The 72,089-nt window shown below is 37.8% G+C and overlaps 2 protein-coding genes, 1 long non-coding RNA gene and 1 other non-coding gene across 6 annotated transcripts in view; 3 read left to right on the top strand and 1 right to left on the bottom strand.

Annotated features, from left to right (window-relative positions):
• Positions 1-8,747: 8,747 nt before the first annotated feature.
• On the top strand, positions 8,748-14,670 carry SLC7A13 (solute carrier family 7 member 13). Its single transcript, XM_040487849.1, has 2 exons — positions 8,748-9,519; positions 14,075-14,670. Exons 1-2 carry the CDS (start codon positions 8,838-8,840, stop codon positions 14,224-14,226), a joined length of 834 nt encoding a protein of 277 aa, XP_040343783.1. The 5' UTR covers positions 8,748-8,837; the 3' UTR covers positions 14,227-14,670.
• A 4,321-nt stretch (positions 14,671-18,991) lies between these two features.
• On the top strand, positions 18,992-27,985 carry LOC121038322 (uncharacterized). Its single transcript, XR_005794292.1, has 3 exons — positions 18,992-19,348; positions 23,029-23,080; positions 27,766-27,985. It is a non-coding gene; the product is annotated as an uncharacterized LOC121038322 (long non-coding RNA).
• A 20,014-nt stretch (positions 27,986-47,999) lies between these two features.
• TRNAK-UUU (transfer RNA lysine (anticodon UUU)) lies at positions 48,000-48,072 on the top strand. The gene has a single exon. It is a non-coding gene; the product is annotated as a tRNA-Lys (tRNA).
• Positions 48,073-63,582: 15,510 nt separating this feature from the next.
• Positions 63,583-72,089, bottom strand: part of ATP6V0D2 (ATPase H+ transporting V0 subunit d2) — a 48,176-nt gene continuing 39,669 nt past the window's right edge. Inside the window, exons 6-9 of one of the 3 annotated variants that reach the window (XM_040487470.1) lie at positions 71,890-72,066; positions 70,650-70,727; positions 68,530-68,728; positions 63,583-63,979 (exon numbers count right to left, since the gene is read on the bottom strand). In XM_040487470.1, the coding sequence (XP_040343404.1) occupies positions 68,567-68,728; positions 70,650-70,727; positions 71,890-72,066 (417 nt within the window). In that variant the 3' untranslated portion in view covers positions 63,583-63,979; positions 68,530-68,566. Of the gene's footprint in view, positions 64,037-68,270; positions 68,729-70,649; positions 70,728-71,889; positions 72,067-72,089 lie in introns of those variants that run through there. The other 2 variants (XM_040487469.1, XM_040487468.1) reach the window with 2 other exon arrangements.

A 72,089-nucleotide genomic window follows, 5' to 3' on the forward strand; every position in this document is an offset into this window, starting at 1 on the left:
ATTAGCATCTCTATCACATTATTGAATTTTGATAGGGATTGTGTTGAATATATAGATAAATTTGGGAGAGAATTGTCATCTTAACAATATTGACTCTTCTAATTCATAAACACAAAATGCCTCTCTCTATTGATTTAGGTCTTCTTAAATTTACTTCAGCAAAGTTTCATAATTTTCAGTGTATGTTTTGAATTTCTTTTGTAAAATTTATTCTTAAATAGTTTATTCTTTTTAGTGCTGTTGTGAATGAAATTATATTCTTAATTTTGTTCATATACAGGAATACAACTGATTTTTGTATTTTTATTTTCTGTCTAGCAACTTTGCTGTACTTTTAAAAAAATTTTTTTTAAGTTTACTTTTATTTTTGAGAGATTGAGACAGAGCATGAGCAGAGGAGGGAGGGAGGGAGAGAGAGAGAGAGAGAGAGAGAGAATCTGAAGCAGGTTCTAGGCTTTGGGCTGTCAACACAGAGCCCAATGTAGGACTTGAACTCATGAACTGTGATATCATGACCTAAGCTGAAGTCAGATGCTTAACCAACTGAGCCACCCAGGTGCCTGATGCTGTACTTTATTTTTAATTAATAGAGTTTATTTTTTAGAGCAGTTTTAGGTTTACAGGAAATTGAGCAGAAAGCACAGTTCCCATGTACCTCCTCTACCTATCAGCTCCCCACCCTTCCTACAGTTTTCCCTATTATTAACAACTTGTATTAGTGTGATACATTTGTTATATTTGATAAGCCAATATCGATGCGTTATTATTGACTAAGGTCCATAGTTTATATTAGGGTTCACTTTGTGTTGTACCTCCTATGTTTTTTTTTAAGTTTATTTATTTATTTTCAGAGACAGTTTGAGGACTAAGAAGGGGGCGGGGGGGCAGAGAGAGAGAGGGAGGGGGAGAATCCCAAGCAGACTCCAAGCTCAGTGCGGAGCTAGATGCAGGGCTTGGTCTCATGACTGTAAGATCATGACCTGAGCTGATATCAAGAGTTGGTCACTCAACCGACTGAGCCACCCAGCTGCCCCTTCCTTTTTTTAATTTAATTTATTAATTTCATTGACACACAATATTACATTAGTTTCAGGTATCTTTGGGGTTTTTACAAATACAGTTACCATTATAGTATCATACAAATAGTTTCACTGTTCTAAAATCCCCCCTGCTACAGCTTTCTCCTTCCAAAGTCCTGAGACACTTTTCTTTTTTACTGTCTCAGTAATTTTGCTTTTTCTGGAACGTTTGTTGTAGATTTGTAAAATGAGCATTTGTTACATAGAGTCTTGTGGTGTTGAATGGTGAGACCTGGTTCAACAAAAGACCACGAGGGAATTCAAATTGAGAAGTTTAGGGATATCTGGGTCACTCAGTCAGTTAAGTATCCAACTCATGATCTCAGCTCAGGCCTTGATCTTAAGGTCGTGAGTTCAGGCCCCACACTGGGCTCCACACTGGGTGTGAAGAAAAAGACAAATAGAAAAGTTTATTACTCATAGGCTATGGAGGAAGTACACAGCATACCTTGAGGGACTACCTGGAGTAGTCAAGGCAGAGTGTAGAAAGAGAGTGGCAGGATCTGGTGCACATGCCTTTATTAAGGTCCAGGGGTGGAGTACTTTGGGGTTCCAAGGCTATGGCCAGATTGGTCATTCACACTAAAACAACAGGGTTTTGTTAAGATACACAGTGTCTTATCTAAAGGGTGCACAAAGTGTAGGGGAGACTTTATGATAAGAGCTGTTGGGGAATCGTATCAGGAACTTAAATATACTTGTGACTTTGCAGATTGTTATATGGGGCATGAGCTTGCATGAGGGTCTAATGTCAGTTTAAATCCCCTGAAGGTCACTTGACAAACAAAATGGATGCTGAGCCGGCCATACCATGGAATAACTTAGTTAAATTCTCAACAGTCGTATAGTTGGAATCATGCGGTATGCAGTCTTTTTAGATTGGCTCCTTTCACTTAGTATTATACGTGTAAGGTTTCTCCATGTCTTATTTCTTTTAACCACTGGATAATATTCCATTGTACTAATATATACAGTTTGTTTATTCTTTCACCTATTGAAGGATATTTTGGTTGCTTCCAAGTTATATAAGTTATGAATAAAGCTTCATGTATAGGTTTTTGCATGGAGGTAAGATTCCAACTCATTTGGGTAAATATCAAGGAGTGCAATTCCTGGATCATATGGTAGGCCAATATTTAGTTTTTTAAGAAACTGTCAAGCTATCAGTCTCCAGTGTGGCTATACCAGTTTTTTAATTTCCACCAGTAATGAATGAGAGTTCCTGTTGCACCATATCCTTACCAGCATTTGGTGTTGTCAGTGCTCTGGATTTCTGCCCTTCAATAAGTGTGTAGTATTACCTTAATTTGCAATTCCCAAATGATTTATGATGTGGACATCTTTTCATATGTTTATTTGCCATCTGTAAATCTTATTTGATAAGGTATCTGATCAGTTCTTTTTTCACTTTTTTCCTTTTAAGATTTATATTTTTAAGTAATCTCTACATCCATTATGGGGCTGGAATTCACAACCCTGAGATCAAGACTTGCATGCTCCTCAAAGGAGACAGCCAGGCACCCCTCTTTTCTCACTTTTTAATTGGGTTGTTTGTTTTCTTATTGATGAGTTTAAAGAGTTTTTTGTGTATTTTAGATAGAAGTTCCTTATCAGATATGTGATTTACAAATATTTTCTCCTAAGGTTAATTTTTGTGAAAGATGTATAGTCTCTGTCTGGATATTTTGGCGTATTTTATTTTATTTTATTTTATTTTATTTTGCATTTGGATGTCTAGTTGTTACAGCAGTATTTGTTGAAAATTTTATTTTTTTCATTGAATTGCTTTTGTTTCTTAGTCAAATATCAGCTGATTATATTTGTGTGGGTCTATTTCTGGACTCTCTATTCTGCTCCTTTGATCTATTTCTCTATTCTTTTGCCAATACCACACAGTCTTGATTACTGTAGCTTCCTTCTGTTTTTGATTTCTAATTTAACTCCATTTGTATGACTTAAATCCTTTTAAATTTATTAATACTTATTTCATTGCTTAACATATGATTTATTCTAGAGAATGCTCCAAGTGTGGTTGAAAAGAATTTGTATCTGTTGTTAATGGTGTTAAGTCAAGTGGGTTGATATTTTTTAAGCTGTATATATTCTTGCTGATTTTCTTCCTAGTTTTTCTATCAATTTTTGAAAGCAGAGTATTGAACGCTACAACTATCAGTGGATTTTCTGCTTCTACCTCTAATTCTGTCAATTTTAGTTTCATATATTTGCGACTCAGTTGTTAGGTGTATATCGTTTATTATTTGTTGCTACTAAGTGGATTCATCTATCATTGCAAAATGTCTTTTCTGTCTAGTAACAACTTTTTCTTAACGTCTGTTTATTATTATAGCTCCTCACTTCTTATTTTGGGTACTGTTACTATTACATGGTTTTTTCTATCTTTTTACTTTTAACCTATTTTTTTTTAATATAAGGTGTTTTTTATATATAATTGGATCATGGGTTTTTTTTTATTATTATTAATCCATTCTACTTGTTTCTGCATTTTGGATCAGGGCATTTAATTCTTTATATTTAATGTACTACCCATAATGTAGGATCTATGCCCTCCATTTCACTATTTGTTTTGTTTTGTATTTTTTAAAAATTTTTTTCTTACATTTATTTTTTTATTGAGAGACATAGAGAGACAGAGCACAAGTTGTGGAGGGGCAGAGAGAGAAGGAGACACAGAATCCGAAGAAGGCTCCAGGCTCTGAGCTGTCAACACAGAGCCCCACACGGGGCTCAAACTAACAAACTGTAAGATCATGACCTGAGCCGAAGTCAGATGCTTAACCGACTGAGCCACCCAAGCGCCCCTTGTTTTGTTTTCTGTATGTCTTTTTTATCCCTATGCTCCTCCATTACTGCCTTCTGTTGTGTTAAATAGCTATTTTCAAGTGTACCATTTAAATTCCCTCCCCCCACCTTTTAAAAAAATATTTTACCAGGCATCTGTGGGTGTAGCACATCAGGCAAGTCACAACCATCCTCTGGGTCAGTGCCCTGCAAAGGTCCCTGGCACTGGGAAAGAGCCAGAGCTATATGCTCGGAAGACCTGTGGTGGGCTTGGACATGGGGATACTGAACACTTGCTACCCTACAACCTCTCCCATGGTCTTTGCTCCATTGTTGCTCTCCTGGGCTCCATGATTTAGGCTCCATTCACTGGACTTTTGAAAGTGATGAAGCTCAAGCTGGCCCCACGGGAAGAGGAGAGAAGGAAACTGTGAGGTCAGTTCACCCTACTCCATCCTTGCTCAGATACCAGGGTCACACCGTGCCTCTTTTACTCTTTTCTTAAAGTTATTTTCTTAGTGGTTGCCTGGGGCATTATAGCTAGCCTCCCAATTTAAAGTAATCTAGCTTAGATTAATATTAACTTAATTTCAATTGTATATAGAAATTTGCTTTAATACAGCTCCATTCCCTCCCTTCTATGTGATATTATCATCATACAAATTATATCTTTATACATTATAGGACTATCAACACAGGTTTATATTAATTGCTTTATAAGGTGTCTTCTAAATCAGACAGGAGAAGAAAAAAGCTACAAAAATTTCATTTGTATTTTTTTTATATTTATCTATGTAGTTATCTTACTGATACTCTATTTCTTTATGTGGATTTCAGTTACCATCTAGTGTTTTTTCATTTTAGACTGAAAAGACTCCCATTAGGACAGAAGTGATGGTTGTGAATTCCTTTAGCTTTTGTTTACAGTGGAGTATCTTAATTTTTCCCACAATTTTGCAGAATATTTTGCTGGATGTAGAATTCTCGGTTGATGGTCTTCCCCTCAAACCCCCGGTACTTCAAATACATCATCCCATTGCTTCTGGCCTCCATAGGATGGGAGTAGGCCAAGTTAAAAAATCCACAAAGTTCAGATGTTTTTCCTGAATAAATTCTCCTCAAATTGTTACAAATCTTGGATTAGTTTCTAAACCAAACAAAAGGTTGATTTTGACAAATACATATACATATATATATATATCATTTTTATTATATATATATATATAATATATGTTATATCATATTTATTTATTTGAGAGAGAGAGAGATTGAGAATGAGTGGGGAAGCGAAGTGAGAGGGAGACAGAAGATCCAAAGCAGGCTGTGTGGCTGTCAGCATGGAGCCAGACACGGGACTCAAACTCGTGAGCCATGAGATTATGATGTGAGCCGAAGTTGGAAGCTTAACCGACTGAGCCATGCAGGCACCCCAATATCATATTTATATTTGTCAGGGCTACAAAAAATATACTTTAGACATTACTATCATGAACTGTGGAATAAGATAGGACTGGAAGCACATGAATTGGGCATATTCCTTAACTTCTATAAGTCTTTTTTTGCATATCTGTACAATTGAGTTAATGATATACACTCAATAAGACTGACACCTTTTGATCTGTCATATGACAGATCTTCTCTTAGTGGATCAATTATAGAGAAAGAACAATAAAGACAAGCTGTAAGTCCTTCAGGGTGGCATGTCACTGTAAAATTGAATGTTCTTCAAAATGTCTCCTCTGCTGTTCTCAGTCTCCTGTTTCTTAAGTTATGTGTAAGAAGGCACAAGCATGGCAGTTTCTCATTAGCCTTCTAGAGTTTCTATTCAATGGCTGAGCTCACCTATATATATATATATATATATATATATATATATATATATATATATAGTGTGTGTGTGTGTGTGTGTGTGTGTGTGTAAGACACTCCTTTGGGCACTGCAAGAGTGATGTCAGTGAGCCTAATATTGGATGATGTGCACATTTTCCCTTTTGATGTAGTAGCTCCACATAGAATTTTCAAGTGCATCCACCCCCCCAACCCCCCAGACCAGGGGTACTGTTTAAAAAGTGCTTCTCTTGAGTTTGGAGAATCTCTGATAGTCCTGAGAAAGCCAAAAGAGACCCAGACCAAGTCTCTTGTTTTACATTCCTCATTTTTAGAATCACAAACATACCTGAATACTGTAGGACTCCAGGAATGCATGAGATAGCATAGTTTTTGGTCTTTGTATCAATCAAAGCAACAGAATCACTAGAACATCTATATCTATATCTTTGTTTATCTACATGTATATCTGTATCTATTTATCTCTATATCTTTAGTTGTGCCTATATCTGAATCTCTATCTAATCACATATCCATACAATTACAAGCATTTATTTGTTATAGAGATCTGAATTTATGCAGTTGTGGGAGCTTCTGGGAAAGTTAAAGTTCAAGTAATCCAAAAGGAATAATGAGTGTAAAAGTAGAGGAAAACAAGGACAGGCGGGAATGTACAGGCATGAGTTGGAGCCCACGAGAACAAACTGAAATCTGTGTCAGTTCTCATTACCACTAACCTTGATGGTGTGGCTATACTGCAGAAGTTGGGGCCCTTCATCAAGGAGCTAAACACACACCTGAAGGTGGTGAAGCTGAAAGAAGATGTGAAAGTGGAGCACTTGAAGGCTTGGTCATCATCTCACCAATGAAGTAAGCCAGCAGTTACATTATAATTACAGTAAAGGGGTAGGCCATTGTATAGAAGACAATGTAAGTGGTAACAGAAATATTGCACAAAATGCTTATTAAAAATGGCAGGACAGGGCCACCTGGCTGGGTCAGTCCATGGAACATGCAACTCTTGACCTCAGGGTTGTGAGTTCGAGACCCACACTGAGTGTAGAGATTACTTAAAAATAAAATTTTTAAAAAAATGGCAGGACAGATTATATTCAAGATTATATAGGGAAAAGAGAGACTTCAGTCTAGAACTGAGCCTAACTCCAAATATAGCAAAGACAGCTGAGGATTCTGCCTATGGGCAGAATGAGGGAGTCAGTGGATGGAAGATAACTAAGAGGAACTTGATTAGATATCAAGGGTGTGGGCATTCTTCTAAACTATGCTGAACAGGCCAGGGAGGCAGCTTAGTTGAGAAGAGGGCTCAACAGAGCCTGATTAAAGTTTGGTCAAGGAGGGGTTCCTTGTCAATATGAACTATCAAAATAACTGCTATTACACTTGTGTACTTCAAATCTCATAGAAGAATTGTCCCGATGGTCTGTTCTAACTGAGAAATTTGGGAAATGTAGTTCAGGTTAGCTAAAGTGACATATTGCAGAGCTACCACAATCCTATTTGGAGGCCATGGTTCTTCCTCAGATCTTATTTTCCTGCTGTGAGATTCAGGTCATGGGTAATGGATTCCCTCACTGCCTCTTCTTAAAACAATAGGTAGGTGGGATATTGATGGGCAGGACATTGGCTAACTCTGCCTCCTGTTTCTACTTTGTGTTTTTTTCCCCCCATGAGTTAAATTATATTTTACTTAAAAAAATATTTTATTATGATAAGAGCAATTAATATGGGATCTATCCCCTTAACAAATTTTCAGTGTACATTATTGTTGACCGTAGTGGTACAGCAGATCTTTAGAGTTTATTCATTTTATTTAGCTTAAACATTGACTATTGCTTAATAACTCTGCATTTCTCCCTCAGCCTCTGGTAACCACCATTCCAGTCTTTGGTTTTACAAATTTGGCTATTTTAGATACTTATATAAGTGAAATCATGTAGTACTTGTCTCTCTGTGTCTGGTTTACTTCTCATTCTTTGCTTCTCTCTTAGGGTGAGCTTTCTGGTCTCCTTCCCTCACTCCCAGGTCTTTGCTCTCTTATATGGGATTAGAGGCATGGTTTCATTTGGGAGGGGACCTGGTCATATTTATTGAGATCTATACAGTGTTATCAGTGGATTTTCTTGGATGCAATCTGCCAGAAAATAGCTACAACCAAAGCAAAAACATAAACAATTTCATTTCATTTACTCTTAAAGGATAATTGGGAAATAATTTACTTCCAAGGCTGGGGGTGTGCCCCAAGCTCATAAGACTTTGGAGATACTCAGAACAATGCTTTGCATTGTCAATATATGTAAGAGCTACTAAGGCCCAGGCCTTGCTCAGATATTCAGAAATTTCCATCCTTCTGTTTGTGGGGTCAGGCTTTCTCCTGTATTTCCTGTTCACATTGTTCTGAATGTGACCCAGGCTACCAGAATGACGGCTGTTTAAAGGACAGTCTTGTCTTGTAGGGTATTTCACTTTCCCACCTTGTTAAGTGGCTTCCATGAGCCTGATGAAAGGTAAATACTTTGTATCTTGAGAGCCTGATGATTAAAAATGGGAGGAAGAGGAAATAGATTAAGTAATAGGAAAGTAAGTGAGCTAATTCCTCCATGTTTCTGAGAGGAAATCATTAGATGCTTTCTAAAGTTGAGTTATTTAAGAATAAAAGTCTTCTCATATTATTTAGAGTTATGGATGTAACTACCAAAAAGAACTAAAACCATACATAAATTATTGTTTCCAGAGGGAAGAACTGGAAATGTATTTGGGAAAGAGTGAAGTAGAGCAAGAAACCCTGTTTTGTTTTGTTTTTTTTTGTTTGTTTGTTTTTGTAATACCTTGTTTTTTGAAATTCTTTTTTTCCATCTGAATGTATTATTTTGATAATAATTAAGAAAGAAGTCAAAGTAAACACTTCCAAGTAACTTCACACTATTTTACTTGGATGCATTGCATATATTTTGTTAATGATTGAAAATAGACTCTATTTAACAAGGTGGAACAAAAAGGACAGGACTGTTTTATTTCAGAGAATCCATGAATATCCTTTTCAGCACGATGGGCAGGAAAATTCAGAAATTATAATTTATATACATTTTTATATTAAAAAATACCTCAATTACAATGGATAAAGAGAAGATACAACTCAAGAGAATATTTGGATATTGCTGGGGCACAAGTTTTTTAATCACTAATGTAATTGGGGCAGGAATTTTTGTGGCCCCCAAAGGGGTACTGAAATACTCTTGCATGAATGTGGGGCTCTCCCTGTGTATCTGGACTGTCTGTGCCCTGTTGTCCATGATGACCACTCTCTGCTCAGCAGAGATAGGTATAACCTTTCCACGAAGTGGAGCTCACTACTATTTTCTCAAAAGATGTTTCGGCAACTTAATCTCTTTCCTGAATCTCTGGACAAGCTTGTTTCTGGGGCTAGGGTTAGCTGCCAGCCAAGCCCTACTCCTCGCGGAGTACAGCATCGAGCTTTTTTATCCCAGCTGCTCTGCTCCAAAGCTGCCAAAGAAATGTCTGGCGCTAGCCGTATTGTGGACCGTGGGAATTCTGAATTCTCGTGGTGTGAAAGAGGTGACTTGGCTTCAGACAGCGAGCCTAGTGCTGAAAATGGCTATACTCGGCCTTATTTCCCTGAGTGGAGTCGTGCTGCTGGTGAGAGGAAGGAAGGAGAATGTAGAAAGATTCCAGAACTCTTTTGATACTGATTTTCCAGAAGCTTCTGAGTTTATAGAAGCCATTTTCCAAGGATATTTTGCGTTTTCAGGCAGGGGATGTTTTACATATATAGCAGGTAATTAACAATTCATTGAGAAAGAAAATCTCAAGTCATGACTTACTGCATGCAATGTGAAATGTACTTTCTTTTTGTATATTTTGAGTTTTACTTTAAATACATGATGATTCAATGTTTATTCTTACTAAATTGAATCAGAATATTGCAGTCTTGCACTTATCACCCAGTCTTAATGTTTTCCCCCTTTCATTTAAAGGTGCTTATTTTATTGAATGACTTCTTTTTTTCCACTTTCTTTTCTGGGGCCATAAATATGGGATCTCCACGTCAATCTTGTTTCCTTTCTGTTAATGGATGAATTCTGGGATTGTGGAAATAGTCCCCTCCCATGAAACTGTGAATCCAGAAATGATCCAATGCCAGACTGTGTTTGTGTTGTGAGTGGGTGTGACATACTTATGCTCTGAAGTACTTTTAAAGAGAAGAGAATCATAGATGGACTAAATTACTCTGAGGCTGGATTTAATGCTCTTTCCTTCAGTGTCAAGACAGAAGATTTCTCTCTGCATTTTTAAAATGCAGTCTCAGGGTGACTGGGTCGCTCGGTTGTTTGAGTGTCTGACTTAGGCTCAGGTCACAATCTCGCAGTTCAGTTCAGAGTTTGAGCCCTGTGTTGGGCTCTGTGCTAACCGCTTGGAGCCTGGAGCCTGCTTCAGAATCTGTGTCTCCCTTTCTCTCTGCCCCTCTGTATTTGGACTGTTTCTCTCTCTCTCAAAAATAAATAAACATTAAAAAATAAAAAATAAATAAAATAAAAAATAAAATAAAATCAGTCTCTTCCCTTGAATTCTATCCTTTCCCTCTCACCTCCTAAGGGATCTTCCCCATTTATTAATTTTTTTCAACTTCAACCTTTTTACCAGTTCTTTTCCTTAACCTTTCAATGTGAAGTGGGTTCTACTCTTAAAACACATGTGATATTTCCTTTAATCTTAGGACCCCGAGTCACTGATGTGTCCATTACTCATTAAATAATTTGGTCAGCAAATATCTTATTAAACACTGACTATTTTTGAAGCCCTGTAGTAGTGCCTTAAGATGAGTAATATGGACGCTTTATCCTAAAGAGGCTAAAGTCTAATGGAAAAGGTAAAATCTAGATTTTGGTCTGACCTGTAGCACTTATGAACTGTGGCAGGTATCTTTACCTGTCTGGACTTACTTTTTTTTTTTTCTCCATCCGAAAAATGGTCATTATGACTTAAAATCACTATGATTTTGTGCTTATAAGTAACAGCATGATAGTATTTAATAAGTGGTTTTAAGGGGGAACAGTATGACTACTATGAGAATTCAGTAGATGGTGAAATCACCTTTAGCTGTGTCATCAAAAAGGTGGCAACTTTCACTGAACTCAAAAAAGTCCACCAGTAAAAATATATGAGTGAGGCTGTGGAGACCAGAAGTATGAAGGTGCGTATAAGACACAGCATGTAACTTTGGGTGACTTAAAAATGGTTTCCATCTGATGGGCTGGATAATAGATATGATTACTAAGGGAAGCATATAAAGAGAAGTAGAACAAAATGGCATAGGAGTGGAGACAGATGACTGGAGAAGTCCAAATTTAGAGGGTAGGTGGAGAAAGAAGATGCAATGAAAAAGTCAGAGGAGGTTTAGAGAATTATAAAAGAAAATCACTACATGTTCCAAGAAGAGGGTGTAATCAACATGGTGAAGTGCTTCCAAAAGTTGAGGAGTATGAGGATTGAGCAGAAGCCATTTCACTAAGAAATCATTGGTGAACTTTGGATACAAGAGGAAAGTCAGTCTGCATTGAGTTAAAATGTGAAGTATTGAGAAAAGGAAGCTATGGGATGAGATTACTGTCTTAAGCAGTTTGTGATTAAATGTGCCACTGCAATTGAAAAGACTAGGATAATTAGCTCAACTTTCCCTTTCTGTGTCTCACTTCATCTTTCTCTCTCTTATAAGGACAGAAGAGATATCTCTGGTTTTGATTTTATTCATCTTGTTCCATTGCCAGAGATGTTTCACTGCTGGATAATTTTTCTCTGCTGAAAATGATTCACAAAATTTACTTACCTATAAACTATTATAGAATTCTTCACAAGCAGCTGGCAGTAAACAAAGGTGAAGGAATTTCAGTGTATGCTGGGATGTTAATTCACTTAATAAACTTTAAATACAGCTAAGCTCTAAGTAACTCTTTTACCTGTAAAAAGATGATATGTAGGCAGCTGACTTAGCACACTGTAGGAACATCTACCTTCTAAGTTCAAGACCAAGGATATTCACTGTCTGGCCATAATAACTTTGAATTATGTTATGTTATGTTATGTTATGTTATGTTATGTTATGTTATGTTATATTCCTTACCTTCTCTCTATAAATCTGATACACAATAAGAAAGAGTAAAAGGGGCCGCCTGGGTGGCGCAGTCGGTTAAGCGTCCGACTTCAGCCAGGTCACGATCTCGCGGTCCGGGAGTTCGAGCCCCGCGTCAGGCTCTGGGCTGATGGCTCAGAGCCTGGAGCCTGTTTCCGATTCTGTGTCTCCCTCTCTCTCTGCCCCTCCCCCATTCATGCTCTGTCTCTCTCTGTCCCAAAAATAAATAAACGTTGAAAAAAAAATTAAAAAAAAAAAAAAAAAAGAGTAAAAGGCCCAGAGGAAAGTATAGTTCATCCTAAAAGTTGCCTTTTTGCTTGTTCAAAATCTTTGACTAATAACCATAGTCATTAATAACTTATTGAGTGCTAGACATTTGATTGGAATTTTATTGTCTCTATATTTTCCATTTTCCCCAAAATACAGGTCAGGAAATTGAAAACTTAGCAGTCAATAAATTGTCCAGAAGGCCACACCTAGTAAATGGTTCAGGCAGCATTTAAATGAGAACTTTCTAATTCTTTACTCTTTAAGTGCTTTAGCAGTTCATATTATTATATATCATGGGCATTATATTCCACCCCTGGGCAGATACAGATGAAACAGATTTGACATATATCAAAGGATAGATAGTTATTAACCAGAGGGATTTGGCTTTGAGTAACAGAAACCCACACACATTGGCTTAAACAATAAAAGAGGAACCTGCTGGAAGAATAATGCTGTATTTCAAGGAAGACCTGAGTAATCAATCTTCAGGAGCAACAGGAGATAGGGAAGCTCTAGGACTTAAAAACTAGATCTATCAGTCACCTTTCTTTTTTTGCCACCATTATGATGCTTTTTTTCCTGATTCTCTCAGTTTTGTCGACATTTGGCTCAAATTCTTGAGAGGAATCTTCTTGTGTAGTGACAACGATTGGCTTCCAGTGAGCCAGAGGTCTTACTTGGTTCTCTCACCAGCAGCCAGGACACAGGGCCACATTATATACACAGAACTATAATGCTCAATTGTTTATGTCAGGGATAATTCTCAGAGAATGGCAAAATTTGGGAAAACAGTGTGACAAATGGAACAATATTTGAGAATAAGATTGCCTTAGAAAATCCATTATCTATGATGCTAAATCATGACCTCTTTTCTTTTTTGCACTTAATACTGACATAAAGGGAAGGCAAAGATCCTACAGGGAAAGAGAATTTATGATTGACTCTTTTACTTTTTACATATATGCTATGAGAATGTTCATTTTCTTTTTTTTTAATATTTATTTTTTGAGAGAGAGAGAGAGCAAGCAGGGGAGGGACAGAGAGAGAGGGGGACAGAGGATCCAAAGTAGGCTCCTGTGGTGACAGCAGAGACCCCAATGCAGGGCTCAAACTCACAAGAGCCATGAGATCATGACCTGAGCCACAGTTGGACGCTTAACTGACTGAGTCACCCAGGCGCCCTGCTGCAAGAATGTATAATAGGACAATTTTGCCAGCCGAGGAGAGCTTCCTCTCCTATGTTCCCAAGTTATAATTTTGCTGAAATCTAAAATAAGAGTAAGGGTAAACCAGGCAACTAGGAAAGGAAAGAACATTCCACATGAGAGTATGGGTATAGGGGGCATGACAGTTTTGAAAAATTGAAACCTGTAGGCCTATGACACAGATAGCACAGGGCACCATCAAATTATCATGTTATATATTTTCATAGTATTGTATTTCTTTTCATATGGACAGTTACCACAGTCACTATTATAACTTTTATTTATGTGATTATTTAATTTGTATATAGCTCTTCTTGAGGTTAGACTTTATGTTTGTTTTTGCTCACTATCGTATTCCACTACCCAGATTAAGTGCCTTGTACCTAACAGATGAGGCTGAAGACACAGGTAGTCTCCAAACCATACAGGATCTTATGGACTCATCTTTGATTTTCATTCTTGTGACTTTCTTCAGAAATGTTATCATCTATAAGGAAAAGGAAGAAAATGTCCCCCTTTTTACACTTAACACCAAGATTATCCAAGAAAGGAGATAGGTGTGTAGCAGTTCATCAATGTGTTTGTGCCTATGTGTATGAATAAGTGTGACAGTGGCCAGAGTGGATAGGAAGAATTCAGCCCCACTGGTAATGCAGGAAGCAGTTTTAAAGATAAATTTAAGACATAATTTTTTACCACTTGTTATTTTTCTCTTTTATATGTTATAGGGGAGCTGAAGAAACCCAGAAAGACAATCCCAAGATGCATATTTACTGCGTTACCTCTGGTAACTATCATTTATCTGCTGGTTAACATTTCCTACCTGACTGTTCTGACACCGAGGGAAATTCTTTCTTCAGGTTTGTATGCAAGTGACTAAGGCAATAAATAATAATGACAGTTCTAGTCCATTTAGTATAAGTAAGTATCACTTTACCAGTCAGACTACTGTTTGCTTTTCATTATTTTATATAGAGTCACCTTGTAATTTTCAAAATATTGAAGGGGCCAAAGAGTATGATTTGGCTTAGGAAAGAGTTTTAGATTTAAGCATGATACTATGGAAAACCATGTTTCTGATGATATGGAAAAATATCCATATGCTGACATATGATGCAGACTAGGTTCAAAATATTTGTATCCCTTTCATGATCTTTCCTCACCAGAGTGACACCATACAATCAGTGCTTAGGTCTGTTAAAACTTTTACAAAAAAACCTGTAACTTTTACAACAATTATTTTCTAAATATTCTAGGTGACATAAAGAATGATAAACTTGAAATGTGGGACATTAGCAGTTAAAAGGGTAGAAGTTAGGGTCAATTACTGGATATAATTAATAGTATTAATATAATATAATAATGTTTATTATAAATTAAAGTTTATGGTGGCAAAGGGGTCCTGAACATATTGGAAATATGACATAAACTTCCGATATAAACTATCATGCAGTACCTTTAGGAATAATCTCTTTTGAGTAGCTATTACTGTTTGATAAATCTTTGAGGCACGGGAGGTAAATCTAAGAGAGGTTTAATATAAAAGTCTTAACACACTTTGCCTTGATTCTTGTGTTACTGCCATTCAGGAATCTTCCTGAATGGTATCAGTATTGATTCACAATGCTCTAGTTGTCTTAGGGACATGTAAACTAGATATGATCAAGATTTTGAGTATTTGTGGGAACAAACCAAAGGCTAAGTTAGATAAGAACAAGTAGTAAGTTATTAACTACTTTGATTATGCAGAGAATAAATTTATAAAATTAATTAGGGTGTGGTCAGGGCTGTTGCCCAGGTGACCCAGATGTTATGGTTCATTGAATCTGGCATTGGTTATGACTATCATTTCTCTGGTCACACTCATTGTTAAAAAAATTATGATTATCTTCTCTGCAGTGTCCTAATAGTTGCAGCAATTTTATGGGTGGCACAATTGTTCCACACGTGTGGAAGTCCCATGAAGGAAGACCCATGAAGTGTTTTGACTATAGTTGCTTGTAATTTGGTTTTTAATGCTTACTCTTCTAGCCGTATAATCCTCAGACCTTGTTTAGATCCTGTAATAATTTTCTGGAATTCAAATATCTATCTTCTATTGTATTAGGAATTTAAGTTAAGAAAATAATTAGAGCTATACATTAAAAACGTATGTATAGGAACAACCATCATAGCATTACATATGAGGGCAAAAAATTAAAGATCACCAAAGAATCCAATAAATTTGAAATAAATAAAAAATTTAGTGAAATCCAAATAATAGGCCCATTCTGAGTTTTTTCAAAGACCATATTGTTGTAAATACTTAAAGTAAAGGGACAATGTTTATAATGTAACAGTGATGGAAAAGCAGGATCTATATTATGATATAAAACGGAAAGTATATAGTTAATGGTGGAGATCTGTTGGAATGATATTGTGGGTGATTTTTGCTTGGTTCTTTCCTGGATTTCCAAAATTTTCTTTAATGAACTGTATAATTTATGTAGTGAAATAAATAAATTATAAGTGAAAGAAATAGATTTCTAAATTAAGGAAATGTAAGGATTAAGGAGTGTTTTCAATCAAATGAGTGTATTTAAAAGACATGAAAAGTTCCAGAGGAATATAGAGTATCTAAGATGTGGTGTGAATTGGATGCTACAGTTTCTTTGATGAACACTGAAAAAAATTATACCAAGCTGTGATACATATTAGATTCTGTGGTTTATATGGAGAAAGAACCAGTGCTATTTATCATGTATTGTTTTTGTTTGATCAGTGTTAGAGGTCTGACCTGCTTCTTTGCTGATTGTTCTCTTAGAAAAAAAATGGGCATAATTTTAAATAAGTTTTACAACACAGTGGGAAGGATGTTTCTAGAATGAGGTGTGTGCAGGGGCACCTGGGTGGCTCAGTCAGTTACACGTTCTACTTTGGCTCAGGTCATGATCTTGTGGTTTGTGGGTTCAAGCCCTGCATCCGGCTCTGTGCTGACAGCTCAGAGCCTGAAGACTGTTTCAGATTCTGTGTCTCCCTTGATCTCTGCCCATCCCCCACTCATGCTCTGTCTCTCTATCTCTCAAAAATAAATAAATGTTAAATAAATTAAAAAAATCCACCAATTGGTAACTAATTTAACTTACAGTTATATAATAGAATATCGAGCATTCTTTAAAATAACTAGATGTGGCACAAAAACAGACACATAGACCAATGGAATAGAATAGAAACCCCAGACTAGACCCACAAACATATGGCCAACTCATCTTTGACAAAGCAGGAAAGAACATCCAATGGAAAAAAGACAGTCTCTTTAACAAATGGTGCTGGGAGAACTGGACAGCAACATGCAGAAGACTGAAACTAGACCACTTTCTCACACCATTCACAAAAATAAACTCAAAATGGATAAAGGACCTGAATGTGAGAAAGGAAACCATCAAAACCTTAGAGGAGAAAGCAGGAAAAGACCTCTCTGACCTCAGCCGTAGCAATCTCTTACTCGACACATCCCCAAAGGCAAGGGAATTAAAAGCAAAAGTGAATTACTGGGACCTTATGAAGATAAAAAACTTCTGCACAGCAAAGGAAACAACCAACAAAACTAAAAGGCAACCAACGGAATGGGAAAAGATATTTGCAAATGACATATCGGACAAAGGGCTAGTATCCAAAATCTATAAAGAGCTCACCAAACTCCACACCCGAAAAGCAAATAACCCAGTGAAGAAATGGGCAGAAAACATGAATAGACACTTCTCTAAAGAAGACATCCGGATGGCCAACAGGCACATGAAAAGATGTTCAGCATCGCTCCTTATCAGGGAAATACAAATCAAAACCACACTCAGGTATCACCTCACGCCAGTCAGAGTGGCCAAAATGAACAAATCAGGAGACTCTAGATGCTGGAGAGGATGTGGAGAAACGGGAACCCTCTTGCACTGTTGGTGGGAATGCAAATTGGTGCAGCCGCTCTGGAAAGCAGTGTGGAGGTTCCTCAGAAAATTAAAAATAGACCTACCCTATGACCCAGCAATAGCACTGCTAGGAATTTATCCAAGGGACACAGGAGTACTGATGCATAGGGGCACTTGTACCCCAATGTTCATAGCAGCACTCTCAACAATAGCCAAATTATGGAAAGAGCCTAAATGTCCATCAACTGATGAATGGATAAAGAAATTGTGGTTTATATACACTATGGAATACTACGTGGCAATGAGAAAAAATGAAATATGGCCTTTTGTAGCAACGTGGATGGAACTGGAGAGTGTGATGCTAAGTGAAATAAGCCATACAGAGAAAGACAGATACCATATGGTTTCACTCTTATGTGGATCCTGAGCAACTCGACAGGAACCCATGGGGGAGGGGAAGGAAAAAAAAAAAAAAGAGGTTAGAGTGGGAGAGAGCCAAAGCATAAGAGACTGTTGAGAACTGAGAGCAAACTGAGGGTTGATGGGGGGTGGGAGGGAGGAGAGGGTGGGTGATGGGTATTGAGGAGGGCACCTTTTGGGATGAGCACTGGGTGTTGTATGGAAACCAATTTGGCAATAAATTTCATATAAAAAAAAAAAAGTGCCCATGATAGTACCTAGTTTTAAAAATCACACAAAAATTGTTATGTAAAGCCAAAGCTCTGTTTTGGTTTGCATGGTTTGATACATTGATGATATTTCCCCCTTTCTTCCATTTTTTTCTGCACCCACCCTTTACTGCTGAATTTGTGGTGATTTTGTGATAAAAGTTAACAATTAAAATAAAAAAGCGTTCTCTTCATTCCTGAGTCCTTACATTGGTGCTGAAGATAAAAGAATAACCCCAATTGTCTGATTAGCTTTTCCCTATTTGTATTTTTTCAACCTAAAAGCTATTTGAAGCATGAGTTTTTAGGTTATTTTCTTTTGTACTCCTTCTTCTAAATTCTGAGATGCTTTAGAAGAACAAGTTTACTATGTTTTCATTTGATTAAAATGTGACTTATCAAGGGACACCTGAGTGGCTCAGTCAGTTGAGCATCCAACTTTGGTTCAGGTCATGATCACACTGTTCGTGAGTTCAAGCCCCACATCGGGCTTTGTGCTGACAGAGCCCCCCCCCCCCCCCCCGTCCCCAACTCGTGCTATATATCTCAAAAATAAATAAATAAATGTTAAAAAAAATTTTTTTTTAATGTGACTTACCAAGGCACCTGGGTGGCTCAGTGGGTTAGGCGTCTGAATCTTGGTTTCAGCTGAGGTCATGGTCTCACAGAGTCATGATCTCATGGCTGGTGGGATCAAGCCCTGTGCTATCAGCGAGGAGCCTGCTTGGTATTCTGTCTCTCCCTCTCTCTCTCTCTGCCCCTTCCCTGCTGTCTCTCTCTGTCTCTCAAAATAATTAAATAAACTTTAAAAAACGTGACTTATCTGGAACTACGTAATTGTGTGTATAAAGTGTGGGTAACAGGTGGCAGAGTGGACTGTATCCCAGTTATGGCGCCCACCCACTATCAATCAATATATAAAATATGTCTATTTAACTTAGACTTTTAAAGGACCTGGGTTTGGAGATGTCCTTTCAGAAAGCATAGGGGCAATGTGGGAAGGTGTTTAGTGACATTTGTTAGCCAACTCTTCTCCCCATCTCTCTTCATCCTTCCAAGTTGATACCCATATACGTCAAAGGACTTCCCACTTGTGAGGATCCATCTCCTGATGTGATGACTAATTTTATGTGTCAATTTAGCTGGGTCATGATGCCCAGATATTTGGCCAAACATTATTCTGGAAGTTTCTGTGAAAGTGTTCCTTGGATGAGATTAACATTTAAATCAGTGGACTTTTCATAAAGCACGTACCCTTCCATAATGTGTTTAGACCTCATCCAATTAGTTGAAGACTTTAATAGAAACACTGACTTCTTCTGAGTAAGAAGGAATTCTGTCAGCAGATGGCCTTTGGACTTGAACTGCAACAGTGACTCTCCAGCCTGCCAGTCCACAGGAAGAATTTGGACTCACCAGCCCCCATAATCATGTGAGCCAATTCCTTAAAGTAAATCAATCTCTCTCCCTCCCTCTCTCTCTCTCTCTCCTGCCCCCATCTCTCTCTCCTCTATTCATCTTCCTATATGATAGATATATATATATATGTGTGTGTGTATATATATATATATATATATATATATATATATATCCTATTGGTTCTGTTTCTCTGTAGAACTCTGATTTTTCTCAGCCAACTCATATACCCTATTCTTGCCAACTAAGGACCACCCCTTCCAGGTCTTCATGTTCCATCTCATTTTGGCATATTGTTAAACATTATTCACACTTACACAATAACATATTCAACTTAGCAGGATAGGTACAGCAACACAGTATGTGGCAAAGTAATTCCTGGATTTATTTCCATAGAAGTCATTTACATTTTTCAGATTCAGCATCAGAACTTCAGATTCTGGGGACCTAGTAGATATTTAAATTGTAGATGAGAAGACCACAGATTTGATTAATAATTAGAATTAGAGATTAGATTAATATTAGATGAATTAATATTAATATTAGATTTAGATTAATATTAGCTTTAGAGAATTGATTAATATTAGAATTAGAGAAAAGCTTAAATGTCTACAGCACTCCCACAAAGTAACTCACCTGCCTATGCTTGTATAGTCCCAAGGATAAGGGGTCACTATTCGTTAAAGACATTGGTCTTATCTTTGGAGAGTTTTGCCTTTCAAAAACATTTCTTAACAAGAAGATGAAATGTGATTTCTACCTATCAAGTAAACTTCTCTTCACATTACATACTTTCAGATTTTTGGTGATAGCCATCTCATGGTTCTGAGTCTTCACTTTTCCAGATTTATACACTGCTGCCCTCACCCCCCATGTGCTGCCCTGCCCAGTATTCAGGAGTTGCTACTTTTGAAAACCTTGATTCCTTAACCCCTCACTAGGATCTTTTTATGTTAAGAAACCCCCGATTTTTATGCTGTAGACAATGTAGACTTTCCAGATATGGTCTGATTGTGGCAGAGTAGAACCCAGCTATCATGTCCCTTATTCTAAATATTATAGTTTTGTTTGTTGTTTTGGAACCATAGCACAATTCAACCTCCTAAGTATTTCCTATAAATTGTGGCTTGAGACATGCCTACTCTAAGACAATGTGGGATAGATATCCCCTCTACAAGTCTGTCAGGTCAATAAAACTTCTCAGGGAAACTTTTGATGTTTGTTCCACAACAGGCTGATGGTAGCAAAAGCCAGGATTTTAACATTTGTCTTTCAAGGGAAAATTGCAGCATGAATTTTCTGTAATATATATATATATATTTTTCTATGATATATATATATTTTTCCTATCATAATATATGTATTAACATTACATATACATACACATATATGTATGTATATACATATACATATATGGAAATAAGACCTTCTAGAATGTGTGTATAGCAAATCTTCTGCTTTTCAATTCTTTTTGTACCACTCCTGACCATGAGTGCTTTACTTTCCTATAATATTTACTTTAAGTAGTGTCTGTTTTGAAGTCATCTGTCAAGAATTCCTTTGATGATGTTATGCAAGGGGCTTATTTGCTATACTCTGAAGTGCAGTTAATGACACCTATTTGACCCAAGTGAATTATGGAAATTAATTAGTTGTGTATGACTGTACTTTGAAGTTTAAAAGTAATCCATCTCTATTGTATAAATAGGGCCTTAGAGATATTAACTCTTGTTTCATTAAATCGGTCCAGCAGATGACACCTGAGGAACTTTCACTTTCTCTCTAGCCAGAGCAGGTTCAGAATATCTCTGAGAGGGTGTATTAGCTTCCTAGGGTTGGTTGCCATAACAAATTATCACAAATTTGGTAGCTTAAGAAAAATAGAAATTTATTCTCTCACAGCTTTGGGGATAGAAGTCCGAAATCAAGGTATGGGCAAGATTGGTTCTTTCTGGGGAGGATGTGATCTAGTGATGGCTGAAATCCTTGACTTTGCTTGGCTTGTAGCTGCATCACTCTGGTATTGGCCTCTGTCTTCTTCCCCTTATCTCTCTGTATGTCAAATCTCCTTCTCTCTTTTAAAAGGAAACTCACCCTAAATCCAGGACAATTTCATCTTGAGATCCTTAATTACATCACAAAGACCCTTATTCCAAATAAGATCTCATTCTAGTGTTCCAAGTAGATATTCTTTAGGGGAGCTAATATTCAACCCACGAAGCTAGGTCTTCCTAGTTATTAAATTCAATTCCCGGTTTGTGTGGTAATCTCTTAGAGCCATGCAGGCTCATTCATGAAGGCCACCCTTTTTTACTTCTTTCTGTGGGTATCAACTCATCTCCATGCTAGAATTGGAGCTAAAATATGCAATCTGGAAGGATCTCAAACTCTATCCCAGGATGTCATACTGTGAGCCTCCATATTAGCAACTTGTCCTGAAAGGACAGGATCAGTATTTCACAAGAGACCATAAACTAGACGTAAGGATCATAGCCAGGTAATCTCCAGAGCTGGATTATTATGATCCTGATGTCAGAGACCCTAGCAGACAAAGAAAGCCCTGGGAATTCTTGACAAGCAAGAATCTTTTTTTTTTCCTTAAATATTTATTTATTTTGGGGAGAGCACGTGAAGAGGAAGGGTAGGGAGAGGGGGACAGAAGATCCAAAGTGGGCTCTGTGCTGACAGGCTGACAGCAGCGAGCCCAATGTGGGGCTCAAATTCACGAACTGTGAGATCATGACCTGAGAGCCACCCAGGCGTCCGGACAAGCAAGAGCCTTGATGTTGCTATTTATGCCATGTTTTGTTGTCTAGGCTAATGATGTGGTTGTGAAGGAAATAATTGTGCTGCAGTGGCTCTGTTTGTGTCTTTCCATTAGGCTTAAAAGACGGGGTTTTTGGAGATGATATCCCTCTCAGTTGCTTTGTTCAATTTCTTGTATGTGAAGCTAGTAGGAAGGTAAGAAAAGTCATTTTGCTTAAGTGTCAGCTCTATGTCAATGCCTTAGGCATGTTGGGATGTTTCCCAGCTTATAGTTAAGGGCTCATTTAGAAGCATGAGAAACAAACTACTTGAATGTAGAAAAGTCACACAATAAGTTTGTAGAGAATAAAGCTTCAGCATTATATTTCTAAGTAAGGCACTTCTGAAACGTTAAGATGAGGGAAAAAATTAAGCTTCCCTTTATTTTCACTTATGGTGTTGGACCTTCAATGAGCCTTTTCACTATAGAAAATATTTTTTTTTTGGTTTGGGGAAATTTTTCTGGATCATTACATTGGCAAGTTCTTACTCTCTGTTTCTGTTGTTTTCTTTTTCTAGAGTTTTTATTATTTTGGTGTTGGACCTCCTGGACTGGTCTTCTGAGTCTATTCTTTCTTCCCTATTTTTAATCTACACTCTGGAGATTTCCTCATGCCTCCCTCTTCCTTCATTTTAATTATTATAGGTCTTATTTGCATTACTTTTTAGTAACATATTCTTTGGCTCATAGATTCAATATCTATACTTGTATTTCTGTTGTCCATGTTGAAGTAGGGCTTTTCTCAGATGTTTTGTAAGCCTTCACTGTCTGCTTATAATTAATGAATCAAAAAGTTGATGGGAATTCTGAATGTGTGCATGAGGTTTATGAAATTGAAAACTGACTAGAGTAGTTCCTCTTATCTATAGTTTCAATTTCTATGTTTTCAGTTACCTGCAGTCAACCACGGTCTGGAAGCAACCTCCTGCATGTTGACAGAAGGTCAGTAGTAGCCTAACACTAAGTCACAATGCCTATGTCACTCACCTAGTTTCATCTCATCACATAGGCATTTTATCATCTCATATCACAAGAAGAAGGGTGGGTACAGTACAATAAGAGATTTTAAGAGAGAAAGGGAGACCACGTTCACATTGCTTTTATTACAGTATGTGTTAAAATTATTCCATTTTCTTAGATATTGTTGTTAATACCTTAAGGTGTCTTATTTATAAATTAAACTTTATCATCGGTGTGTACATATAGGAAAAAAATAGTATATGTAAGGTTTAGTACTATCTGTGGTTTCAGGCAGCCAGTGGGGGTCTTGGAATGAATACCTTATGGATTAGGGGGGATTACTCTATATGGTGATATGGGTGGGCTACTTGTTGAGGACTTCCCAAAGTTAAAATCTGTATATCTGTCATCTTGGGCTGGTCAGGTTCCCCAAGGAAATCTAACCTTCTCAGGGCAAGGCTCTGTCTGCTGGTTACTGGGAGCTGAGCTGGAAAAGGACTAGAAAGCACAGTCTCAGCACTTAGTAATAGGTATATATAATTGCATTTAAATCTCTTATTTTCACATGGTGTGTAGAATCCCAACTGTGCTGATGTCTCACAGAAATCAGTAGTAGGGTAGGATAGGAGCAGTTACTATGGGTGAAGAGTAGAATGGGGAAGCTAGACATTATTTTCACTTAACCTCCCTATTAAAGTGCTACAACTTCCGCCCCCTTCTCCAGGCCTGTGTAATTCCATGACTTTACGTGATGCTCTGAGCAGTCTGTGTTAGAAGCCAGATTGCTTCTCAGCTTTTCCACTTTTAGTTTAGGGACCCACTCTCTTGAGTCTGCTAATCAGTTACCTTTCATGAATTCACTTTCCAGTTTCTAATATTTTATTGCTTTCCTCTTTCCCTCCTTCCTTATGGAGTTATTTATGTAAAAATTTCCTCTGCGATAGTTTTAGTTGGATTCCAGAAGAGGGGCTTAAATAGAGGGGCTTCGTTCAGTCTGCCATCTTATCTTAGAAGCTTAAGTTTCAATACATTTAAGAATTTATTTTTACTTATTTTTATTTTTTAATGTTTATTTTTATTTCTGAGAGAGACATAGAGTACGAACAGGGGAGGAGCAGAGAGAGAGGGAGATACAGAATCTGAAGCAGGCTGAGCTGTCAGAACAGAGCCCGATATGGGGCTCGAACTCATGAACCATGACCTGAGCCAAAGTTGGATACTTAATCGACTGAGCCACCCAGGCACCCCAATACATTTAAGAATTTTAAAATATATGTTGCAAAGATTTTTAAAAATAAATACTATGTCAGTCAAGAAATCTGAACTGGAGCCGGTGGCAGGCAAAAAAAAAAAAATCTGAATTGATAAGACTATTTACTTTTAAAAAATTTAAAGGAAAGGTGTGGAAAGAGATTGACTTATAAATCTTTGTCTCAATGACATAAATTGTTTTAAAACAAAAATGTGATATTTCATTGTGTTTCATGGTATAATGCAAAATCTTCTTTTTCAATGGCTGACCTCATTCACAGCTTAAAATCTACAAAGATGTCCTATATCTTTATTACTCTCCAGTCCTACATTTTTAGGTTAATTGGTCATTCAAAATTCCTGTCTGTGTTAGTCCTATGGAGGAAGATATGTGTTGTGGCAAGCTAGAAAAGTCTTCATTACATAGAATCTATGGGCACTTCAGCACAAGGGAGATCCTATTGCTTGTTCCCTTCTCCCTTGCTAAGCAAAAACCAATTTTAAGTAAAAAGCAAAATCATTTCCAACTTCAGGGGATGAATCATAATTGATCTTAGCTAATCACTGTAATCTCATGCTTCTTGGCTATGATTAACTTAGGTGTGGGCATGTGATCTAGTTTTTGCCAATAAAATGTAAGGGAAAATCTGGTGTAGAGTTTCTAAGAAAGATTGTTCTCCCCAGTTAAAAGACAGAAACCAAGGGTGCCGGGGTGGCTCAGTTGGTTAAGTGACCAACTTTTGATTTGGGCTCTGGTCATGATCTCACAGTTCATGAGTTTGAGCTCTTGATTTCAGCTCAGGTCATGATCTCACATGATTTCACCTGGAGATTGGCTCTGTACTGACAGCACGAAACCTGCTTGGGATTCTGTGACTCCTTCTCTCTGACCCTCCCCCACACTAAAAATAAACATTAAAAAAAAAAAAAAAGCGAAACCAGAAACCAGAAAAAGTTTTCCTTCCTTTCCTTTCATGGATTTTGTCCTGTAAAGATGTGATACTTGAAGCTGTTCCAGCCATCTTGTGGGCTTGAGGTGAAAGGTAGGAGAACCATGGAGAAACAGACAGAACCCTCATGTTGTTAAGGTGAAAATTTAACCTCCCCTGGAACTGCTTGTCTCCAGACTTTAATTGAACATGCTTATGATTTAAGAGACTTTTACCAGTTATTCTACTTTAAGCTAAAAATATTTTAACTGGCAAAAGTGGTAAAATGCAGGGTGCTTGGTGGTGGCCACTAAGTGAAGAGAGATGGTAATAAATCTCTTTAAATCTGTTTTATCATTTATAAACTAGAGTTAAACTTACCACTTAAGTTTGTATGGAAGTCATATTAAAATGGTGCAGATGCTCTGGAAAACAGTGTGGAGGTTCCTTAAAAAATTAAAAATAAAAACTATCCTATGACCCAACAATAGCACTACTAGGAATTTATATACAAAGGATATAGGAGTGCTGACTCATAGGGGCACATGTACCCCAATGTTTATCGCAGCCCTTTCAACAATAGCCAAATTATGGAAAGAGCCTAAATGTCCATCAACTGATGAATACTGTGGTTTATATATAAAATGAAATACTACTTGGCAATGAGAAAGAATGAAATCCTGCCATCTGCAGCCATGTGGATGGAACTGGAGGGTATTATGCTAAGTGAAATAAGTCAGTGAGAGAAAGACAGATATCATATGCTTTGCTCATATGTGGAACATGAGAGAATTAACAGAAGACCTTGGGGGAGGGGAAGGGAAAAAATAGTTACAAACAGGGAGGAAGGGAGGCAAACCATAAGCTCTTAAATACAGAGAACAAACTGAGGGTTGGGGTGGGGGAAGAGGGGAAAATGGGTAATGCACTGAGGAGGGCACTTGTTGGGATGAGCACTGGGTGTTGTACGTAAGCGATGAACCATGGGAATTTACCCCCAAAACCAAGAGCACACTTGTATACACTATATATTAGCTAACTTGACAATAAATTGTATTAAAAAAAAAACAAGATATTTTTCTCAGTGACTGGCATATGACAAAATCTAAATAAATAGTAGTTAACATTATTTTTTTTTTAATTTTTTTTTCAACGTTTATTTATTTTTGGGACAGAGAGAGACAGAGCATGAACGGGGCAGGGGCAGAGAGAGAGGGAGACACAGAATCGGAAACAGGCTCCAGGCTCTGAGCCATCAGCCCAGAGCCTGACGCGGGGCTCGAACTCACGGACCGCGAGATCGTGACCTGGCTGAAGTCGGACGCTCAACCGACTGTGCCACCCAGGCACCCCAGTAGTTAACATTATTTTAAATTGATTAAGACCTCTACCTTCTTTTATTAAAAAATTTTTTTTATTAATGTTTTTATTTATTTTTGAAGGAGAGAGAGACAGAGAATGAGCAGGGGAGGAACAGAGAGAGAGGGAGACACAGAATTCGAGGCAGGGTCCAGACTCTAAGCTGCCAGCACAGAGCCTGATAAGGGCTCGAACCCACAAACTGTGAGATCATGACCTGAGCCAAAGTCAGACAGTTAACCGACTGAGCCACCCAGGCACTCCTACCTTCTTTTATTTTAAAAACTGTCTTAATAACACTCATGATTTAGCCTAATGAGACTATGTAAATTGGAGGCAGGCACAGCCTTATATATAGCCATACACACACACACACACACACACACACACACACACACACACACACATATTTTATGTTCAACATGTGACACATGGTAAATAATCCATGAAATTTATAAAACAACTAAACATAGTAGGTATGTAATACATTTTTATTAGAGGAATAAATAAGTGTACAAATGAGTTTCTAGTGACTGTTGTTGACTCTAAATTGCTGGAAATGGTAAAATAGTATCCAAACAAATTCTGTAAAAATCTTAGGAAAAAAACTTAGTAGATATAGTTCCTCTAGAGAACTTATGACAACATGCTACATGGAAAAATATGAACTCTCCATACAACATTGTGTTGTGCTACTTACCGCTAATAAAGTAGCCCGTCTCATCATGGGAAATTATCCTGGAGTTCCTCATGAGAAATCTCTTTGAACTGTGTTAAGGACAGACCTTGTCTCTCATTCTATCTGGGATTTTATCTGAAAATCTTACAGGCTCCTGAAGTATCAAATTTCAATTTATATAATATGCATTTAGCGTTTTGCCATAAACAGAACTAATTAAAACAAATTGAGTGCAGCAGAGAGATTTCTACAGAACAAGGTGTTCCTTATAAAAGCCTGTGGCCTCTGTAATTCTCTTCCCTTTCTGAATTGATGGGTTCATTCTGGGCAGCAACCAGAGTTTCTACTTGAATTTCATCATCTGTTGGTCTCAATCTTACCATGGCAGTTTGTACTTTTAAAAGACATACATAAAATTGAAAGATAATATTATTTTCTTTTGCTTACAGGAAACACGAATTGTGTTTTTCACTGAAAAATTCTGGCTCACATAATGTCACAACTGAACTCAAAACTCATTCTTGTTTTGGAATTTTTTAAAAGCCTGATTGCAAGTTCTGCAGAAATCATAAGAACTCAAAACTTTGTGATGTTTTGATGCTGGTTCAACAGAATCCAAGTTACTTTAGGTCAATATAAAGGAAATGACTTAAACCAATGATTAAATTTGTGTAAAGTCCACTGGAAACAAGTAAATGATTTATGTCTAAATATTTTATGACCCTAAAGGCTGAATCTGAGACATACGGTTTTGAAAAGCCAAAGTCATCGAAGAATCAATGCTGTAGTTTCTTTGGTTGCTCTTCTGGAAAGCCACTGAAAGATTATGGGCATGCATCTGTGGTTGAGGGAAAAAAGCCACTAATGGGGCAGTGCCATATGCTTTCTTCATCTTATGTATGAGTTGAAAAATGGCCTTTGTTGAGTCTCATGGGCTTAGTAGTCTTCAAACCCCAGTCAGTGGAAGACTTAGCCTCTGGTCTGATGAGGGAAATGTTCATTCACAAACTTGTGCATCAGTAATGACAGAGGGACAGAATGGCAGATTTAGGGACTGACTACATCAAGGAGATTTTAACTGTGGTAAAACTAGTAAAATGAGGGCTAAAGCTCAAGTGTGAGAGAATATCCAGCCAGAGTTTCTAAATTAGGGTATAGAGAAAGTTTGAGAGTGACAATTATCAGTCTCTGGAGATTTCGTTTTCAGGTTAACACTGACGATGGAGGTGTGCATGACAATATCCCATTCTCATAGGATTGTTGTGAGGCCTACACAAAATTGTGCATGTAAGTTGTGGAGCCTAGAATAAGTACCCAGCAATTGTTATATATGTGCAGTAAAAATAGCTGTTCTACAGAGGCAAATTATTTAGATTATTTTTGGATGCTACTCTAAATCAGGCAACTATGAAATGAGCAAGTCAGCCATTCAATCTCAGGGATCCATGCTCTACTGATTCTTATTTTTATAACAAGATAGAATGGATGAAAGAATTTCTGACATGTTAGGAGAGAATTACCTTTCATTCCACAAGTGTCAAGGCTTCTTAAACAGCCTTAGATAATGTTCAGCAATGTTGAAAACATTAATGCTAATTACTAGAACCAGAGCTTGTTGCCAAATAGTATGTCTGAGATCGTGCAGAAGTTACCCACCAGCCTCGTGTGCCTCAAAACCTCTCCTCTCCTCTCTCCCCCTTCCCACTACATCTTGCCAACTCTCTACTGCCAACTTTCTATTTCTATTAGAAATGGTTGACAACTCAAAAAGTTAAGTATACTAAAGAACATGGCCAAGCTACATGTTCTTTTCAAGTTTTGAAGGGGTACATTTCAGAATACAGAAAATCAGAAAGAAAAGAAAACCTCTCAAAACTAAATGAAAGGGCAAAGGAAAATATGAACCCATCTTCAGAAACATGACTATAATTAGCATACCGCACAGACAAAAGCATTCTCCAGCCCCTAGGTCAGTGATAGACATTTCTCGGGAAAGTGTCTAAAGGTAAGTGTTTTAAGGATTCACTTATATTTTATATTTTCTTCTTATTTGGGGTATGCCTGTTTCTCAACTTAGTAGTGAAAATTATTTCCAAATGTGTGCATTTCTTTCGAAAGTTGAAGATGGAGAGGATATCACATGGAGAGGAAAAAATATCAACATGTCCCAAAGTTTTATGTGGGTTGATCCAATCTCAAAGAAGCAGTTCTTTCAATACAGTATAAAATTGTTACTTAACTGTACCCTAATATTTTCATTTCCCAACTTGAGCTGTTGCACTAGAATCTTTTACTGATATTTCAAGCTCAGCATGTATAAAATTGAATATCTTTAGAGTAGTCTACTCTACTTTTATCTCTCAGTAGGCAGCATTAATATCTTCCTAGCAATGTAGACTCATACTTAAGGGTCATCTTTGAGTCCCCCACTTCCTCATATTTAATGGGCAATCTCATTCTATTAATGCTACCTTGACAGTGTTTCTCACATTGCTTTTCTCCTTTCCATTACTGCATCTACTTTTTTAGGACAAGTCCTTAACTTCTAACCATCAGTGCTGGGGTATTTTCCAACACCAACAACCAAAGTTCTTTTTTTTTTTCCTAGCAGCTTCTGCAATACTCTCCTTTGGTATCATAGAAAGATATTTGGTCTTTGTCCCCCATTCTTGGCATTCTTCCTAAACCCTTGGAATTTCCTGAGTGATAAGGTGATAGGAGCTTCTTTTGTTCTAACAAGGTGACTCTTGGTGAGACCCTAGGTAGCTTCAGGATGGGGGCTGGTCACTGGAAACATCAAGCCTTACTTGGAAGCTTATACTTTTCAGCCTCACCTTTCCAATCTGGTAAGGGGAGGGGGGCTGGAGATTGAATTAATCACTAATGGCCAATGATTTACTAAATTGTATCTATGTAATAAAACCTCCGTAAAAACCCCTGCATGATGGAGTTCAGAGAATTTCTAGGTTGCCAAACATATCCACATGCCAGGAGAATGGAACGCTCCATCTCTAGGGTTGACAGAAACTCCTGGGCAGGACCCTTCCAGATCTTGCCCTATGTGCCTCTTTATCTGGTTATTCATTTGTATCTTCTCAAATGTCTTTGTAATATACCAGTAACTATAAGTAAGGTGTGTTCCCGAGTTCTGTGAGCTGTTCTAGCAAATTATCAAACCTGGAGAGGTGTAGTGGCAACCATGGTTTCGTAGCCTGTTGGTCACCAGTATGGGGGGAGGCTCAGGATTTGTGATTAGCATCTGAAGTAGGGGACAGCCTTATGGTACTGAACCCTTAACCTGTGGAGGCTGCACGAACTTTGGTTACCCATCAGTATTGAATTGAATTGTTGAACATCCAGTTGGTGTCCAGAGAATCTGAGAAGTGGCTGCTTCATGTTTTGGAAAACATTCTAGCATTAGTGTCAGAAGTGTTTCATGAAAAACCCCTTACCTTCCAATTACTTTTTCAGCATCTAGTTGCATTCTTTTCCAACCCATCTTCCTCACTGGTGCTAATTTCATCTTCCTGAAGGACAGCTACGAACATGTCATTCCCTTGTTCATCCAACTTCATTGATCCTAAAAAGATTCAGGTAATGTTTAAAGTTCTTCCATGATACTTACATATGGTTCTGGTCTTTAAAATGTGTATCATTTATTGAGCTTGCATGTTAAGAACAGGTGGAGACTTCACCTGTGTTATCTTTTATTCTGATTCTTAGGTCAGTGTGGTAAGACACTACCAAAAATCCCCTATCCCTTGACTTGGGTGGGGTGGGTGGGTGTTTTATAGTTATTGGGAAGGTACAGTTGGTCATGGAGTCCTCCCATGCTGAATCAATGGAAGAGACTTTTGAAATGCAACCAAGGAAAGATGAAGTTCTTCTTTTAACACAAGGGTTTGAAGTTGTGCTAGTAGGAGAGATATGAATCTCTTATGTAGCTGCAGGGAGGCTATCTAACTTGTTTCATGTTCTTTAGGACAACCAAAGAAAAACAAACCAAAGACCCAAACTCTAGTTCACACTGGAGGATTATTTTCCTTTCCTCCCCCATCCTGAAGCTTGAAGCTTCCTCTACTTCAGTACCCGGCAGTGAAAACCGGGGGAAGGAAGGAAATGACTATGATTCACAACTAATGCTGGAAGAAAACAAAATTTCCCAGGTGCTAAAGAAAGCTTATGAACAGCTAGCTGCTGGGGAAATTGCAGTACCCAGGAAGTGGGGAGGGGGGAAGAGCAACATGATGAAGAAACTGGAGACTTTGGTGGAGAGATGACAGGAGCATTAGAAACAGAGAGAGGGTTACTATAGAATGATCTCTAACTTAGGAAGTATGCATTTGAGGGCATCCTGAAGAACTGGGCAGCTCAACTCTATACTGTTTTCTATTTACTGTGGTAAAATCTACATAACATAAAATTTACCATTTTAACAATTTTAAAAATGTATAGTTCTGAGGCATTAAGTACATTTCACATTGTTGTGCAACCATTATTACCACCATCCACCTCTAGATTTTTCTAGTTACCTCATGTAAGTGGAATCACACAATATTTGTCCTTTTGTGACTGGCTTATTTCACTTAGCATAACGTCTTCAAGGTTCATCCATGTTGTAGCCTATGTTAGAATTTCTTTCTTTTTTCTTTTCTTTTTTTTTTTAAGCTTATGTATTTATTTTGAAAGAGAGAGAGTAGAGCAGGGGAGGGGCAGAGAGAGAGAGGGAGAGAGAGAATTCCAAGCAGGCTCCATGCTGTCAGCAGAGAGCCCAACATGGGGCTCGATCTCATGAACCGAGAGATCACGACCTGAGCTAAAATCAAATCAGATGCTTAACTGACTGAGCCATCCAGGGTCCCCTAGAATTTCTTTTCTTTTTAGGACTGAATAATATTCTCTTGTATGTATATGCCATGCTTTGTTTATCCATTCATTTATGGATGGACATTTGGTCAACTCCTTATTTCTTTAGATAACTAGAATAGAGTGTGAAATGCCACCCCCTCTCCCTAAGTCTGTCATTTGGATTTTATCTTTAGAACCTTGAGCATAGATAGGGCTTCTGGAACTTGGCTTGGAATTTTCTGTGTAGGGTAACAAAACTCCTCACCTATGGGCCAATTCAATAGCAGGTTACTGAGACTCTTTCAGTTTTTGTGTGAGAAAGCTGAGCTAGGAGGAAAATAATGCCAAATGTCTTTACATCTTCTCATTCCCTAACCCCCCTACCCCTCAGACTTCCCACCTTAAGGCCAGAGGTATTGACCTTAAGACTCAGATGCAACTATTTTACAGACGATCCTGAAGCTTTCAACACCAGAGTTACTACGTGGCAGAGTCAAGAGTTGAACCTAAATGTATCTGTGTCAACACTCATAATATTTCCATCATGGTGTTGAGAAGGAAAGCTGGTAAAAAAGCAGATAAAAAGGGGCAGCCAGATGTCCAATGCCAGATACTCCCCTTGCATGCTTTTGGCTTCTTCAAATCTTGCTTGCCTCCTTTATCAGCCTGTAGCCAGGAACCAGAAGCTTGACTGTACTAGCCCCGCCCCATTGCAGAAGCACAAATGTATAAAAGACCAGTAAAGCCTGAGTCAGATGCTCAGTCTTTGGAGGGGACTCCACTGGGCAGGCACCAGTGCGAAATAAACAGTCTTTTCTGATTCCCCGAGTGCTTGTCGCTTGTCTTTTGTGTTTTCCTGGGCGCCAAGAATTTGCTATCACAGTGTTACTTTTACCTTGAAATGGCCACATTCTAACATCAGAGAGGGAGAGCCTGGGCCAGGAGAAAGAGGCTGCACTGCCAGTGGGGGGCAGGTCAAGGGCACAAGTAAGCGGATGGGTTGTATATAAAAATGGCAACACTTTGGACTTTTAAGTGTCCCATACGGCTACTGCTTTCACATTTCTCCCTCTAATTTATTTTTATCTCAATCTTAAAAGTCATCATGTGAACCTGTTACCTTAAACACTGTAAAATAGTATGATTGTAGAGGAATGTCCCCCCAAAACAGTTGCTCTTTCCCTCCTGCCTCTTCTTCCGATAAGTAGCCATCTCCCCTTTACTGCCTTTAATTTTAATTTTACAACTTCCTTATATACAGTCATGCTCTAATTAAACTGACCTGGTTACTGTTACTTCAACATTACATTCATTTTCTCTATCTTTGTGTATTTGTTTATAGTATTGTTACCTGAAATGTTTTCCTCTATTTCTATCTTTGTCATCAGAATACACCAGCCTGAATCTTTGCTTGAAATCTCTGTTCTCCAAGCAAAAATAATCTCTCTACTGAACACACAATTCTTAGAGGGAATTTACCAATATTTGACATGTATGTTATAGATATGATATATATATTTCCTCACTTCAGATTATAAACTTCTAAAGGGCAGGGATGTATTTAATTGTTAAGGTATAATTTTTAAAATAGTGAAATCACTGACCCTTATACCAATGAAAACTGAACATAATGTATCAAAAATTACTTAAATCATTAATGAACCAGTAAGATGTTAAAACTGTTTCAAATAAGAATTTGGTTTGCAGAGATTTACATTTTTACAGGACAAAACTAATTTGCATTGGCAAGAACATAAATTATTTACATTGTAATCAGTTTTCTACATCTCCACTCTGTCTTCACAGAGTTGCAAAACATTAGTCAACCAAACAGAGTCAAAGGTCACACCTCTATACAATCAGATAATCCCTAGAGAGTCTTCCTGTTAATACCAATGTCTCCACTCAAAAGACACCAGTAGTACCTCCTGGCCATCTCCAGGTCTTTGATAAATTTTCCTCATATTAGCCATCTTCATTTCTTATAAAATACCAAGAACCAGTGACTTGCAAATATCATACTAGAAAACAATATATCATTGAATAAATATGATTACTGCTGTGTAGAAAATATAAAACAAATTAGAAATCTGGAAAAAGAAAACCCACAATTAGATAACTCCTAGAGGTACATTTATTATATTTTCTAATAAATCTAGGCTACTTTAACTCATCAGGCCTTTAATTTTAGAATGATTTAAAGTTTAACTTATCAGGTCTTTAACTTCAGAATGATTTTTAGTCATATTTGAAAACTCTTGGTTTGAAACCTAGTAGTTGGAAACCCAGATTATCTGGTTTTAATTAGCTTAGCCAGGACATATTGAATTATGATGGTCAATGAAAAATTAACACTGAATTTTTGGGAATAAAATAAATCATATCGTGGACATTTGCAAAATACCTTATTTTGATTATTATAACATTAAACAACCCAGTTCTCCCAAATGATTCAATAAATAAACTTTTCTAACATTACCCTACTTGAAGCTTCTTGAAGCCATTTAATTGTCCTACTTATTAAAGCAAAATAGTACACAATTTGGAAAACCTATGTATAAAATAATAAATGAAAACATTTTTATCCTATAAAATATAAAAAAAGATGATTCTTTCATTTAAGAAATATTTATATGCTCTACTATTTGCCAGGCAAAACCTTTTTAAGACTTCAAGTGTAGGGGCGCCTGGGTGGCGCAGTCCGTTGAGCGTCCGACTTCAGCCAGGTCACGATCTCGCGGTCCGTGAGTTCGAGCCCCGCGTCAGGCTCTGGGCTGATGGCTCAGAGCCTGGAGCCTGTTTCCGATTCTGTGTCTCCCTCTCTCTCTGCCCCTCCCCCGTTCATGCTCTGTCTCTCTCTGTCCCAAAAATAAATAAAAACGTTGAAAGAAAAATTAAAAAAAAAAAAAAAGACTTCAAGTGTATTCTGAGGGTGGAGAGGGGAAATAATCTGATAAATAGGAAGCTACAATATCATGGCCCATCCAACATACTGAATCCTCTCTATGCAGTGCTGCTTTTCTGGTACCTGGGAAAAATGCCACAAGTCAGTCAGCATAGAATGTATATGTTACAGTTTTAGTTGAGATTAAAGACAGAGTTCCCAAAGAGACCAGGTCAGCTTTATGCCTTATTGTAGAACCAAACTTACTTCTATAATTAGTTCAACTAAAAATTACTTAAGTTGTAAGAAGAGAATGTAAGGTTACTGGCTTAAAGCTTAAGAGGAAAAATCAGATTAACTCAGGAAACTTCTCACAACTGACTTCCTGACAAATTGTTGGTGGATATGCAGACCTGGTCAGACACAAAAGTGGTGATTCCTCTGTACAACTTGGTTTGCATTTCCCTGAATGTTATCAGTGATGGCACTGCACTGATCTATCCATCTACCTAAGCATTTTGGGAGCCAGGGAACTTTCCAAGGAGCTGGGACCTTGTGTCACCTTCACAAATAGTCTTGGGAGTTGTTTCTAGTTGATGTTGACAGTAAGGGTTCGGGGGTGGGTGGAGGGTGGGGGCGGGCTCTGGCCAGATGGCTAGCTAATCACTTCCAAACAGCAGTTGAGGAACTGTGGCAGGACCATAGGTACAGCTGATTGAAAGAAGTCCCGGAAGAAGGCTTGAGGCAAAAGGAAGAGAAGTGCAGACAAATGAAGGGCAAATTCTGCTGCGGAAGCCTTAAGATTTCATCATTGCCACTGGAATTCTTCCATGAGGAGAAAATCTGTCTCTGCTGGATGAGAAGAAATTATTGAATTTAACTCATCTCACATCCTAAATTACCATTAACATGGTGATCATCAATGTGTAATTATTGAGTGTCTGCTGGTTATCTGCTCTTTAGCTAGAGAATATGCAGCTTTTATAAACCACAGAAAAACAATGGAGACTTTCTAGGAGATTTGACAGAGAAATGAGTAGTTGCATATTAAACATAAAAATTGTATGTAAATATACACAGCCATGTAAAATGAATGCATAGTGATAGCCAAGTGGCTATTGTAGCTTTGAATTAGTGTCTGGACTGGAGATGATACATTCAAATTGAGAATAGGTGATAATCAGTTTTTACTGAAAGCAATATAGGGGCTCCTGGGTGGCTCAGTTGGTTAAGCGTTGGACTCCTGACCTTGGCTCAAGTCATGATCTCACGGTTCGGTTTGTGAGATTAAGTCCTGTATTGGACTCTGCTGACAGTGCAGAGCCTGCTTGGGATTCTTTGTTTCCCTATGTTCCTGCCCCTCTCCTCCCAGATCCCTCCCCTGCTCTTGTGCTCCCACATGCTCTCTCTCACTCTCAAAATACATAAACATTAAAAAAAGAAAGCAACGTGATTTTTAAAAAGCATTTTATAATCTTTTAAAATAGTTCCTGAGCAAATTACTGTGACATTAAGCTTATGATATCAGTGACATTTAATAAAAATCCACCATGAAACTGTTTTAGGTCCTTAGAGTACTATGTTCTTTAAATGCAGAGCATTATCATGATACCCTGCCTCCCACCAATGATCTTAGGAATCTCTGGGACCACTCAAAAACAATGACAAACATAAGTTGCTTAATAGCTGTAGGCTCTCTGGCTTCTTACCTATAAGCAAACTCTTTGGAAATGAAAATATTAAGGACAAAGTAAACTACAGTTGCGGTCTTTTCAGAATTCTGAAATGTTTAAACTTTTTGACAAGTTAACCCAAATGAGATTCAAACAAGGAGCATTTTAGAGAAAAAAAAATCTGCCTTTTTGGGGAAGGAAGAGCTTCTTTCTGTAATGTGAAATCTTGCCTCCCTCTGTGTGGGAGTGGTCCCCGGTATCGTCCTTGCCCTCCTCTGGCTCTACCCCAGGCCTGGGGAAAGGCAGTAGCCCTCTGTCCATGAGCCCGAGGTGGGCAAACTTAACTGAGTGTAGGCCCACTCTTCTTTACTGACACCACCACTATAATACACACAATAGCTTTCTTGAACTTTATTGCACAGCTCGGTGTAAGTCAAGGCTGTTACCAAGTGTGCACCAAATATGGCTTTTCCCAAAGTCCAGAGAGACACAGCACTCAAGAGGCTAAAATACTCTTGGGGAACCCCTCATGGACACATCCATGTTTCTAATCTGACTCCTTAAATATCATGCTTTATTTTTCTGACTTCTGCCCTGCAAATCTTTGCTTTCCTTATGGGAAATCATGCCTCTTAACTACAGAGGTTGATCTCCCACAATCCATTCTTCTTTTCACAAAAGTACATTTTCCTAAATCTGAGTCATTCATTTCAAAGTAACATTCCAGGTGGGTGGGTGGGTGGGAGGTGGGGAGTCAATGATCTGTGCTGACACTCCCTAAGTAGCTTGGTAACAAGCTTCCATGAGAGCAATGTAAGTTTACAAAATGGCAGTTTCTCCACCCAATTGTGCGTGGAAAAATACTTAAAACACGCAAACACACACACACACGACCTCCCAAAGCACATAATTCTGATAGTGAATTCCAATTCTATAACAGAGAAACATTTTTCTCATCCATAATTAAATTAATAGTTCACATTTTTTAAGCTAAGCAAAAAAAGTAGTATTTTCCTTCTTCCCTTGTTTCCAATATTTTTTTTAATGGCCAACACTTTTTCTTCACAAAGGCCTTACCAAAGCTCTGAGATTCCTTCAACTTCTTTTGAGGAGAGAGAGGAGATTTTATTCTTCAAGTTACCTTATATTCCAATAGTACAATAGTTCAGGAGCTTTATTATGCATTCATTAATTCCTCATTCATTCACTGATTCATTTAAAAGACATTTGTTGAGTACTACTATGTGCTGCTTGGTACTTGGGGGATATATAAATATAAACAAGATATGCTTTCAGTCCACAAATATCTCACAATGTAATTAACAATAATAGCATGTGAAAAGTGCTATAGAAGGTGCTAGGCGGGCATGGAGAAAGTTGCAATTAAATTTGCCTTGGAGAGTCGTGGTCTTATTTCTCATTTATTTCCATTGATAATGGGAAGTAAAAATTCGGTTGTGAAAGAGAAAAATGTTTCTTTTCCATATGTATTTGTAATTGTGCCATCTCTCAGAATTAATATTTATTTTTTGGAGGTGTGTGTGTCCCTTTCAACAATCCTCTGTGTTCAATTGAAAGAAGAAATTGACACACCTTCAACATAAGAGTGATGGGTGATGCTGCAATGGAAGATGCCCCCACCTGGGTAGGTTCTGAAATATCTTCATTTTATCTTAGGGATTAGTGATTCACACTAAGTGAATCTCAGCATGAGTCTCAGTTTATCTCACCAGCTTCACCCTTAGCTTCCTGGGCTGTTTGTACAGTCACTTTCCCATAACTGTTACTCCCCTGGGCCTCCTGCTCTTCTGGGTCCACAGCTCTCTCAGGTTGGGGGAAAGGTCAGTGATGGTATGAAAATGTGTAATCCATTCATTCATTCATTCATTCATCCTTTAATATTCACTGAGTGCTTGCTATAGAACAGGCACTGGAGTAAGTTCTGGAGATATAATGTGTAGTAATAACAGAGACATTGTGACAAACTGCTAGCCGTCCTCCTAGATTTAATCCCTCCTTCTTCCCTGGAATAGGTGATTACCCGCTAAAGATTACATTTCCCAGATTCTTTTGCAATTAGTTGTGGTCATATGACTAGGTTATAGTTGGTGAGTTGTTAGTAGAAGCAATGTATGCTCCTTTAGGGGTCAGTCTCATCCTTTAAAGTATTGAACTTGTGCTACTGCTCTGGTCCTTTTCTCTTGTAATTGACAGGGAGATGGTAAGAAATTGTCAGCTCCCTTGACTTAGGGATGGAAACCATGTGTTGAGGAAAGCTGAGCCATCCCACAAGCTCCATATTGCCCTAACGTGGAATGTTATATGAATGAGAAATAGGCTTGCAACTGGTATAAGTTTTATTATTTGAGGTTCTCTTTGTTAAAGCATTTTGCTCTGTGCCTTTATTAATGCAATCCCTGCCTTCATGGATTTTACAATCTACAAAGAAACTTAGATGTTAATCAACTAATCTCAAAATATATATATAATTACAAACTGAGATAAAAGTTATGTAAGAAAAGAATGTGGTGTTATAAGAGCATACCATGAGGATATTTGACTTAGTCCTGGGGGGTCAGAGAAGATTTTAGAAGATTTAGAATAGAGTGAGCATCAGAGATGTGTTGGATATAGTATTTGACAACTTACAAAACTGATTTTACAATGAGCCGGTTTTTGAAGACCATAACCTAAATACTTTTTTGTATAAATCTTTCTGCCTGATGTGGTCATTGGGATTGAGGGAGCAGTTACAAATGTTGGTATATATAGAATAATCAAGTGAAGCAATACAATAAACTGAAAAATATTTAGCATAAGACACTGAATTAGGATGAAGTACCAAACAGTAGTGTCTAGTAAACTATATAAGCTATGAATCTTATAAAAAGGAAAGCATCTTAAATTCTTACCAAAACAACATTGTTAGTATTTAAATTATAATACTCAGCTCAAAATGAAAAAGCAGAGAAAATGTTTCTATAAGGTAACTCAACATAAATAAATATATGAAGACAGCTGAAATATTTAAAAAATCCAAACAAAAACTACAAACTATATCTCTTATTAAGGAAAAGATTGAAGTTATTTTTGGTCTAAATTGTTGGCTTGTTGTCCACAATGATCAGATATAACTGAAAGACTGCAAGTATCCGTTCACATATACTTGGAACTAGAGACTAATTACAACTAATAGTGTATGCTGACAAGGAAAGGCAACATAAAATTTAAAAAATGCTTCATGAAGAACAGGAGACACTTTTTGAATGATATACACATAAGCAACTTTAATAAGGTGATGTACAAAGATGAAATTTTACAACCAAGGGAGACTGCATTGTTGGATCACATCCAGATACAAGAATAAGAAAACCAGTGGGGAGAGGCCAACGCATGGATTATGCGTTGAGTGTATCTGATTATTCTGGTTTAATTCCATTGTGGTTTGAGAGCAGATACTGTAATGATTTCTATTCTTTTAAATTTGTTAAGATATATTTTATGGCCCAGAATGTGTTCTATCTTGCTCAATGTTCCATGTGAACTTGAGATGATTATTCCATATAGAATCTTTATTTCTGTTATGCTTAACATGGGGATAATTTGAACTTGGAACCAGAGAAGATTGACCAGATCCCCAATATTAATCTAGAAGATAATTACTGAATCACATCTGGTACCAACACCAAACACAACAAAAACCAGTAATTATGGTAAAGAATAGCTACTTACTCCATATTACTTTACATTTTACAATGTTATCCCATATTATTCTATGATGGAGCAATGGTCTTCCCAAGTTAAGTTGCAATTATGTGGAAGAAATAATATATCCAAAAAAACTATGATGTTTATAAAAAAGTATTGCCTTGGCTAATTAGCTCATATGGTAAAATCAATCCAATTTACATTTAAATTTTTCATTTTCATTTTTTAATTTTATTTTAGAAAGAGAGCATGCGAGTTGGGGAGAAGAACAGAGGGAGAAAGAGAAAATCTTAAACAGGCTCTATGTTCAGTTGCAGAGCCCAATGCAGGGTGTGGCTCAATCCCATGACCCTGGGACCATGACCTAAGGGAACTGAGACATCAAGGTGCTCCAACTTTGATTTGCATACAGTGCCTTAAGGACAAAAGAAAAATATTCATTGTAAGGAAGAGAGTAGCATGGAAAATACATGAGTGGTTAAAAGTATTGATAGGGAAATAGTCATGAACATACTTCTTTTCCATATAAATGGAAAATTCTACCCGTAGATATAATCTTAGTAATTACGATTATGATGCAATTTTCACTTCATTAGAAGTTACTGGAAATGTTTTCCAAGAGAGTTCTGATAATTTAAACAATCTCTTTTGAGAGGAAATAGTTTAACATTTATGTGTTAACTACCTCATTGTATAAAGAGGAAGAATATGTGTTTCTGGAAAGCTGACTTTTGAAATAGGAAAGAAGAAATTTCAAAGAATTCATTGTAAAATATCACACTCCTCTATTCTGATGTAATTTGTTATGATAATAAAAATCCTAATTCAAGTTAAATAAACATTAATATCCTGGTTGAACGATGACTATTTTATAGAAATAAAAATTCATCATTTAACAGATGAATTGTGATACTATCTTAAGTGGAAAATAAAAAAAGCTAGTGAAAATAGGAATACATTTGTTCAAGAAACGAAACATCCAGAATGGTATTTAAATATTATTATATCATTTTCAAATCATTATCACTGGTACCACATTGTTTTAAGGTTTATAAAATCCACATGAGAACAGGTATTTATTCAACGGGTATTAATTGAGCATCTCACCACGTGGCAGGCACTGGTAGGCACTGAGAATACAATGTTGGGCCAACAGGTAGAGTCACTAACCTCTTAGAATTTATAGTTTCCTGGGGAAGAAAGGCCAGTATATTTGATAGTTCTTAAATAGGAGGAAGTCTGACATATTAGAGGAACTTAAAGTTAGTTGGTGTGGTGAAAGCACAGAATGCTAAAGGGAGTCTGAGGCTGCAGGGGAGAGATAAGCAGTGGTGTGCTGGTAAACTGGTTCTCGGGGGGGTGGGGGGGACGCTGTGTTTTGTAACATTTGCCAATTTCTCCTACCGCATCCAACTTTAAACTACCAACCATTCAAAAATCAATTTACAAAATTCCGCAAAACTTAACCATCAGTATGCCATTGCCACCCAGTATGAGCCTGCTAAGACACACCCCTTTTCTCACACAAGGGCCAGATCATCCAGAGCTTTATATGCCATGATAAGGAGCTTATTATATTAAGGAACAACAGAAAGTCATTGAAGGGATTGTATTCTTAAAAATACATATTTGGCTATAATATGAAGAAAAGATTGGAGAAAAATATGATAGGATGTAATGAAATAGCTTCTGTTGCAGGGTCCTGTGAAAGATGATGATTTGGACAAGGGTGATGGCAAGGAGTAAGAGAAGTAGAAAAACTCAAGAAATATTTTTATGGTAAAATCAACAGGACTTAGTGATGAACCAGGGCACAAGGAAGAGAATGGTCTGTAGTGTAACTTACAGGTTTCTGGCTTGCAGAACTGAATGGGTGGGTGGGTCAAGATAGAAAACACTGGGGGGAAAGCAGGTTTGGAGGAAAAAGATTATGAGATTGGTTTTGGACATGGAGATTGTGAGTTGCCTTTCAGATCTCCAAGTAAAATGCGGAGTGGGTAGTGAGATATGTAGATTTGGAGATTAGAAGAGGTCCAGGCTAAAGATAACCTTTTGGGACTTAAGTGTTCAATAAAATGATTATTGACACCATGCACTTATATTATTGCCTAGGAAGAAAATACAGTGAAAAAAATGAGGACACCTAGGAACAAACCTTGAGGATTTATAGCATTTAAAGGGCAGGCAGAAGAGACTGAGCCAGCAAGGGAGAAGTCATGGCCAGAGGAGTAGGAGGAAAGCCAGTAGAGTAGAATCACAGAAGCCAAGAGCAATAGTGCTTCAGGATGGGCAGAGGGGGAGGATATTGCTAAATGATAATTCAGGGAGTAACTTGTCCAAACTCATTCTGGGGATTGAGAGCCAAGAATTCTTAATTCTGTGTTAGTTACGAACACAATCTCAATCTATTCAGATCAAAGAGAAAGAGATTTTTGTGAGGATACATAGATTTCATTGAGAAATGAAGATAGGACCTGAGATTGATGGGAATCAGAATTTTTATTGTCATTTTATTATGATTATCATATTATATTTAAGATATGATTAACATTATAAGTTTACCATAGGTCAGACACTGCTCGGTACTTTATACACATCTTTCTTTTGATTCTAACAACAACCCTATGAGAATGATGCTACCATTAGCTCCATTTTATGGATGAGAAAATTGAGCTTTGAAGAAATTAAGTAACTTCTGCAAGTCACAATAGTTGATATGGAGCCAGAGCTCCAACTTAGTTCTGATTCTGAAACTCACACTCCTGAACATTATACGAGTTAACACTAATCAAGGCAGTTATTCCCTCCATTGCCCTCTCTTTCAGGGTCCCACAGTCACTTCTGCTTCTCTCTATAGGAGTGTTCCACTTCTTTTCAATGGACGGCTTCCTCAGTTTCAGCTTGCACATGGCCCAACATAGTCTCAGCCCTGACTCTTTATGAGCTCAGGCTCTATACATCTCATTTCCAAACCATACAAGAGAATCTGATCAGACCAGCTCATTTAGTACATAGAGGGAATTCAGGTACCCCCTCATGATCCAAACAGCTCTGGTCAGGGATTGAGGTCACAAGGACAAGAGGGATTTGGGACAGGGGACTTTTACTTCAAAGGGAGCTATATAGAAACCAGATTGTTGTCTGGGCTACACTCCAATTCTGTCTTTTGTATTTTCAACCTTTCTCTTGGATCTCTTTCCTAAACATATAAACATGTTCTTCTCAGTATTAATTGAACACTTATGATGGTAAATGACAGAAGCCCAGTTAGAATTCACTTAAGCTGAAAGGGGTAATCCTTTTTTTTTTTTTTTTTTTTTTTTTTTTAAGGGGGAATCTTATTATAAGGATCCTAACGATCTCATTGATCTCTAGGGAAAGAATGTTGCTGGATCTCAGGAATAATCAGAAGCAAGGATCTAAATGTTGCTAGGACTCTGATCTTCTTTTCTTTCTTTCTGTCAGTTTTGTACCTTTGGGTTCCTCTCAATCTTGGCTTCATTTGTCTTCTTCATTGCAGTTTGCTTTTCAACACATGATAAAACAAAACAAAACAAAACAAAACAAAAACAAAAAACAAAAACCCACATGACCACAAACTTATTTTAAAGTTTATAGTTTCAATCACTGGAATGAAATTGACTCGATATTTTCTCTGGTACAAAATCTAAAAATCCTATGGTAGAGATACTTTGGCTCATTTAAGTAAATTAACCACTCTTCATTTATTCAACTGGTTCTTGAGGTAGGGTTCTTTGGACCAATTTTATCCTCTACCAATTAATCTTGACCAGAAAATGGGTCATATAAGAATACACCTTCCCCCCAAAAACCAGAAAAACTGGGATAAGGTGGGAAGAGGACTCAGTTTCCAGGAGAAGATTGCACCATTGTCTTGTTTCTCATGGCTGGCTTCCTGCACTCCAGCTTGCACATAGGCCATCAAAGTCTTAGCCCTGAGTGTCCATCAACTCCATTCTTGAGAGGGCTGGGCTAACTATGATCTTACCTTTTACCTTCCTTTTCACAGACCAGCTCGTTGAAAGAGGAATCTATATTCATCTTCATTTTCCTGATTGTAAAGCCAGGATTCCATCAACTGCAATTTGATAATTTGACTTACATTTTCACCATCTAAGAAACTAATTTTGCCAAGGTTGTCACAATAAACACTTTTCAGCTCTTATCTTATAAGAACTCTCTTCACTTTATGTCACTATTTACAATTCCTTTGTGGCAGAGACTTCCAGTTGCTTCCCAGGGTCTATTCCCCCCTTCTTCCTTAATAAAACAGATCCCCATTTTTAGCTGGCCACATGGTTGCCAGAATATGATGTATATTTCCCAGGCTCCTTTGAGGTCAGATGTGGCCATGTGGCTAATGGACTGGAAGTAGAAGAGTGTACAAAAGGTAGAGTAAACCGCTATCTTAAAAGATTGGTGCTCCCTCCCATCTTCAATATGTCCTCCTTTGTACCGGGCTGAACCGTGGCCAACCAACTTAGACTTTCAAGATGCTGAGTAGAATATAGAAAGAACTGGATGATAATGGAGCCTCTGCACTAGCACCAGCTGCCTAACTCCACATCTAGTCTGGATGAGAAAGAACTGTAATATGCAGCTAAGTCTAATCCTAACCAATATATACTTTCTTGGAACTCCCCTCCCTTTCCTTTGTTACTTTCTGTGATTTCTGCCCCTTATTGATCTTCTTCCTATTATTCTTGAATTCCAGCTCAGTCTTTTCCTTGATCCATCCTCCTTAATTGTCTCCAAGGTTCCATCCTAAGGCCTGTGCTTATTCTAAATATTCTATATGTGAAACCTCATAAATATCCACACTTTGATAGCTAAATTGTATATTTGACTCAGAAATACAAGTCTCTAGTGTTTCTATATTCTCATAAAGCACTTGACCTCTAAACAGTTGGAACATTTTCTTCAGTAGTGAGCCCACCATCTCCATTAGTGAGCCCACCATCTAGGCTGTTGCCAGAGAAAGAAGACTGAATTCCTATGGACCTCCCTTTCCGCTCTCCTGCAGCAGTCCTCAAACTGGTATTCTTCTCCTATTGAGACCCTCCTCCACCTTGCTGCTGAAGTAGTTTTTCTAAAACCAACCTTGATCATGTCACTTCACCAAACCATAAATCATTTAGACTCTCCATTATCTAAAGCATTTAGTCTATTCACCTTAATGTTTCATAATAGAAACTTCAGGGACTTTCCTCTCTCTTCAGACTTATTTTCAGCAACTTCTCCTTCAGATTTTGAAACTCCAACAATACCAATCTATTCACAGCTCCTAAATGAACCATGATGTCTTTTTCTTCTATCCGTTGTAGGTGTTGCATGTTTTAAAAATGCTCTTTTTCTGTAAGGCATGCCTTTCTTCCCCTGTTACATAGCAAATTCCCACTTATCTTATAAGATGCAACTCAAATAGTCTTTCCTCTAGAAAGATTTCCCTGACATCTTCAGGTGTATGTAATTGACACTTTCCTTCAAAGCTTCTAGTAACTTCCTAAATATGCACAAGCCTGAATTATATCCATTATAATACAAATTACATTACTTACACATCTGCATCTCTCTCTGGAGTACAAGCTTGCCTTTTTATATCTGGAATTTGTCTTCTCCCTGGCATACTGTAGGTACTCACTAAAGTGTTGCAATTATTTTTTAATTTTAAAAGATAAAAATATAGGAAAATCAATGTTCGTTCAGTTATAACTACATGAATCTAAAGCCTGACTATAAGCTCACCAATAACAGATGCAAAGTGGGGTTGCTGCTCAGTGCACAATGATTCTCCAAGTGGCCCTGACTGTACTGCCTTCCCTTTCACTTTCTTCCCCTTATCCTTGGCATTGGCTGTTCATCCAAAACTAGAGATGCTAAATCTAGCTGGGCCCATCGGATATTCCCTCTCCAGACATTTGAAAATAAATTGAGATATGTAAAATTTGAAGGTTCTCAGAGCTGAGTCATCTGACGTGAGTATCCCAGAGAGAGGGTTCGTGAACAACCAGTTATGACGATTTCCCTGCATCTGCTCTGATTTCTGTCCTCTTCAAGGTCTATGAATCCTGCCCTTCCTTTGATTTTGAGAGCAAACCTTTTAACCTATTCTCCTGTTTCAGTTGGGTTAGCCAGTCAGTTTCTTTTGCTTGCAAATTAAAAAATCTTAACCAAAGCACCAATTAGAAAAGTACTAAAGGGATGCAAACACTATTGGTAGATTCTCTATTCCATGGGTTAATGATTAAGTTCTCATAAACCCACACAGTGAAGCTTTTTGAGCATACGGATTTGATTGCCTTATAAGAGAATAGACTTAGCAGAAGCAAAGGTAGGCAAATACACAATAATCTTTTCTACAAACCATATTAACACAATTTAAATCTTTTTTTTTTCCTTTTCAGGTGTCCTTTTTTTTTTCCTTTTCAGGTGTCCCATTTTCATGTTGTTTATAAAAAGATTATATTTTCCCCCTTCTAGAAACTGAATTTCCACTTCAGATTTAAAGTGCCATGTCAAACTAGAATTTAAATAAAAATTTGGATAAAAAACTTAAAAAAAGATAAAAAACATTTTTAATTGGGCTGAAGAACAGAATAGAATTGAATACAATACAATAAAATATAATAAAATGTCATGTCAAATTAGTAAAGGACTTGGGCTTAAATTGTTCCTAGAGATTAGGTCTACTTTCCCTCAATGCCAATTAAAATGACACGGTCTGACATAATGTAGTATCTGGCGTTTCCATAGCAGCTTGCACTAAGCAGCTTTCCTTGCTAATTAGCCTGACAGTGCCCTGTGAAATACCTTCTACCCAAAGATGATATGGCCCTTTTGTAAACACAACTTCTTATGACAGGAAATGAAAAAAGCAAGATTTATCCAGATGAAACAGAAAGGGGAAATGTGTTCAGCCAAAGTGTTAAATCCAAGCTGAGAATTGGCAGAACCCTGGGAAGAAAATATCTTCTCCTGTTTTGTTATCACACACACTCAGTGGAATACTTAATAATCAGAAGGAATTAAAGGCTTGGTTTTGTAATGCAGTTTGGCAATTGGCATCTCCACTACCCACGGTCTTTGCATACGGACACAGACATTATTTAATACTGATTTAGAGGACATATCAGTCCTCTGATTCAGCCCCACCACTTCCTGTCAACAAGAACACTAATATAAAAACTCTTCACGTACCCACTGGTTATTTAACAAAGTAATCTCAGCTCTCAGGAAATAGAAAATAATCCATCAAGTCAAAGGGCTTACTGAGAATTCAAAGCTGTATCACGATTCCAGGTACTAAAGTTTACATTGAGCTCTATTTACTCTTCTTTTAGACCTAACTGAGCTGGTATAAAAGTTTAGTTTTATTGCTTTCAGTTAGTTGAGCAGCAAATCAGATTCAATAGAAAGAAACTAGAGAAGAATAAAAAATAATTCCTATCACACTGACAGTGAGAGGAGGAAAAAGAAAGTTATAGAAAAAGTAATCCCTAAACTGCAAAACACGTACTTGTCTGGAGTCATTTCAAACAAGGGCAGGGTGGCCTGGCTGGCTCAGTTGGTAGAGCATGTGACTTTTAATCTCAGGGTCCTGAGTTCAAGCCCCATGTTGGGTATGGAGCCTACTTAAAACAAACAAACAAACAAAACAAAACAAAACAAAAAAGGGCAAGTGGGCTTATTCAGTTCAGCAGCCCCTCAGGGAACACTGTATTATTATTTTGCCTTTTTAATGCCTTTGTATATTCTGAAATTATAAGGAAAGATATTTAATTTCTAATAGTAGTATTTTTAAATTAAAAATAGAACCACCCTATGACCCAGCAATTACACTACTAGGTATTTATCCAACCAATACGGGTATGCTATTTATAGCAACACTATCAACAATAGCCAAAGTATGGAAAGAGCCCAAATGTCCATTGAGGGATGAATGGATAAAAAAGATGTTTTATACACACACACACACACACACACACACACACAATGGAGTATTACTTGGCAATCAAAAGAATGAAATCTTGCCATTTGCAACTACAAGGATGGAACTAGAGGGTATTATGCTAAACGAAATTAGTCAGAGAAAGACAAATATCATATGACTTCACTCATATGAGGACTTTAAGAGACAAAAGAGATGAACATAAGGGAAAGGAAACAAAAATGATATAAAAACAGGGAAGGGGACAAAACATAAGAGACTCTTAAATATGGAGAACAAACAGAGGGTTACTGGAGGGGTTGTGGTAGGGGGGATGGGCTAAATGGGCAAGGGGCATTAAGGAATCTACTCCTGAAATCATTGTTGCACCAAATGCTAACTAACTTGGATATAAATAAAAATAAATAAATAAATAAACAAACATTAAAAAAAAAAGCTTATTTGAGTAAAAATCTATTCCAATTGGGCACATGGGAAGTAGTTAAAAGTGCTCCAGTGCTGGGAGTGAGGAGAAAGACTTATGGAGAAAAGGCTGAAGCAAAGAAAGGAAATTATTCAATTGGTTATGGCTTAAGCATTTGTCTTATTTGGAAAAGCCTATTGGCTACTTATGACGGGTTGTCCTTTTGATTTCTTAACTTCAAGTCATTTACAAGCCTAGATTTGGTTCTGTTTTCCTAGGTTGCTAAGGTATTGGAGTCACTTCAGTCTAATGGCCTGTTTAATAAATTTAACAGAATTTGGAAAGACCAAAACATAACCAGGCTAGAGGACCCATGGATTTCTTTCGGCACAGATATTTTCAGTACTCGGAAGATAGAGAAAGTAAAACAACTAGACTGAGAGACTGCCACAGTCTCACTCTGTGAAAATATAGAAACACGCTGAAAGGTGGGGACCCTGATGGCTCAGTCACGGATACATCTCTAGAGTGCACTGCGATGCTCAGCACATAAGAGGCATACTGCACATATCTGTTGAATGAATAAACCCATATGTGAGGCAAGTATTGCATCAGTACCTCACCCTTACAGCAAAAGGGGACATGGGATCTGTTCGAGCACAGCATTTGCTGAGAGAGTGGAGCAGCCAGATTGTCATTCTTGCCTGCAGTCACAGCTGGCATAGCACTCACAGTCAGAAGCCAAGCCAATTTGATCACAGAAATATACTTTGGCCAAGAACTACTTAACTAAATGGAGCCTACTTCCCATGGTCCACAAACACAGGTGTTTACAAAGGACAAACCCAAAGGACAGGGAAATTCACTGAAGTTGCTCCATGGTGTTCTCTGAACACCAAGATAAACCTGGGTAATGATTCTCAGCCCAATTTGCCTGCCTGCTCAAACACTTAACATCTACCTTGAAATTCATAGGAGTCTAAGAATATATAAAGAACTGGTTACTTCCCCTGGTTATGAAGTACATCAAAAGAAAAACAATAGACTGAATTATCAAGCAAGATTTACTCTGCATTGCACTGTTTATTCAACTAATTATGTTATCTTTCTCCTTCAAATGGTTCAAAGCATGTGAATAAAACCAGAAGTACAGAATATTCCACTTGGGTGATGAAAATTAATAGGTATATTAAGGGAGTAAAAGGTAAATGATATTTAGAAAAAGAGAGATTGGGGTGCCTGGGTGGCTCAGTTGGTTAAGTGTCCAACTTCATTCAGCCTAGGTTATGATCTCGCCATTCCGGAGTTTGAGCCCAATATGGGGCTCTGTGTTGACAGCTCAGTGCCTGAAGCCTGTTTCAGATTCTGTGTCTCCCTCTCTCTGTGTCTCCCATCCCCCACTCGCACTCTGTCTCTCTGTCTCTCTCAAAAATAAACATTAAAAAAAACTTTTTTAAATAAAGAAAAAGAGAGAGATAGAAATTACTTCAAACATCTGCTAATGGCATTTAACTTTAATTGCAAAGTCCCCAACATTACTTAAACCAGTGTCTGCCTGTCTACCAGGCACCAAGCCATACCCCTTTTGCACTATCAGGAACAGAAAGGCACACAGAGAGGCCACTGTACTTTGAACTAAAGGAATATCAGAGCTATTCTGAAATAATTGTTCTGGAGATTTCATATTTATTACATACTCTTAGTATGATCTCCTGATATTAGGAAGTATTTAGGCATCTGTTCAAAGCAAACAATTTTCTTTACTTAAATGTGGAACCCTTTGGGAGAGAGGGAGAGCTATTCCACAATAAACTCCTTCAGGTGGAGGTTAAGATTAAGTAAATCATGCCCAAACACAGACTAAAAGCCACATAAATTCATGGCATCTTATGAAACCTCTGTAGTTCTACAATTTTTTTCGAGATAAGGAATGCTAAAAATGCACTCACTATGGAATAGCCTTGTATTTCCTTAGTGCCATCCACTCTTCCTAGGCACTTATAATAAATCAAATTGCTAACTGTTTCTCAACTGCATCATTCCAAAAGAAGAGAGCTTCAAAGGAGACACTTCCCAAGTTAGCCATTCAATGGTCCTAAGACTTTAACTGACTTACACTTAGGAAGATGTGAAATATAGACCAAAGTGCAGGAAAGTAATCAAAGATGTAGATATTTTGGACATCCTAGTCTTTATTTCTCTATTTTTCTAACCTGTCTTGTATTTTCTCCAGAACCTGCTTCACAGTCATGGAGAAATATTATGAGACAAGTCTAACTCAAACACTGTTATTTGCTTTGATAGTATGTGGGAGTGGAGAGTTAAAAAATCAAGGAGTAAAATGGTTTCAGAGCTGAGCTTCATTCTCCATATTCACCCCAAAATTTAGGATAATGGCTGAATTACTATTGTTCCACCCCTCCAAGACAGAATCTCTTTACTCTGCTGGATAGAACCCAGTAGATGAAAGCCTCAAAAATAAATATTTTAAATCTTGTCAGGTATCAAATAAACACACTTTGGCTCTAAGAAATTAATTGGTTAGAGCAGAAAAGCCTTGAGGAATGAGTATGAGTCAGAGGAATTTGAATCTATCTTCCCTACTTTCCAGAACATTGTGTCCCTAGGCAAGTTAACTGAACTTCTAAGATTCAGTTTCCCCATCTGTGAAAGTGAAATAATTATATCTACTTCTTAGGATTGCTATAGGATAGGTAAAATAATTTAGTTAAATGAGTAATATGCAGTCGGGCACAAAGTACAAGCTCAATTGTTTTATTCATACCTACTTTAGACAGACTTGCATTAGATTGACTGGTGCATGTGACTATCCCAGTCACTTGACTGAAAGCACCTGGAAAGTGAAAACCATCTCTTAATTGTCTTTGAGTTTCTATACATTCACAACACAGTGTTTGCTTAAAACAAATTACACTTCTTTTTAAACAAAATCAAACATTTGCTATTTGATATTGACAGGTATAGATATATGACTAAAATAATTTTACCTTATTCCCAGATTACATTTGGCTAAAGATTCATTAATTAACATAAATGAGGACCATCGCCTCCCAGATCAACCTGCACATCACCAGATGGTGCCCTTCGTGCAGTACTCTCTTCTGCTTCCAACCCAAGGCCTCCCTTCCCCAATCTCCTAGAGTGGCTCATGTGCTTGTCTTGCAGCTCCAGTTACTCTGCCCATTTCCTTTCCCATTCCTCCCCAAGTCCTTCATCACACTGTCTCCTATTTTGTTTCTAGGAACTCATCATTCCTCTTTTTTCAGTCTCCTCCCCTCCCCATGCCTCAACTCAGTCATACAGTAAATTCTAATAGAAAGTTAGGTAAATAATGTTCCTACCTGCTTAAATGGAAACCTCCACGCTGGATATAAACCCTTCTTGATGGTTCAAGAAACTTTCCTCTATCACCCTGTTTTATGTTTGTTTTCAGAATTTATATTTTTATGATTTGCCTTTTTAGAAAGTATCTGCAGGGCCACAAAGACGGAGTTAAAGAGAGGTCCTGCTCCTTTAGGACCTAGTCCTCAGGGACATGGGGCACCTCTCAGCACCAGGAGGGATGAAGGTGCCCACAGAGCAGTTAGCACCCTGATGTGCCCTACTACATAGGTATGCCCTGCTGTGTCCTGAGACTCTTGCTTTACACTTACAGGCAAGTCCCCACACCAGAATTAACCCAAATGCAAACACCATAGCCCTCCTCTTGGGGGCTGCATATATATGTGTTGTTTTTTTTTTTTTTTTTTTCAAATGAACAGTATTTAATTCTGTCCAAGAATTAAATTTATTCTCCTATTCTAAAAATACTACTTTTTTTAAAAAGTATTACATGTTTCCATTTTTATTACCTCTCTGAGATCAGGTGGGGCTTATCAAGAGAGTATGTGGTAGCCTTGAATCTTTAGATTTGAAGTTACAATTGGGAAGACTTTTTGTTTTAATTTAATTTATTTGTTTTAATTTACATCTAAGCTAGTTAGTATATAGTGCAATAATGATTTCAGGAGTAGACTCCTTAATGCCTCTTACCCATTTAGCCCATCCCCCCTCCCATAGCCCCTCCAGTAACCCTCTGTTTGTTCTTCATATTTAAGAGTCTCTTATTTTTTATCCCCCTCCTTGTTTTTATATTATTTTTGTTTCCCTTCCCTTATGTTCATCTGTTTTTCTCTTAAAGTCCTCATATAGGTGAAGTCATATATTTGTCTTTCTCTGACTGACTAATTTCTCTTAGCATAATACCTTCTAGTTCCATCCCTGTAGTTGCAAATGGCAAGATTTCATTCTTTTTGATTACCAAGTAATACTCCATTGTATATATGTATATATGTATATATATATATATGTGTGTGTGTGTGTGTGTGTGTGTGTATGTATATACATATATATACATACACATACACCCCACATCTTTTTTATGCATTCATCCATCAATGGACATTTGAGTTCTTTCCATGTTTTGGCTATTGTCTATAGTGCTGCTTATTTATTTATTTTAAGAGAGTGTGCATGTGTGTGCATGCAAAAACGTGACTAGGGAGGGGCAGAGAGGGAGAGAGAGAGATCCCAAGCAGGCTCTGCACTGTCCAAGAACCATGAGATTATGACCTGAGCTGAAATCAAGAGTCTGATGCTCAACTGACTGAGCCATCTAGGTGCCCCTTAAATAAACTCTTGAAATTTGTAATAGTTTATCTTTTAGCAGTTCTATAATTTGAATCATAGAATTTTACAGGTGGAAGAATTTGCTCATTAATTTATTAAAGAAATTTATATTAAATGCTGCCATGTGTCAGCCTCTGTGCCAAATACTAAGTATACAGTAGTGATAAAAAGATAAATTTCTTAGTCTCATAGAGCATAGTTGGATGGGGAAGACCAATATTACAAAACAAACAAATAAATACATTTATGGTTATAATTGTTGTAAGAATTGTGAGGTGGGAAAAAAAAGGGAAAAAAAGGAAATGTGAGGTATCTCATTAAGATTGGAAGACCTCTTTGAGGAGATGAATATGCATTATTATTGTATACTGGTGGTTTGCACAATTCTAAAGTTATGAAAATTGCCCACTGGAGTTGGGCAACATGGTGACATTAAAACCTGATGGAAAGAAGCCCACCATGTCAAAATCCAGTGAAAAGTTTTCTGTAGAGAGAACAGGTATGATGGCTTCAAAATGGGAACAAGTACGGGGTATTGGAAATCTGAAAGAAGGCCAGTGAGAGTGTAATAGTTGGACAGAGAGAAGTCAATAGGAAAAAAAAAATAGAAAAGTAGCAAAGACCTGACCATTCTGGGCCTAATGGGTCATAGTAACATTTTGCTTTTATTTCCAAAGCAATGGAAGAGTTTTAAATAAGAGAATGATAAGATCTTAGGTTTTAAAGTGCTCTTGAGAATGAGAGGTAGGGAGCCAAGATGGCAGAACAGCATGGAAGTTTTTTGTGTATCTCATGTCCATGAAATACAGCCAGACCAACACTAAACCATCCTGCACACCTAGAAAACTGATCTGAGGATTAACACAACAATCTGCACAAACTGAACCACAGAATTCAGCAGGTACACGGCGCAGAGAGCTGAACTTGGGGAGAGAGAAGCTGCAGAGGACAGGCAGGAGCTTTTTCTTGTGGAGAGAGGACGGAGATGGTGGTGAGAATATATGAAAAGCACCCCTCCCTAAAAGCAGGTGGAGAGAAAGTGGAAAATTGGAAACAGCCGCAGGGACTAAACTAAAAGGGAGAAAGGAGAAAGAAGAGGGTTCAAATTCCATTAAGACTGTAAACAAGGGGAGCGCAAAGTCTGCAACTCCTCAGCTCAGTACCTGGCGGTGCTCTGGTGGGAAGGGCGAATCCCCAGGAGGAGAGTGGGGTCCAGGAGGTTCTCGGGCCACACGGGAAGAAGCGGTTCCACTGCTGGAAGGACATTTGGTAGAGGCTGTGAGGCAACCTGGGCCCAGCAGACCCCAGAGAACGGCCACATTCGCTGGTGCTGGAACAAGGTCCTTTAGGGTGAAGCCTGGTGCTAGAGGTGTGTTGTGATTTTCCATAATCCCTGAAAAGCTGCTATTACACTATGTCGCAAACTTTTTCTGGGGTGGGGTGGCACCTGGCTGCAGTCTCTGGGCAGCAGCAGCAGCAGCTGTCGCAAACTTTTTCTGGGGTGGGGTGGCACCTGGCTGCAGTCTCTGGGCAGCAGCAGCAGCAGCAGCACAGTAACGCAAACCTTCCTGGGTGCGGCCGGCATTTGGCCATTGCTCAGTGAGACTCTCCGTAGAGGGGCGGAACGAGTCAAAGCCACATTCCCTCAGACGTAAGGAGCCGGGGGAAAACAGCCGCATCCGAGAGAAAACTCAGGAGAGAGGTACTATGTGGGGCTTGGTCATGGACAGTGTAAAAGCAGGGAGTGGATGAAAGCTGAAGACAAAGGACAGGTGCATGATTGCTGATCGGGGAGAACATTTTGATACTTGAGACTGGGTAACTGGGTGCCGCCATTTTCACCAATCCCATGCATGCGCATACACACCTACAAGTGCCACAACAACCAACCCTAATAGGCTAGCAGCGCCATCTAGTGGAGAACGGAGCTGTTACACTAAGCCCCGCCCAACTGGGCCAACCTCCCTGTTCAAGAAGAGAAGTCTCACCTCCTGCTTAGTTTATGGACTACAAAGCACTTCATAGTCTGACTTCTAGGGGAAAAACAAAGTAATTTCAGTCGTATTTCAGTCTGTTAGGTCCATCTATTCAATTTCCTTTCTTTCTTTTTTCTTTTTTTCTCTTTTTCATTTCTTTTCTTTTTCTTGAATACAGAAAAATTCATGTTTATTTTCAATTTTCATTAAAAATATTTTTCTTTAATTTTTTTCTATATTTTTTACTTTTGTGTAAATTTTTTCAAATTCTTTTTTACTTCCATCATTTTATTTTAGTCTACTAAAGTGTATTCATTTTTTTTCAAATTTTCAAACGGTTTCCTTTTTTTTCTTTCCCCTTTTTTCTCTAATCTATCAAGCCACTTTCAACACCCAGACAAAAACACACCTAGGATCTAGCATCATTTATTCAATTTTGTGTGTGTGTGTTTTTAATTTTTTAATTTTAATTTTAATTTTTTCTACCTCATTAATTCCTTTTCTCCCTTCAAAATGATGAAACGAAGGAATTCACCCCAAAAGAAAGAACAGGAAGAAATGACAGCCAAGGACTTAACCAACACAGATACAAGCAAGATGTCTGAACCAGAATTTAGAATCACGATAATAAGAGGGCTAGCTGGAGTTGAAAATAGATTAGAATCCCTTTATGCTGAGATGAAAGAAGTAAAAACTAGTCAGAATAAAATAAAAAATGCTATAACTGAGCTGCAATCATGAATGGATGCCTCCGTGACAGGGAAGGATGAGGCAGAACAGAGAATCAGCAATACAGAGGACAAACTTATGGAGAATAATGAAGCAGAAAAAAAAGAGGGAGATTAAGGCAAAAGGGCATGATTTAAGAATTAGAGAACTCAGTGACTCATTAAAAAGGAACATCAGAATCATAGGGGTCCCAGAAGAGGAAGAGAGAGAAATAGGGGTAGAAGGGTTATGTGAGCAAATCATAGTGGAAAACTTTCCTAACCTGGGGAAAGACACAGATGTCAAAATTCAGGAAACACAGAGGATTCCCATTAGATTCAACAAAAACCGACCATCAACAAGGCATATCATAGTCAAATTCACAAAATACTCAGGCATGGAGAGAATCATGAAAGCAGCAAGGGAAAAAAAAAATCCTTAACTTACAAGGGAAGACAGATCAGGTTTGCAACAGACCTATCCACAGAAACTTGGCAGGCCAAAAAGGAGTGGCAGGATATATTCAATGTGCTGAATCAGAAAAATATGCAGCCAAGAATTCTCTACCCAGCAAGGCTGTCATTGAAAATAGAAGGAGAGATAAAATGTTTCCCAGACAAACAAAAATTAAAGGAGTTTGTGACCACTAAACCAGCCCTGTAAGAAATTTTAAGGAGGACTTTTTGAGGGGAGAAAAGATGAAAATATAAATACATACATACATACACACACACATACATACATACCAAAAGTAACAAAGATTAGAAAGGAACAGAGCACACCACCAGAAACTTCAACTCTACAAGCAACATACTACGAACATACTTCAACTCTACAAGCAACATACTGGCAATATATTCATATCTTTCAGTACCACTCTAAACAGCAATAGACTCAATGCTCCAATCAAACGATATAGGGTAACAGAATCAATAAGAAAACAATATCCATCTATATGCTGTTAATAAGAGACCCACTTTAGACCTAAAGACACCTTCAGATTGAAAGTAAGAGGATGGAGAACCATCTATCATGCTAATGGTCAACAAAAGAAAGCTGGAGTAGCCATACTTATATCAGACAATCTAGACTTTAAAATAAAGACTGTATCAAGGGATGCAGAAGGGCATTATATCATAATCAAGGGGTCTATAGACCAAGAACACCTAACAATTGTAAACATTTATGTACCAAATGTGAGAGCACCCAAATATATAAATCAACTAATCACAAACATAAACTCATCAATCATTCCTTAATGCCCCTTACCCATTTAGCCCATCCCTCCTCCCACACCCCCTCCCGCAACCCTCAGTTTGTTCTCCATATTTTTGAGACTCTTCTGTTTTTTTCCCCTTCCTGTTTTTATATTATTTTTGTTTCCCTTCCCTTATGTTCATGTTTTATCTCTTAAAGTCCTCATATGAGTAAAGTCATATGATATTTGTCTTAGAAAGACAATTCTTAATGAAATCTCTGAAGCTCTGGATCCTGTTCCATGAGCAATTCAAATTCCCAATGACATGAAGCAATATGTTTCCTTTTTGGATTTTAAGGTAGTTTGATAAGATTTCTGCCATTTTTTAAAAGTTTATTTATTTATGTATTTATGTATTTATTTATTTATTTATCCCTACACTCAACCTGGGGCTCAAATATAACTTAAGGAGAAAATAAAAAATGAAACCACCACTAAGAAAGTAGAATGCACACATGTACAAAATAGAAGAGTCAGGGCATTTGACATTTTTTTTTTAAACAAGTAAATTTTGATAACCAAAGATTACAACCTTCTCCCAGCAATGAGTGGTTGCAGCCTTTGAAAGTAAAGGAGGATTAAAAGAGAATACAGAGCAATTTTCTAGCTTCTGTCACAAACACAAGTAGGCAGAAGGATTCAGGTCCCCAAGGCTGTACACACAGGCTTTGAAGAAGTACACAAAAGACCACTAAGCCATAGATGGACTGGAAATAGCTGACAAGTTTGGCCTGCATCTAGCAGGGAAATATAGGGTGACAGAGGTGGCCCTGACACCAGAATGGACCACTGTCCTCATTGGACACGGAAGAAAAGATTTATCTCCCCAGTGAACAGCGTGGTTCAGTTCTATTCTTTTACTTGCTCTATCTCATTTCATTGAGGAATGTTCAGAAACTTTTTAAATGGGTTGGTGGGGGAGGGGGTGGTGCAAACCAGGAAAGAGCTATGATGTTAAAAGAGCCATCAGAAAATAGTTGCAGATGGTTACTGGGCTGTGCTGGGTGAGATCTAGTTTTGATTCATCTACTCTTAGCTCTTCTGACTATAGTTCCCTTATTTGAACTAGTGTCCATTCTGGTTCTGAAATTCTGTGCTCTGGGATGCCTGAGTGGCTCAGTTGCTTAAGTGTCCTACTCTTGATCTCAGCTCAGGTATTGATCTCAGGGATATGAGTGCAAGCCTCACACTGGGCTCCACCCTGGGTGTGGAGCCTACTCTAATCAAACAAACAAATAAACAAACAAATAAATAAAATAATTAGAAAAAATTCTTTTTCATGGTACCCATTTTAGTGTTTCAGTACCCAGCTTAAATCATCTATCTTATTTCTTGGTGTTTCTAGGATAGATACACCAGTGACAAAATAGAAACATGTTTCTCAGATGGCCATATTGAATAAGGAAACAAAGGAATATTCAGCCTAATTACTAAAGTTGTCAGATCAAGAGATGACCATTAAAGTAAAGAGATTTACTGTAAAAAGTTAATGGATCATCCATATAAGTTAATATTTTTTGGAGATGTGTTGATATTTAGTTTGAATTTGTGCTGTAAGACATAGACTTAGCTGCTGAGAATGTGGAGAATTCTAATCTTTTGGGAACATAGAAATCAAATTGTGCTGATCAGGGGTTCTAAGACCCATAAAGGGTATCATAAAAATATGAAAATGGGCTCTTCTACTCTTGCTTATATCTCTTGGAGGAACCATGAGTTACTCATCTGTTGTCTTGTTTGGTTTCTTTCCATATCCCTGTGTACATATAAAATGATAGCATTTGTTTGGCATCTGAAAGCAAGCAGGAGAGACTTCCAAGGGTCAGAGGAGACTGGGGACCATGGGTACCCCAAGGCTATTGGAATCATCTCTACCCCATCACCCATGCGAGGTATAGCTATGTGCTTTGACATACTGGCTGAGAAACTCTGGTTTAAAAAAAACATATGTAACTTCTATGTCCCCATTATTATTACTTTTCTTTTTTTTAATGTTTATATGTTTTGAGAGAGAGCAAGAGAGCAGGGAAGGGGCAGAGAGAGAAGGATAGAGAGCAAATCTCAAGCAAGCTCCGCTTTGTCAGTGTAGAGCCCCATGAGAGGCCCGATTTCACAAACCGTGAGATCATGACCTGAGCTGAAATCAACAGTGAGACGTTTAACTGACTGAGCCACACAGGAGCCCCTATTATTACTTTTCTTAATAAATGTTCCAAAACCTCTTAAATTCTTGCTGTGGGCTTACATCAGGCATGGAATCAAGGATCCCTAAAATAGTTTAATAGGGATATTAGCACTTCACAATCTTGAAAAGAAAGACCCTCAGTTTACATCAGCTTTGTACAAAAATCAGTCTCTTTTATAATGTTTATTTAATAAAAAGAGAGCTTTTCCTTTGTATCTGCAACCACACTCATAGAATGTCAGAGGTTGGGGGTCACTTTCCATGAACTGCTTGCTGATTTTGAGATGAGCCTCTTAACCTGTGTGTAGCTATTAGGTTGGGTCCTTTTGATGCTCAACAAAAGCAGTGGTGCTGCCTTATGTTGGTCTCTGAGAGGTTAAATAAACCCTGTTGTTTCCATAGTGCCTATGAGTTATATTTGAAATTGGCTTTTATTTTTTTTGTTCTGAACCTATTCTTTCCTAATTAATTTACTGCTTTCTAATAGTTATACCCTGCTAGGAAAATACGTAGAGAAAACCTAAAAGGACTAAGGGAGAAAAGGTTAAAGCATTAATTTGACTTAAGAAGAGTATGTTCCTCATTCAACATTCACGACATTTGTTTTTACTTATTTTTCCTCAGGTAAGTTATCTCTCAAAGGAGGCTATTCTTATAGCTTCAATGGAGAGTTAATTTTGAAACAAGTCATTTTCTCTGAACTGAGTGCTGAGGTCTGCTTAATTTTTACAGAGGCATCCCTTTTCTCCTTGCTGTTGCCCTCCATATTTTACAATTACTCCTGTCTTAAGTCAATTTATGCTTTCCATGTGGCCCAGGAGGGGGTTAGCCCAGGCCCAGCTGTTTTTGATTTACATACAACTCTTCTCTCCAAAGTCTTGCCTGAAAATGGCCTCATCAAGGCAGGATAGCAGAGGCTACTTCCTGAACATAAAGTTCAGGAATGATTCATTTCTAGGTGCCATGAGGAAATGTGAGAGCACAGTTTTCTTCTATTTCACCAAAGATGAAGCTTTAAAAGTAATTTTTCCCATTTGATCATTCAATCCTGAAGATAAGCTTCAGGAAATATCAGCTGGTCAGAATTTAAGTCTTTTTTTTTTTTTAGAACAGTTTTAGGTTTACAACAAAATTGAAAAGGAGGTATAGGGATTTCCAACTTACCCCTGCTTCCACTCATGCATAGATGACCTCCCCCATTATCAACATAACTCACCAGAGTGGTACATTTTTTTTCTTTTTAACAAAGGGTGAATCTATACTAACACATCATAATCACCCAAAGCCCATAGTTCACCTTAAAATTTATTCTTTGTGTCGATTATTACAGGGGTTTGGACAAATGAATAAGGACATATACTCACCATTATAATAGCATATAGAATATTTCCACTGCCCTGAAAGTTCTGTTTTGCCTGTTCATCTCCTCCTCCACTTCCCTCCACCCCTGGTAACCATAAATTTTTTATTGTCTCCATAGTTTGGCTTCTTTCAGAATGTCATAGAGTTGGAATCAGACAATATGCAGCCTTTTCAGATTATCTTATTTCACTTAGCAATATGCATTTAAGGTTTCTCTATGTCTTTTCATGGCTTGATAGCTCATTGCCTTTTAGTGCTGAATAATATTCCTTGTCTACTTGTACCACAGTTTATCCATTTACCTACTAAAGGGCATTTAGTTGCTTCCAAGTTTTAGCAATAATGAATAAAGCTGCTATAAAGATTTATGTGCAGGTTTTTGTGGGCGTAAATTTCAACTCCTTTGGGAAAATGCCAAGGGGTGTGATTGCTGGATTGTATGGTAAGAGTATGTCTAACTTCTGAGGAAATCGCCAAACTGTCTTCCAAAGTGGCTGTACTATTTTGCATTACCATCAGCAATGAATGAGAGTTCCCGTTGTTCTGTGTCCTGGCCAGCTTTGGGAGTTGCCCATGTTCTGGACTTTGGCCATTCTAATAGGTATGTAATAGAACCTTATGGTTTTTAATTTGTATTTCCCTGATAATATATGACATGGAACATTTTTTGATACATTTACTTGTTACCTGTATATCTTCATTATTGAGGTGTCTGTTAGGGTCTTTGACTCATTTATTAATCGGGTTGTTTGCTTTCTTATGGTTGAGTTTAAAGAGTTTTTAATATATTTTGGGTAACAGCACTTCACCAGATGTGTTTTTTGCAAATATTTTCTCCTAGTTTATAGCTTGTCTTATAATTCTCTTGATATTGTCTTTTGCAGAGCAGAAAACTTTAATTTTAATGAAGTACAGATTATCAATTATTTCTTTCCTGGGTGGTGTCTCTGGTGTTGTACTGAAAAAGATATCACCAAACCCAAGGTTATATAGCTTTTCTCCTAGTTATCTTCTAGGAACTTTATAGTTTCCTGTTTTATATTTAGGTCATTATATAGGCCATATATTTAGATCATAATCCATTTGAGTTATTTTTGTGAAGGGTATAAGGTCTGTTTCTAGTGTCTTTTTTTTTCTTTTTGCATATAGATGTTCCAGCACCATTTGTTGAAAGTACTATCTTTGTTCTATTGTATTGCCTTTGTCTTTGTCAAAGATCAGTTGACTATATTTATAGATCAGCATTTATTTTTAACCAGTCCACAAAGTTTTCATCTATTCTTCTTGCAAAAAAGTAGCATTGGTTAATGCATTGGATGGATATGAACATCAATAGTTTCAAAAAGTAGAGTTGGATGCTTTGGACTATAACTTTAATTTAGAATGAGAGGAAACTGATTGTGACCTCTGTTCCTCACTCGTCTCCATGATTGACATGACTGACCTTGCTGGCCAGGTGAGGAGCCCTTCCTATGAAAGCATGTTTCTCCATTCTGAACATCTTGCTCAGCTAAACAGGATGCCCTTCCAAAAGATGGAAGGGTATATGATATTTATATTTTATTTCTCTAAATTAAATTCTTTCCCACCCATTACTTTATAACCTGTTGTTTCCTTTCATTCCTTGGCCTAATCAATGGAGGTTTTTAACCTGGAGTCTATGGAACTCTAGGTTGCACGTGAATAGATTTTAAAGGGTCTGTAATTTTTTTCAAAAACTATGCAAAATTTTGGGTCAATGTGCAGATGTTTATTATTCTGAGGGAAGGTGTCCATAGTGCTCATCAGATTCTTTTTTTTTTTTTAAACGTTTATTTATTTTTGAGACAGAGAGAGACAGAGCATGAACGGGGAGGGTCAGAGAGAGGGAGACACAGAATCCGAAACAGGCTCCAGGCTCTGAGCTGTCAGCACAGAGCCCGTCGCAGGGCTCGAACTCACGGACTGCGAGATCATGACCTGAGCCGAAGTCGGATGCTTAACCGACTGAGCCACCGGTGCCCCATGGGCTCTGAAAATCTTAAGTAAAATATTATTGAATTAAAAAATCTAATCGTGAAGATTATTAAAATCTTAGCCATATGTTTCCTTTTAATTTTCACTTACACGTGAAATCTAAAAAAAGAAAAAAATTAACCCCTAGAAATAATGAGTAGAAAAGTAGATGCTAGAGGCTGGAATATGGGAAGATATAGAGAGGTTAGTAAAAGGAGACAAACATTCAGTTCTAAAATGAATAAGATTTGAGGATCTAATGAATAACATGGTGACTATTGTTGATAACATTGTATTGTATAACTGAAATTTGCTAAGACAGCAGAACTTAAATGTTCTCATGGGGGAAAAAAGATAACTATGTGAAGTGATGGATGCATAATTAACTCAATGGGGGACTTCTTTCACAATGTACATATATATGGAATCACCACATTGTACCCTTTAAATATCTTACAATTTTATTTGTCAATTATACTTCAACAAAAGCTGAAAAAACAAAATCTTTAATTTTTAAAAATTCCTGATGTTGCAGAAATAAACTGAAATATATTAGTATTCCACTCTTATATTTAAGTAAAAACAGAAAATTAAAAAGAAATCCCACATTGAAACAAACCAAAAATGAAAAGCTGCAAGCATCTTATACAAAAAAATGTATATCTCAGCACGAATAAGAGAATAGTTCATTTTAAAAACCAACAAAAATAGGATATAAAAATGTATAAATTATTTAAATTCTAGAATTGCTGTTTGTTCAAAAAATGACCAAAGTGATAATGGCTTTTACCTCCGGAGAGCTAGATTCAATATCAATGAATCTGGTGCTGCCAAGTCTTCTTGGAAAACAAGATGGGTACATTGTCAACTGGAGTTGCTTATTCATATCTGGCTCTGGGAATGGCATTTCTGTCTTCTAATGGTATAGTGGTAGTCCTTCCAGGTCCAAGACTCACTTGTAGGTGACATGTGCAGAAACAATGTCTGGACCACCTGCAGAGATGACTGGAGAGGGGAGGCTTATATAGGACTTAGAAAGGACTTCAGAGTAGCCGGAAAAACCTGTTGGACACATCCAATGATGGTCACTAAGCACCATTGTCCTACTTGGTAGTATTGCACAAAAGTACTCTAAATTTAGCAATTTAAAACAACAACCATTTTATTGTGCTCAAGGATTCAAGTCAGAAATTTAGGAAGGACTTGTCTAGGAGGTTTTCAGCTGGGGCCTCTCATATAGTTGTGGTCTGGTGTTAGGCTTGGCCTATAATTTCGTGTCTGATGATTTGACTGGGACACACTTCCAACATGACTCTCTTCACATGGCTGGTCGTTGATGCTATTGTTGGCACTCCACTGGGGCTGCCATATTTACTTATATTTGGCTTCTCCATGTGACTTGAGTGTCCACACTTGATTTGGCTTCCTCACAGTATGGGAACCTCAAAAGAGGTGGACTATCTACCTGTAGCTCAGGACTGCAAACTAGCAGGTAAAGGAAACTGCATTGTCTAAGAAGTCACACAGCACCACTTTGTCTGGATTTTGCTGGTTATGAGCAAGTCACTAAAGCCAGCTCAAATTCTAGGAAAAAGGACAAAGGCTCCATCTCTTGGTGAGGGGCATGTCAAAGAATGAGCAGACACATGCTAAACCACTGCAATCCTCTCTAGTGATTGGATGCCTATTCCTTGCTAACTGCAATTGAGACCTCATACTTTCTCATTTACATTTTTAAGTTTATTTCCAACTTTGTCAATAAGAGATCCACACCATCTAGCAAATAAAAATAGTCTCAGGGGTTCCAGAAGTCACCATTGTCATAGAGCTACTGATATACTTTTATAGTTTGTCAATGATCCTAACTTAAAAAAAATTTTTTTAATGTTTATTTATTTATGAGAGAGAGAGAGAGAGAGAGAGAGAGACAGCCAGCCAGCCAGCCAGACAGTGTGAGTGGGGAAGGGGCAGAGAGAGGAAGACACAGAATTTGAAACAGGCTCCAGAGCCTGACCCAGGGCTCGAACTCATGAACTGCTGAGATCATAACCTGAGCTAAAGTAGGATGCTTAACCGACTGAACCACCCAGGTGCTCCAATGATCTTAACTTTTAAATGGCATTTGTGGATCGGGTCAGAGTCATAATTATTTGGGGACAATTCCTTTCTAATATATTGATTTACACTAGTCTCTACATGCATCTTCTTATTCTCTCTTCTTTCCAAAGATAATCCCAACTTGCCTTCCTGTGCCTAAACAGCCAGGTGTCCATGTTGAGGATGGCTCTGCTGAGTTGGACTCAGTGATCAAGTCTTCAGTCAGTGGAAGCCAAAACCTACAGCATGGGGTAACTGAGGAGAAGGGGAAAGGGGTAGAAAAGTGATCAATGGGGGGCTGGATAGACTAATGAAGATGTAAATGAGAAGAAAGAACATAGGAGGTTGCTTAAGGCAGGTGGTTTGGACCTTATTATAGCTCCTAGATCCTATTTTCATATGTATAAAGCTTATACATTTTATGACAACATAGCAAAATGACACTAAGAATCCTGGCATCAGCTATTTGTGACAAGTCAGATGAAATCACCAAGAATGACATCCTCTGATAATGTCACATATATTCCTCCCAATACTATTCTATACATACATGTATTAATGCTTCCATTTGCTGACATGAAGAGAAAATGACTCAAAGGAGCTGAAATGAGTCAAACAATAAGGAGACTTTTATCTGCTCCTGAAACTAAGACACAACAGAAACTATAATTGTATCCTTCCCATACCTACATCCTATCTGTGAGATCTGACATTAATAACAGTATTTTTTAAATAGTGGTAAACATAAGAGTTACTACTAATGAAATCCTCAGATCTGATCATCATCAAGTCTTCCTTCACTCTAGTTTTCTTTTATTTCACCTTCTCAATGTCTTACTACATTGCTGCCATGCTGGGGGGTTGAGATGGAGGTGGAGGTGGACACGTCAGAATGGTTACATGAATTCCTTCATTGTCCAGCAATAGTTTACTTAGCCTTGGGCCAAACTCTTCCAGATCTAGGAGATCCAGGATGGTCATTTCCATTTGCCCTCAGTCCATGCTCTTTCTTAAGGCATCTGGAACAGATAAAATGACTGCATTTCTTCTTAGATGTTCTCTAAATATCCTGAGAATTGCAACTGCTATTTTGAATCCCATAGAGCACCGCAAATTCTCCCAACTTCAAAACCTCATTAGAGACTTAGTTCCTGTCCACGGGTAGACTGATAAAGAAGGGCATGTGAACTGATACAAAAGGAAACGGGAGCAAGGCTAGAGGGAGGGGTGACACAAAAGGGTAAAGAATGGACAGAAGTCTACACTAGGGTATAGGCAGGACTGCTATAGACTGCATGCAGTTCTGGGTATAGAATTCATTAGAATAGTGTTCCAAGACCAGCCATGCAGCAGACTATAGAGGTGGAAATCAGAGCAATTGATGAAATACTGCTGGGAAGAATGTGGGAAAGGGATGGTAAGGAGTCTCAATTGCTTAGAAAAAGGCTTTTAGCCTCACTGTTTTCTACACTGCATATATAATTGACTTTTGGCCTCATTTCACATAAGATAAAATGCTTTTCAAAGGTCCATGATCTCCACTGTAGACCAGTTTCCTAGGGCATGACAGAGAAGTCAGATCCCAGCTCAGACACCTGAAAGCTATTAAAATCCAAGGCAAGTTCTTCATAGTTTTGGTTTTGTTTTGCTTTGTTTCAAGGCAAGTTCTTCATTGCAGCGTGTGTATCTTCCTAATGGGGGCATGTTCCATTTGCCTCACAGGGTTGTAGGGAAGTTCCTTGCTCTTATAGTCACACAATGGTTACACTTGACTGGGGAAGGGGCTTGGGGAATTGGAGCCATTCATTTGTGTAGAAGGAAAGGGACTTGCGGCCCTTTGGATAACTTCAGCCTGTTGCATTATGGCCCATTTTAGGGCCCCCCATACATACCATGCAGAGGTGAGTGGGCAAGGGTTGGGCTGAGAATCCTCTCACAGTAACTTTCTCTAAGCTGCCTCTTTCCTATTATCATCTTTGCTCTCAGCTTGAAACCTTAGACCTTCCCACTGCAGATACCATAGATTAAAATGTAAAATATAGGCGTTTCCTGGTCCAGGAAACTCATGCACGGCCAGGAGCAAGTCAGGGAGGATGCTTCCCAGACCAGAGGCCACATGTGGGAACCAGGCTCTTTGGGGCCAGCTGACAAGTCTGCAGTGGAGCCCTTTACAAGGCACTGGACTTTAGCCACCATGACATGGGTATGAGCTAGGCTTTTTGCACTGGGAAATCTAGGTATTTGACTTTCCTTTCAGGAATCTGAACCACTGCTTTTCCTTATGCTTAAAAATCTCTATTAATAAAATTACCAAAATATTCTATGAAAAAGTTGGATTTGGCAGAAAAATAAATTTACTCCTTGGTCCAGGTGCCTAATTTTAGATACAAGTATATGTAGATTCTCTGTAAATACACTCAAAGAGTTTCATATATATATATATATATATATATATATATATATATATATATATAATTTTTTTAATGTTTATTTATTTTTGAGAGAGAGAGAGAGAGAGCGTGCGCAAGTGGGGGAGGGGCAGAGAGAGAGGGAGACACAGAATCTGAAGCAGACTCCAGGCTCTGAGATGTCAGCATAGGGCCTGATCTGGGGCTCAAACCCACAACCTGCAAGATCATGACCTGAGCCGAAGTTGGACACTTAACTGACTGAGCCACCTAGGCGTCCCTATATGTTTATATTTTAAAATATAGTAAATACAGATTTTCTACTTAGGAATCTGTTATTTTTAAAGAAAGAACTTGACCAGTGTTTGTTGATTTTTCCTTTCCTGGGTAGAAATTCTAAAGAAATTCTATAAAAAGTCCATATCTTGTAAACTGAAATGTGGGATTTATTCTTCTGAATGAATGAAATACAATTTAGCAGGGTTACTTTCTTCTCAGGCAAAGCATGAAGGAACTGCAAGAGATTTAAAGGGAATTGTGAGGAAAGTTTAAACAGGAGCCTTAATAACAAATTTAATACTACTTGCATCTAAGGAATATGATTCAGAATTGTGTAGCTTTCCCAAGACAACCAGTAAAAGTGTATTGGGAAAAAAAATACAATATTTTCATCACATGTGGTCCATGTTGGCCTCATATAGCCCTGGATTTTTGTGGACATAGGGGAGGAAAAAGAAAAGCAGACAGTACTTGGGCCTGTGGAGAAGCATAGGAAAGCAAGAGTAAAACACTTTAGTTAGATCTGATTGTTAATACAACCAAACAAGAATAGGAAAAGTACTATAGGTTAATTAGGATTAATGTCTAAGATTGGTAAAAAGTGAGACATAAATGGGGAAACAAAATTTAAGGCCGCTGGAAAAAAAAAGAAATACTATTTCAGGGCTGATTTACTATGTTTCTAGTGGGTCTGCAATGGTGTGGATTATTTTTATATAACCCAGATAATATAACACAATTCTTTTTTTTCTCCTCAGAACCTCTTCTTACTATGTAAGATTTTCCACATGTGAGGTCCCTCACTGGGTTATAAAATTGGAATGTAACTGTTAATTTTAGTTCGATGTCTTTGTGAAATGCATTCTGCTATCCACACGATATTTCTCATTTCTTGTTCCTTCAGCTTTGTGTATGCATAAAACACACCATAGTGGAATTGCCTGTTGAATGCCAGCACATTCATTTGTACCTAAGGAAAGAAAAAAAAAATACGGACCATCACTTCTTGGGAGCATACTACATTTATGAAGTAACATTAAGCTACAGACTAACTTGTGTTTGTGCGGTGCTTATTTGTATTTAAATAGGCAATGTCCAAAATGGGTCAAATAGAAGAAAACAGTAACAACCCAACCCATCAAGTTCTAAAGGGAGCATTAATGTCACTTTATAGATGAAGATAGACAATAGTAGTTTTACAAAGGCAAGTTTATATAAATAAATAAATATAAATAAATAAATACAAAGTAGGTTTCTAGAATCGCAAGACGAACTCCAAATCTGAGCAGCACTGCTACCACAAAAGATAATGAAAATCTTGGTGTTTGTGTGGAACTTTGTAGTAATATAGTTGGCTTTTAGCCAGAGGCTTGTTTCACTTAGGTAAACTACTTTTCCTTGGCCACAACTTTGAACATTTTAAAAAGGTTTGTAGGCTATCTAACTCTCCTCCATGGCAATGTCACAGGCCCCTGGGATTTGGAATGAGTGACATTATGAGCTTTCTTAAGATGCTCTGCAGCAACAAGACATATGGTTGAATTGTTTTGTTTTGTTTCTGTAGAAGGTAGATTGGTAAAAGAAAATTTTCAAAGAAAATTTGTTTAACTGGGGTGAAGTCTGAAATGGAATAATTCTTTTATTCTTTTCCATTTTGAAAAAAAAGGATGAGAGGTACTGAGTCCCTCGTGCAGCTCTGAAAACCTCAAGCCAAGTATTCAGGAAGTGGACGTCCTTGCTTGCAGGAACAGACACTTAATTTTCCTGCCAAGGGCAGCTTTCTTAACAGCTTTCTTTGAAGCACTTGTGCAATAGTGTGGAATTTTAAAAATATCCCTAAGATATGGGATAACTTGCATTGTTTTTACTTTTTTCTGTGACAGGCACTAGAGAGCTGTTGGGAAATGTGTACAGTAGGACTTATAGGAAGGGTCCCGTACTGCTTTGTGGAGCCAGTCTTACCCTAAAATTTGGATAGATTTCAGGGTTCTCTGTCAATCAATTAAAAGGGAAGAGCCAGTGGTTTTAGAGAAATGAATAGAATATACCAGAAAAACTGTCTAAATTTGGGAGACCTTATTATCCCCCTCAAAAAAAGGCCTTTTTGTTGAATGGTTTAGTAGCCCAGGAATTGACTATGAATGGATTAAGTGTTCTGCTTTTTAGGAAAGAGAATCATCTATACTCTCTGGATGGATTTCTATACAAATAATTAGTAAGTGTTGCAATTGTGTTCATAAGCTATATTATAACCGTAGACAAATCCTTCTTGAAGAAGGAATGGATCAGAGAGTAAGATGCACTTAACAGGGGCGCCTGGGTGGCGCAGTCTGTTAAGCGTCCGACTTCAGCCAGGTCACGATCTCGCGGTCGGTGAGTTCGAGCCCCGCGTCGGGCTCTGGGCTGATGGCTCAGAGCCTGGAGCCTGTTTCCGATTCTGTGTCTCCCTCTCTCTCTGCCCCTCCCCCGTTCATGCTCTGTTTCTCTCTGTCCCAAAAATAAAAAAATAAACGTTGGAAAAAAAAAAAAAAGATGCACTTAACAGAGTGTACAGCATGAGGATAGTCAATATATGATCATGGGAATGTCCTAGCTCTGATTCTCTGGTGAATTATGGAATTGCTGCTTTCCTTGCAGAGCATCACTACGCACACTATGTGTTTCTGGGTAGGACAATTGCACAGGAAGCCATCATATGAAAACCATTGGCCTTCCAGGGATGCTAATACTCATTTGGCCATCAAATTGTGAATGTGTTTAATCAAGTGAACTGATCAACTGTAAAAAGACCCGCCACACACAAAAAGAAAATCCGAAGTAAGAAAACATCTAAATCCCAGAGCAAGAGAAAAAGAGAACATAAACTAATAGCATTTCCATTTATATCATACCTCACGCTCATAAAACACATCCTCCAACGTCTTTCCTCCACTGCCATCACCCACAGCCTCAAACAAAGGCTTATATACCTAAAAAACAAAAAGATTATTTTAAACGAATTCTCATTTCTTATATATGAGGATATTTTCCTGGCTATATAGAAAATGATGTATCTGTCTGTTCTAAAAAATCTATCCAGAAGAGCTGAATGGTTTTTTGTAGGATTTTGGCCTCCTGAAAAAATACCCCAAAAATCCAGATAAAAAAGTATGGATGGAATTCTAGCCATTGGCTTATTCAGGTCTTTAGAAGAAGCAGCAAAAGCAATTGTACTCTCAATGTACATTAGATGAGCTATTTTCTACATTCAGTTCTTAGGGCTAGTGGGCACATTATAGAGGCTAAATGAATGCTTGAGGTTTAACCATCACAGGTTCATGGGTTCTTTGGCATGGCAGTTGATAAACTTCACATGGAATTTCAGGTGTGGAAGGGGTGGAGATTGGGGAAACGTTCAAAATTTAATATTATGCTCAAAAGCTTCTTGCAATGACATGAGATACTACAAAGTTTTATGCAGTTTACTGGCTTCTCTTTTCTGGAAGTCTTCAGAAACCCATAGGAAAAGATAAGAGTGTCAATCCAGTTCTGGAAAAGTTACCTGGAGGAAATCATGTTTCTGTAAATCAGAAAGAATGGGATCTGGGGATGAGGTGTAGAACCTGGATGTGGATTAAGGGCAGGACATAGCAGCCTTCATTGCAGTGCCTATTTCTGGCCACTGAAAAGGTATAAACCAATATGTCCATATTCTCCCTTGTATTTTCGGTAGACATTCTGTACCTGAGCCTGTTTCCCCAATGGGCACTTGAAAGGACTACTGGGTCAGGCTATTTTATATAACTTTGACATGAGCTCACATATCCAGAACACTACACCAGTCCCTTGGGGAACTTGCTTTATCAAGCACTTCAAATAAAGTGCTCAAATGACTGCTCCTTGGAGATTTAAACAAGTACTTGCTTGGCAGGGACCTCAAAAAAAAAAAACAAAAAACAAAAAAAAAACACTAGTATGGGTTAGAAACTTCAAGTATTTCTTTGGGAGACACAGTTACAGAATGACATTGCTTTCTACCTTACAAACATTATAACTGCTCTAGATAAGATGTGTAATTTTGATGTGTGAACTTCTAAAGTACACGTGATGAAATAGCATGAGGCTTTCAGGGTCCCCAGTGTGGTCACGTACTCCATAATGGTCTGCTACTCTCCTCATCTGATCGAAGTCTTCTGCTTGAGCCAACAGGCGCAGCCCCTCAGGGTACAGCTTGCCACAGGTCGGGTAGAGGGTCTCCCGGTCGTCTTTGCTCAGTTCAGTGCCAAAGGAGTTAAGAGTGATGATAAAAGCACGTCTGTCAGCCTCAAACTGAATTTGCAAAGACATAGTAT

Source organism: Herpailurus yagouaroundi, unplaced genomic scaffold (assembly GCF_014898765.1).
Source record: "Herpailurus yagouaroundi ecotype Mexico unplaced genomic scaffold, PumYag 165, whole genome shotgun sequence".
NCBI classification, from domain to species: Eukaryota; Metazoa; Chordata; class Mammalia; order Carnivora; family Felidae; genus Herpailurus; species Herpailurus yagouaroundi.

Coding starts and splice junctions, on each gene's coding strand:
- SLC7A13 (XM_040487849.1), top strand. CDS start 8,838: ATGGATAAAGAGAAGATACAACTCAAGAGAATATTTGGATATTGCTGG. Junction 9,520..14,074: donor ATGTTTTACATATATAGCAG/GTAATTAACAAT, acceptor TATATGTTATAG/GGGAGCTGAAGAAACCCAGA.